At 35.9% G+C, this 65000-nt stretch overlaps 1 protein-coding gene and 2 pseudogenes across 1 annotated transcript; 2 read left to right on the forward strand and 1 right to left on the reverse strand.

Annotated features, from left to right (window-relative positions):
* Positions 1–11534: 11534 nt before the first annotated feature.
* Positions 11535–26403, reverse strand: LOC125677906 (fibrinogen-like protein A). Its single transcript, XM_056147573.1, has 6 exons — positions 26091–26403; positions 20873–20997; positions 19235–19331; positions 13930–14097; positions 13735–13842; positions 11535–11785 (listed from the first exon to the last, which is right to left on the reverse strand). The coding sequence occupies exons 1-6, from the start codon at positions 26401–26403 to the stop codon at positions 11535–11537; spliced, it is 1062 nt and encodes a 353-aa protein (XP_056003548.1).
* A 33921-nt stretch (positions 26404–60324) lies between these two features.
* On the forward strand, positions 60325–60871 carry LOC125677904 (uncharacterized; annotated as a pseudogene).
* A 3143-nt stretch (positions 60872–64014) lies between these two features.
* Positions 64015–65000, forward strand: part of LOC125677903 (uncharacterized) — a 4659-nt pseudogene continuing 3673 nt past the window's right edge.

Below are 65000 nucleotides of genomic sequence, written 5' to 3' on the forward strand. Positions count from 1 at the left end.
GTGAGTTCGAGTCCCGTTCGTGTCAAACGCCAGACAAAAATACTGTAGATTCCTTATTTTACACGAGTACTTAACATGCCAAAATGGCTCGTATACGACAAATCGCGAGAACATGAATTCACGTGTCTTCTGTTAATCAAGAGTACTTACATGCATTTTAGCACCAGAAAATTAAAAGCGAGTAATTTTATTTCGCTAGTGATACCTCTCGCAAAATTACGTAAATTCCTATATATTTAGGAATCTGCAGTATATAGTGTACCGCTGTAAAATGACTGAAACATTGTCAAAACAACGTAAATCCAAACTCAATCAACATCATGTGGTGAAAGCTACTTAGAAAAATGCCCGGCATTTAGAAGTGATAATCACGGGTCTTTCACATATGACCTTAAATACGGACGTCCCTAGCTCACGTGGCCGTAAGCATAGGTCTAAACTTGTAATGCTTCATCCTGATACTGGTGACGTCTCAATACGAGTGAACAAGTCCTCACCGGACGTGAAACAACCAGCCAACCTTTTATCTATCTTATTCATTCTATACCTTTTATGGGATTAGGGAGTTTTGCCTATAACAATGTAAATTATTCAGGCACACGCAGCGAATGCAAGGTGAAGATAACGAACAGTGATCAATCTCATAACTTAGAGAGATGTGTTCACAACTAGTGTTGTAAGGTATCAAATGCCGCGTCTGCATACGTCCAATATCAATATTGTAATTTGCCCGGTCACACCCCCTGTGATTTTTATATCTTGTATCATGTCACTCCATGTCATGACGATAGATAGTATTTATTTATTACTGTGTCAACGCTTACAGTAACACACAACCTCCATTTTATTAAAAGTTTTCAGCTACACATGGTTGTCAGGAAATAATGCAAAATATATCGGATTATGTCCGCTATCGTGAGGATTAATATGAATATCTGAAGGAATATAAATTCGACAGCTTAAATTTTCAAAATGTAAAAAAAAATTATCGATTTGATATCAGAAAATGTCAATTGCATCGTTGGGTCTTGAAATTCCTTCGTGCACGGAAGGAAAATTAAACAATAAATGTCATCGATTTGATATCAGAAAATGTCAATTGCAGCGTTGGGTCTTGAAATTCCTTCGTGCACGGAAGGAAAATTATACAATAATTTCATAATACATTGTAGTAATACATATTACAAAAAAAAAAAATTGACACGAACACAGTCCATAATTTACTTCCTGTATAGTAAATAATATCAACATCACGTAATCAACTATTTAATTTACATAGTTATATAAGGAGAAGCTAAGGGTTACAAAATATTTCCGGAATTAAAATTATCCCCTGTATGATAATTGAGGTACATTCTGTAAATCAATCCAGACATTATGTCTCTTCTGTACCTGATCTTCATTGAGGAGTTTTGTCATTTCCTATGTCTTTTATATTTCTCGGGAATTAGTGAATATGATTGATTAGAAGGCTGTAGAAAAAGTCAGAAGGAAAACACTACACGAGACTCTTGCATGGATAATATTCTTCTTAAATACCTATCAATAAAGTGTGAGTGTTTCTTTCTTTATAGTTTATCTAAATGTTTAAAGCAAGGTATTATTATTAATCTAATTTTTGCCTATAAGACGGTGACACACATTAGAATATAATACATAGGATTTAAAACCTCACTGAACTCTATAGAATACAGAAGATAAAATAATGTGGAAAAAATAATAGTGAAATGATTTATTGGTTTTTCACATTTCAATCAAATCCAGAAAAAAATTATCCACACTTTGAAGTTCGCACAACATGGAGTGGTCATTGATCATTGTTGCTTAATTGAACAAGATCGATAGAAAAAATACAATACATAATACTGAAACTGACTACATAAAGGCATTGCTCTAGAATGAACTCTATTTATATCCATTCATTGTAATAAGAAAGAACAACCGGAAGTAGATGTAGAAATCTGAACAGTACATCCTCGCTCAATTATAACTGAACGTGTAGTGTAATGACTTCCGTATAAAGTGCTTTCAAGTATATGCGTCATAGTGAATTATTCAGTGCTGCTTCTGAAGACATGGCTAATTGAAGGGAAACAAATTCAAGTTACTGGATGCGTTAGGGTTTATCACTTTATGATTTTATTGATTGATTTTATGGATTATTTATGTGCAGATTTACGTTATTTTGAATTGATTGCATATAATATTTATGCTGATATCTAAGAACTGAAAATATCTTCTTTATTTCGATTGCACGTATGTTTTAAATGTATATATGATAAACACGAAGACTACGTAACGAGGAAGGGGTTTGAATTTTTAAACACTTTATTACTCTTAATAAATGTTATGGATTTTTTAATAATGCTTCAAACAAATGATAGGAAAAGGACGGCCATTACATTGAAGGAGTGAAGTAAGGACATTGAATTATAGTGTTGCCTATCTGGGTTACCTATCCTCAGACAACACATCCAGTACTTTATTTTATACTGCACCCTTCATAAAAAGCACGGTCATTGTACTTAAGGTAAATGAATGTTAACATGCATAATCCTTATACCACAAAGAACAATAACTCTTCCTGAAAATAAGACTGTTAACTACGTGATCTGAGAACATGTTTGGTATAACAACGATTTATACAAAATAGTTTCGACATATAAACTGTCCATATATATTTGAACTTTTCTGTACTCCCATATACGTTTAAGAGAGATGTAATGGTTATGGAGGAACTATACATCGTCCTAATCGCTGACTTCCTGCTCGGAATGGTATATTTTTTAAGGAGATATGAGATTGGTCACTGTTTGTTGTCTTTACATGCTCATTCATTTTTAACATGATAAATGAGCATTAATTTATCAACTTCATACTCTTAGTTAATGATTATTTCAATGCATTTTAAGTTTTCATCCTTAAAAATAAAATCAAAAATATCATACATAATCATATTGAATAAGTAAAATATGTTTAGGAAATTTGTATTGAGATTAAAGTTCTCATTAGGAATGACCCATTTGTTTCCACCATGAGTATACAGAGGATATCTAAGTATTTTGTCTGTCAAAGTCTGCACGTTGTAGTAAAGAGGTCATGTCATTTCAAAATCGTGTGACGCAGGGTCGAATATCTTTTCCAATGGTCTTAGATTCAGGACATTCTCTTTAGAGAAGTTAGCATGATCACTTGTCATCTGTAGGAAAAAAGTTCGCATGCCCATATGAGTTAAGAGACATGCTACATACAAAATGTGGTTCTGAATGTCAATAAAGGAGAACAAGTCCAAAGTAGGGAGTACATTTTAGGAGTAAAGAAATATACGTGTCTTTCCTGTTACATACGCAAAAAGCAGTCAATTTGCACTGCAAAGTGGCTTGTTAAGTTTATTTCAAAATTTCAGCATCATAATTTAGTATGGCGATTTATTTAGGGAAATTAAATTAGTTTCACATGAGAATTATCTCTCCTTTTACTTTCTCTCCTGTTACATCACCTTTTGTAACAGAAGAGATACAATTTTGTGACAGGAAGGATCAAACTAAATTCGCTTCTATCTGAAAGGAGTAATTATTATTTTCAATTATTGAATGCAGATGTATTGGAATCTCCATCAAAAGCCAATTGTGATTTGGAACTTTTACCATTTTCTGACTTAAAAATCATTCGAGAACAAGAGGTACTGTGAGCAATGCTCACTAAGAATACCCCCCGCTTACCCCAATCTCCCAAAGGGTGTTGGTAATAGGTAAAACTTCAGTATTATGATCCAAAAGGTATCTAGGAACACAGCATCTCCATGCGATGAAAAAAGCCATTAAAGAATTTAAATGGAAACCATATTGCTACTTCGATGTCCAGTGCGTGTGACCTTTGACCCTTTAACCCCAAAATCAATAGGGAACATCTTCATCCCATGGGTAGTCCATATGTATGATATGGTGACTGTAGGTGGAAAGGATAACGCTTTAGAGCCCGGAAACCATATTGCTACTTCGATGTCCAGTGCGCTTGACCTTTGACCTTTTGATCCCAAAATCAATAGGGAACATCTTCATCCCATGGGTAGTACATATGTATGATATGGTAACTGTAGGTGGAACGGATAACGCTTTAGAGCCCGGAAACCATATTGCTACTTCGATGTCCAGTGTGCTTGACCTTTGACCTTTTGACCCCAAAATCAATAGGGAACATCTTCATCCCATGGGTAGTCCATATGTATGATATGGTGACTGTAGGTGGAAAGGATAACTCTTTAGAGCCCGGAAACCATATTGCTACTTCGATGTCCAGTGCGCTTGACCTTTGACCTTTTGACCCCAAAATCGATAGGGAACATCTTGATCTCATGGGTAGTCCATATATATGATATGGTGACAGTAGGTGGAAAGGATAATGCTTTAGACCCCGGAGACCATTGCGTCTACAGACGGACGGACGGACGGACGGACAGACAGACGGACAACCCGATTCCAGTATACCCCCCCACAACTTGTTGCGGGGGGTATAATAAAGTACTGCTGGATATATAACAGGAAGGACTGGAGTTTGTAACAGGAAGGATGCACATTAAGATTGTTTCTGTATCTTGATGTAAATATTGGTTTGAGTGATTAAATGTATGCCTATTGAAATCCCCACTAAAAGACATGTATGATTTGGAGGGGTTTTTTAAAACAAAATTGACCAGAACATCATTCAAAAATATCAAAATAGGAAGGACAGATTATGGCAACAGGACAGACAAACATTTTATTTTAGTTTAAGGTTGATCAATCCCCATGTGATTTATCAATATGAATGATTGAAAGTGGAAAACCTGTATTAATTCCCACTAAATATAATTAAATTCAATTAATGACCAACGAAAATATGTATGTTACCACATTTTTAAAGATGTCAGACACACAAAAACAGAAGTATACGTTAACATTAGAAAATCACACATTTCTGTCATACAGGATAATCAAAATAGATGAAAACTTGTTGAAATGACAAATTTGAAATGTCAACAGTTTAAAATAACTGCTAATTCATAAATACGTACAAATTGTTTTTGGATATTTGGGAAATCATGTATAATAGACATATAGTGCAGGGAATTCCATCATAGGAGTTATTGACCTTGACAACAATTTTAACATTATGAATAATTGATTCTATGGAAAATATAAATTTTTTAGTATCAATAGTTTGCCAGAATTTTTATTTTATGCAGTGAATAAATTCCTCTGAAAGATATATTTCTATCATGCGCAAAGTTTAATTTAATAAAGATTTTTGCAACAACCTATGACATCATATGATGATCGATCAACCTGAAGGACAAAATACTATTTGAACTAATCAAATGTATGCTCATTTGATATTTACTTGTTAAGTAACAAAAAACATACAATCCTGATTTTTTTTCATAGAAAATATAATTATTGGTTAAATTTGTAATAGGATGGACAGGGTTGTATAATAGGGACATAGAACATAAAATTTTAACTTTAACACTCAGAGTATGCATTATTTGAATAGAATGAAATGATTAATTCCTGGTTTTCCTTCAAAATGCAACTGATATGATACCAAACAACTTGCATATTTGGCAATAAGTAGACATGTATTACCAAAATGTGGCAGCATGAACAGGGCAACTGTCGTATAGCATATACTGTATCAAAACATTTGCAGTTTGCTGTAAAAGAGAAAATTGAGACAATCATGGGAAAAAAAGTTCTCGCATCACTAAGATTATACAAAATCATTCTTAATCCTACTATTTTAAAATTATCTTAAATTTGCAATCCTAATGTGAAATGAGATGGTGTACATCACTTTATCTTGACAAGAAACTTAATTACTACAGAAAGTGACATGTTATACGTGTAGCTATAATTACGAAGTTTGTTCAGTTCGAAAAAAATTCTTACTTTTAAATAAACAATGAAACTTGGAGTGGTATTGTAGGAAATTGAAGAAACAGAAGTTTATAACCATAGTTTATCCGTCATCAATATAGAAAGGGCCTAGATAATACTCGATTACTTTGTACTGTTTTTATTTCTTCAGTTTTGCTAAAACACCAATTAACATTCCTAATCTCATTAGATTGAAATTAAATGTTGCAATGTATAATGTAAATGTATCAAATTTAAACAAATGGGAGTGCCATCATATTTGTCATGCTTAACAACATCCATTGACAAATTCGATTGACTAAATTGTGTACATGCGCAGGCATTGTTAGGCAAGCATTGGTGCTCAGCAGGGCACACTAGATATTGACTATAAGTACCATTAGTAGTTGTCATACTGTGATTCGGAACCCAGCATTTACAATATTCTGTGTTATTGATAAATCAATTATTAAATATTTCTCATGTCATAAAATAGATGTGAAATTTCACCATTGGGGGGGGGGGGGGGGTATTGATCAGTATATATTCAGCAAGTGTTAACATGATCAGTTATTTTCATGTGTGGAATTTCAGGATCCGTCTCACGATTGATTTGAGCTGGATTGTTTTCTTACTCCATGTCACTGAGCTACTATATTGTGCCACAATCTACACGTACCGTATATACTCGCCTATAAGTCGGATGTTTGGTCCAAAATTCTACATCCGACTTATAGGCGAGGCCTACAAAGATTAGCATTTCTCTGGATAGCGTAATATATAGTATTTTTCAAACAACTTCGTACTCCAACGATTACTGTGATTAACATTGACTGGACATATTATATTATTCATGTATTCTAGGATTATATACATAAAGTACAAGTATTTACATATTTTAATGATTTTATATTATTGAAATTGATTTGTTGAGAAAATGAATAAATATCAGCACATTTCACAAAAAATATTATTTGAAACAGAGCTGAAAACGTTAGAGCATTGATTTGAAATTGTCAACCAATTCTTGAAAAAAAGTTATACCGACTTATAAGCGGGTCAATGACAAATCCCTCCAATATGGCCTACAAAATATACAACCGACTTACAGGCGAACCGACCTATAGGCGAGTATATACGGTACATGAAAATGAAATCAATAAAACGATACAACAATATCGGGGTAAATTTCCCAATTTCTAATATGTTTAGACACATTATTACCGAAACTGTTCTTTTTCAGGAAGTGAGCCTTTTATCGACTGTTTTACACTGTGTTACGAACATCACGCCCATTTTCTCTAACTCACCTAAACAGGCCATTTTGAACTAACATAGCAGCAGGCTTACAAAATTAAACAGAAAATAGACAGTCTTAAAATCGAAGACAAAATACCAATCTTAACTCTAAGTAATTTGTTTTGTGATCCACTTGAGGACAAGTTTTAAAATCTAAGTGCAACCTTTCTGATTTCAGACAATCTTATAGGACAGTTTCATGATCCCGGAGCCAGTTTCCGAGAAGGGTTTAATTATGTGAAGAAAATAACGACAATTTGACAAAAAAGCTCTCACTTGAGCCTTTGGTTTCTTTGAGATCAAATGGTTTCTCACCATAGTAATAGATTTCTATCTTTTCCAGAATTAGAAGTTAAATCAATACCATCAATATAACCTTTTAAAAGATACAAAAACAAGTATTTAAACTACGTTTCTTTTCATCAAACTGCTGTATCAATACCATTTTCCCAGTAAACCTTTTTTTTTCCAATTAAAAATGGCTTACAGGAATAATAAAATGAGTTTTAACGTTTTATACAATAATCAAGAAAAATCTATATTGGGAATTATTTGCTGAGCTGATAACAAGCTCGTAACCAGGAACAAGAGTGATGCATTTACATACCCCCCATGTAAAGAAAAGTACATAACCACTACTATAGTTACCAAGCGCATTCATGATCTAGGTTTTATCGAGGTACATGCGCTGTGTAGTCCAATATTGACATCACAGAAAACGTGAAGGTTTGATGTCTGAGTTACACGCACTTTATAAAAAGATGTTGTAAATGGCTCTTGTAATACTCAGTAATTACGGAAATGCCTTAGGATGTGTTCGATAAATTCAAATAGCAATGTTCATCCCCAGTGTAGCAATGAATTATTAATGATAAATAACAAGATAATATGATATCATTGAAATGGAGGTTATGGATCAATTTAACTATTGTAGTGAGACTGTAATCTTGGTATATAATTATTGTAGCGAGACTGTAATATGGTGTATAATTATTGTAGTGAGACTGTAATATTGGTATATAACTATTGTAGTGAGACTGTAATATTGGTATATAACTATTGTGGCGAGACTGTACGATTGTGAGACTGTAATATTGGTATATAACTATTGTAGTGAGACTGTATATTGGTTATACACCAATATTACAGTCTCACTACAATAGTTATACACCAATATTACAGTCTCGCTACAATAGTTATTTACCAATATTACAGTCTCGCTACAATAGTTATTTACCAACATTACAGTCTCACTACAATAGTTATATACCAATATTACAGTCTCACTACAATAGTTATATACCAATATTACAGTCTCACTACAATAGTGATCTACCAATATTACAGTCTCACTACAATAGTGATCTACCAATATTACAGTCTCACTACAATAGTGATCTACCAATATTACAGTCTCACTACAATAGTGATCTACCAATATTACAGTCTCACTACAATAGTGATCTACCAATATTACAGTCTCACTACAATAGTTATATACCAATATTACAGTCTCACTACAATAGTTATATACTAATATTACAGTCCCACTACAATAGTGATCTACCAATATTACAGTCTCACTACAATAGTGATCTACCAATATTACAGTCTCACTACAATAGTGATCTACCAATATTACAGTCTCACTACAATAGTGATCTACCAATATTACAGTCTCACTACAATAGTGATCTACCAATATTACAGTCTCACTACAATAGTGATCTACCAATATTACAGTCTCACTACAATAGTGATCTACCAATATTACAGTCTCACTACAATAGTGATCTACCAATATTACAGTCTCACTACAATAGTTATATACCAATATTACAGACTCATAATAATAGTTATATACCAATATTACAGTCTCACTACAATAGTTATATACCAATATTACAGACTCATAATAATAGTTATATACCAATATTACAGTCTCACTACAATAGTTATATACCAATATTACAGTCTCACTACAATAGTTATATACTAATATTACAGTCTCACTACAATAGTTATATACTAATATCACAGTCTCACTACAATAGTGATACACCAATATTACAGTCCCACTACAATAGTGATCTACCAATATTACAGTCTCACTACAATAGTGATCTACCAATATTACAGTCTCACTACAATAGTTATATACTAATATTACAGTCTCACTACAATAGTTATATACCAATAATATATCCTATAGATAATCTAGGTGAAACTGTTGTAGGTTGCATACAATGCAGATAAATTTAACTTTCAGAAGACACCATATTGGTATGGAAGTATAGATATGCTATTGAAGTACTTATAAAGCAGATTGCAGGTTCATCTCTTGGACAGCTGGTGCAGGAAGAGAGGTATTTTCTCTTCCATTGCAAGGCTTCATATTACATACTGTAAAATCAACCGATACTTTGGATTCGAGAACTCTCTGACAACTATAAATAATTTAGTGTAAAGATAAACATTAACGAAATTTCGAGTATATGTACACAAGTTTAGAATTGAATCTGACCGATACTTGAGTGTGTCTAGGACTTCAAGAATCTCCATGAAGTGTGCACTTAAAGAGGTCGAAGATACAATACATTTTCTGTTCAGTTGTCCAAGATATGCAACCATCAGAGAATTGTTATTTTTGAAAGCACATAATACTTGTCAGCGATTTAATAATTTGACCCTGTCCAACATACTTTTTTGACTTTTGAATTATGAGGACTACGATACTCTTTGCATCCTATATTAGATTCTGAGCTCATGGTGTGTTGCAATATACAGTGAAATGTTAGCAGTTTTGATTTACTCCATTATTCGAGGCGCTTTATGATCATTTTTGCATATACATTGTACGTACTTGATCATTATAAATGTATAACTTCTTTTTTCAGTATATAAGTACATGTATGTGTAGGCATGTTTATATGTGGGCGTGTAGTATGCATGTATTGACTGTACTAGGCAAATGTAGAACTTTATGTCTACACAGTCGTCTTTCGTTGTTTTCTGCTGTTGGTACATGTACATGATGTTTATACATGTCTATGTAAGGTGAAGATAACAAACAGTGATCAATCTCAAAACTCCTATAAGCAATACGAAATAGATAGTTGGGCAAACACGGACCACTGGACACACCAGAGGTGGGATCAGGTGCCTAGGAGGAGTAAGCATCCCCTGTATGTAGAAACTGCACCAAGCAAGGGTGAATTTCATATGCCTTATGTCTCTCGTTGTGTTCTGCCGTAAACTCATATTCTACGTATTGCGTTACTATACTTTTTCAACATATATGTGTAGCGGTGGAATATTGCTTTAAGCAAAACTGGAGACATTAATGTCTTCTATCACCGACTCTTGTTGCTTCTTGTTCTATTTCTTTGTGCATATATGTATGTACACGGATTTATTTACTTAAGACACATATGGTTTTTTGGTTACTGTTTAAACAACAAAAAATCATAGGATACTTTATCTTATAGAATACGAACAAGGTTTTATTCTGTCTATTGACGCACTATGTGCATACATGTATGTGTACATATAAGTCTTAAAAGACATGCCCCATGAATCCCTAATTTTGAAATAAACCCTAATACTTTTTTATTGATACCGAAAAGGTGTCCGGGTCATATCTTGCACTTCGTGAGGCCTAGGATGATCACACTTCTTCATAAGAAGTGAAGACGACGAATAGTAATCAATCTCACTACTCCTATAAGCAATACAAAATAGAGAGTTGGGAAAACAGGGACCCATGAACATCACAGAGGTGGAATCAGGAGTCTAGGAGGCGGAGTAAGCGTTCCCTGTCGACTGATCACACTCACCGTGACCCCTATGTACTGATCAGGTAGTTAAAATCAGTATACCAAGAACGGTCTCACAGTCGGTACGAAAAACGTCAGCATTTAATGCATTTGTGGAGAAAACTAAACATTTTTCTCGTATGTCACCGAGCGGCTTCCATACCGTAAAAGTGAAGAATTACATATTATCCTATATCACTCTATGTTACCTTATGCATAAAGGACAATTGTGACGTCTCCATATGAGTGACGAATTCTGGAGAGGGACGTTAAATAATATACAACCAACCAATATACATAAAGGGACAGCATTAATGGCGTTCACATAGTCTCTTGACTAACGCAAAGGACACTCGCCTACTTTGATGCGAAGATATACCTCAACATATAAAGATATTTATTTAGAAACAAAACTGCATAAATTCTCTAAGGGATCAGAATAAATTCTGATTTAGGGCTAGACATAAAAACCCACGTCATGATATTTATACACGTTCGCTTCATTATAGTTTTTATCATACTATCTTCATCGCCTAATCATCATCTTCGTTCGAGCGACATCTTTTCCATCCATATATGGCGGGTACCACGGTTGAAGCCAATTTTCAGGCGGATTATAGAGTCCGTTAAGGAAGACGTCCGTGCAGTCGTTAAACCACCATCCTCCTCCCCACCTAATAGCACAATTCTTTGTATAATAGTCGTTATCTTGGTCATATGTGGTGAATTTCATTCCGTTGATAATACCACGAACGGTTGCGTTTCTGATGCTGTCACCTTAAAAAGCAATATGGTTTCTTATATCCTTTTTTGATCACATGTTTCTAGATTTTTAAAACTAACCATTATATATTCATATATAGTCACGAATTTAAAAATGACGACAGTGAAGCTATCATGGGTCGTGGTGGCTCATGAATTCGAGTCCCCCTTTCCCCTTCCCCAACATGTTTTGGCCATGTCATACCTAAGACGTTAAAACATGAAATAAGTACTGCTTATTCACCAAACATTCGTCATTCAGAAGCCACAGTATTGAGTCTTTAGGATTAGTCCTCTAAATGAATCCCTTGTTGTGGCAGTTGTTGATATGATAAAGAACCCTCGGAAAGACCCAAAGAGTCACCCATAGGTGATCAATTGTGGCAAATTTCCTTCTGTTGGTGACATCTCTACATGAGTAAAAAAAAACATCTCAAATGACACGTAAATCAATAAACAAAATGAAACCACCTAAAGTTGATGGCGTATTGATACGAATAACACATTCAATTGGGTCTTCAAACAAAGAAAGAAAGCAGAAAAAAACCTTGTAGAGTTGTCGAATGAATTTTGTAAATGACGCCGTCGTCTATAAACGTCCTGTTTCTTTCTCTGAATTAAGTACTGCTGTTACGAGTACAACACTGAATTAAGTACTGCTGTTACGAGTACAACACTGAATTAAGTACTGCTGTTACGAGTACAACACTGAATTAAGTACGCTGTTACGAGTACAACACTGAATTAAGTACTGCTGTTACGAGTACAACACTGAATTAAGTACTACTGTTACGAGTACAACACTGAATTAAGTACTGCTGTTACGAGTACAACACTGAATTAAGTACTGCTGTTACGAGTACAACACTGAATTAAGTACTGCCGTTACGAGTACAACACTGAATTAAGTACTGCTGTTACGAGTACAAAACTGAGTTAAGTACTACTGTTACGAGTACAACACTGAATTAAGTACTGCTGTTACATGTACGAGTACAAAACTGAATTAAGTACTACTGTTACGAGTACAACACTGAATTAAGTACGCTGTTACGAGTACAACACTGAATTAAGTACTACCGTTACGAGTACAACACTGAATTAAGTACTACCGTTACGAGTACAGCACTGAACTTTGCAATACCCGAGGCAGTGGTAAATATTATAACTCAGTGTTGACCATGAAATACTACATATAACTGCTACATGTAATCTAGTATTAACGGCATCAAATCTTAAAAGGAACAAGACTGACACATGTCTTTTCGTTTCAAAACCATAGCACCTACAAGATTCAATAATTGCAGCTTACTTTCAATGAAGATAAGTAAAATTAATTCCTAAATGTTCTGGAGGTTATTTCCACACCCCTCTAGGGAACATTTTACTCGTACAATGTACTGAGATGGGACACCACCTGTCATTCCCGAATCGAACGATGTACGTAACAATCAACCGACGCGACCGGTCGTAGTTACTATTATATGTAGTATGATTGATAAAGATATCACAATGATGAAATATGTCTTCATAATTAGCAGCTGATATTTCCGAGATCACCTTCGCCAATTGACAGCATGGTTATAACTTTTAAATAGCAAGAAAGTAAACAGCTTCACTGAGAATACGATGCTAAAGAAGGCATTCTCAGGCATTTAAGAAACTCGCTCCCCACACTGATCCTGAACACGCCCCTGTGATGTTCCATCTAATAAACTCGCTCCCACATTGACCCATTGCTCCTAAATACGCCCCTGTGATGTTCCATCTAATAAACTCACTTCCCGCACTGACCCATTGATCCTGAATACGCCCCTGTGATGTTCCATCTAATAAACTCACTCCCCGCACTGTCCCAGTGATCCTGAATACGCCCTTGTGATGTTCCATCTAATACACTCACTCCCCATACTGACCCAGTGATCCTGAAAACGTCCCTGTGATGTTCCACCTAATAAACTCACCCCCACATTGACCCATTGATCCTGAATACGCCCCTGCGATGTTCCATCTAATAAACTCACTCCCCACACTGACCCAGTGATCCTGAATACGCCCCTGTGGTATTCCATCTAATAAACTCACTCCCCACATTGACTTAGTGATCCTGAATACGCCCATGTGATGTTCCATCTAATACACTCACTCCCCACACTCACCCAGTGATCCTGAATATGCCCCTGTGATGTTCAGGCTGTACTGGTTGCCTTCTCCAAGTATAGAGAAGTTATCGTATATTATATATAGAGAGGTTCCATCCACGTTTGTAACACTGATGTAGAGGGAGGCGCTGCTTTCTTTCGTGAATTGGTGGATGATAGCATTCCCTGACGAAAAATAAGAAAAACCTCAAAATCTTATTTTGTTTCGACCCATCAATTTATTTATCAAACCGTTCAGAAATATGTGATAGCAGTATTAGCTGCAGAAGTGTAGCTCTCTGGAAAAATAGTGTGACGGAACAGAGAGCTACAGATCCGCCCCTTACAAAAACCTTCGATTTACAGCGCACGAGAAGCTGTGCACGGTTGAGGCCTGATATCGTTGTATTTTTGTGTTAGTGTCTTATAAATTTTATATAAAAATTCCTGACATATTTTCCTACTATACTTGTGTCCAAACATACCTTCAAATATTCATTAAAGCACCATACGACCTGAAAACTCATAGGTGTTCATGGTTTCGTTCGTTGACGTAGCCATGTTAGGTAGCCAGACAATTCGAATCCCGATTCATTTCAATACTTGCACAATCACGTCTAGAACTATTATCCCCACAAATAGTTTAGCTAAATATAGTAAATAATATATCATCCCAATTCCTTTAAATAATGATTATTCAAATAGCTAAACTTACGTCAATGCGGCTCTCATTAGTCTGGTCCAGGCTCCATCCCTGCAACACAAGTGTTAAGGACCATAATGGGCATTTGTAGCATTTTCATTAATCTAGAGCTTATTTTATCTTTAGAAAAACTATATATATATTTTTAATTTCTATTAATTATTCGTGTTGATAATAAATGAAGAGTGAATACATCAATTATAACGAATTTTATGAATAGATACCAATAGCAACAGGGTTTGAATTGACCGGTTACCTAACATGGCTACGTCAACAAACAAAATCATTCAAAGCTGTAAGTTTTCGGGTTGTATGGGACTTTGATGAATATTTCAAGGACTTCCGGTAATGGCATTGAGCTGGATGACGCTTAGATTAAGGCTCCGTAATATTGACAAAACTTTTTATGATGTTCAGATTTTGGAGTGGACAACGACCGTCATTTGATAAAAGGACTTTTTGGCAGTAAGTTGCCACACTTATTTTCTTATTATTTAGTATCTGAAAAATTTTGTATTCCATTTCAATGTGTGAGCGTTTGTGCCGTGGTGAGCAGTATTCATAAAGATAGTGCGTGCACGTCGAAAATTTTAAATCACTTACAAAGTGGTATTAGACTATCTGCTACCTGCTAGAAACATTGTTTTTGTAACTTCAAGAAATAAGAAAGAAGTTCTTGAAAACATGTCGCAGAAAACTAGACAAAGCAGTAAATCTACGAACTCTACTGAAAACATAAGCGATAATGGCACGAATGACGAGAAACTTCACAGCCATGACGAAAACCTAAAACATATTCTATCAGAGCTCAAATATCTCAAGACGAGTGTAAGCAAAACGGTGAAAAACGAAGACCTGAAAGGTATTATAAGCTCCATCGTAAAATCTGTGTTTGAAGAACATAAGCAAGAAATGGAGAAAATGCTTAATGAAAAAAATGCAGAAATTATTGAATCACAGAAAACAGAAATTAACAATCTAAAACTTGAAATACAATGTATTTACAAAGAAAATGAGCAGTGTAAGATCCTGGCTAAATCAGCACTCGCTAACGCAAACTGGAATGAACAGTACTCGAGAAAAAACAATGTAAAAATCCATGGTGTGAAGGAAATGCCGGGAGAAGATGTGAAAACTCTTGCACAGTCTTTGATAAAGAAAAACACAGGAGTGGACATACCGAACGAAGATATACTCGCTATTCATAGAATCCCAGCTAGGAAGGGCTACCAACGTCATATTCTAATGAAAATGAAAAACAATACAGTATAAGCAAAAATAATGAAACATCGATCGGATATGAAAAAGAAGTCAAATGGCACTACACGCCTGAGAGACGACGTTACTCAACACAACAGTGAGCTGATCAACACCCTTCTGAAAACCCCCAAAATTAAATCAGCATGGTATTTTAATGGCCATGTGTATGGGTTTGTTGGAGACAGAAAAGTGAAGTTTGACATATTTGATGAGATTAGTGAAAAAATTGACAATCTCTAATACGCCAATATTCCGGGAAAAAATACTTCAACGTGAAGTTTTGGTGACTATAACTGTAGTCAGAATACCCGGTTATGACGCTTACATGTGAAAAGTTTAGTTTTGTTGTTTTGTCAATATAGAAATCTCAAGCCACTACTAAGATATAAGATGTGTATTTTACATTTCTTCTTGTGCTCTTCTCTCTTTCTATGACCTTTATTCCTTTCTTTTCTCTCTGTCTATATATTGACTACATTGAGCTGGCATGTTTACAAAAAGTTTCAACTAATTTGAATACTAGTTTAAATATATGTAGGATCATGCGTTCCAGATCGTGTCGCTATACTATCATTTCATCATATTCTAATGGCTATAAACATTTTATCAGTTAATTGTCAAGGTTTGGGAGATATCGCTAAACGGAGAGATGTTTTAAATTATCTTAAAAATTTGAATTATAATATTTATTGTCTACAGGATACTCATTTCTCAATAGATTCAGAAAAAGAGGTAAGAAACCAATGGTTAGAAATACTGGAAAAACAAGAGATATTTGTAAAATACATATGCCCCCATGGTGCAAAATTGAAAAGGATTATACACACACACATAATTTAATTGAGAGGAGTATCATCAATTCAAAATATTGAGCAGACGATATCTTCCTATGTCAAGAGTGGATTGACCATGTGACCTAAAAAGCAATAGGGGTCATCAACTCCTGAAGATGTACCATTGTACCAAGTTTGATGTCTGTCAAGCAAAGGGTTCTCAAGATATTGAGCGGACAGTATATTCCTATGTCCAATTTGACCCTTGACTTTTGACCATGTGACCTTAAAATAATTAGTAGTCATCTTCTCCTGAAGATGTACCAGTGTACCAAGTTTGATGTCTGTCAAGCAAAGGGTTCTCAAGATATTGAGCGGACAGTATATTCCTATGTACAGTTTAACCCTTGACCTTTGACCACGCGATCTCAAAATCAATAGGTGTCATCTTCTCCTGAAGATGTACCAGTGTACCAAGTTTAATGTCTGTCAAGCAAAGGGTTCTCAAGATATGGAGCAGACAATATATTCCAATATCCAGTTTGACTCTTGACCTTTGACCATGTGATCTAAAATCAACAGGGGTCGTCTTCTCCTGAAGACGTACCAGTGTACAACGTTTGATGTCTGTTAAGCAAAGGGTTCTCAAGATATTGAACGGACAGTATATTCCTATGTCAAGTTTGACCCTTGACCTTTAAACACGTGACCTCAAAATAAATAGGGGTAATTTTCTCTTGAAGATGTACCAGTGTACCAAGTTTGATGTCTGTCAAGCGAAGGGTTCTCAAAATATTGAACGGACAATATATTCCTGTCTAGTGTGACCCTTGACCTTTGACCATTTGACCTGAAAAACAATAGGGATCCTCTTCTACTCATAACTAACCCACATATGAAATATCATTATCATCAAGTGAATGGTTCTCAAGATATTGAACGGACAACACATGGTCTACAGACCGACCGACCGACCGACCGACAGGTGTAAAACAATATGCCCCCTCTTTTTCAAAGGGGGGCATAAAAACCTCATTTGGCAGATGATACATCAATTATACTTGACGGTAGTAGAGAATCTCTCTTAGAAACTGTAAGGACACTGAACAAGTTTTCTGAACTGTCAGGTTTATGTATTAACTGCTCCAAAACTGATGCAGTCTGGATAGGTACTAAGAGATTTAGTCCAGAAATAATATATTCAACTCTAAATTTTTCTTGGGATAATAGTAGATTTACTTTACTCGGTATTCACTTTGATGTAGACTTGCAAAATATTCCAAAAATAAATTATAAACCAAAGCTGATACAAATGAAGGCAATTATCGGCCAGTGGAACAAAAGATATCTAACACCAATAGGAAGGATAACTGTACTTAAAACTTTAGTTCTACCTCTTTTAAATCATATTCTGATCTCTATTCCTAATCCGTCTGATGCTTTTTGTAAAGAATTAGAAAAACTCTTTTACTCCTTTGTATGGAATGGTCCTTGCCACCGCATTAAGAAAGATATCATTACAAAAACATATGAAAATGGTGGTTTACGAATGATTAATATAAAAGCCTTTATTGCATCTTTTAAAAAAAATTGGATGAGACAATTAATTTTTACAGATAAAGGCTTTGAACTCTAATTAACTACTTGTGGAATAGATTATATACATGAGATTAAAAAAAAAAAACTCAAAAATATCTTTTGGATAGATGTCTTTGATGCTTGGATAGACTTAGTTCAGAAAGACAGCCTTCTTATTGAAAAGGCAAAAGGTGATGTACCACTTTTTTTTATCCAAACATTATGATAGGTAAAAAAAACCATATTTCAATAAAAATCTGTTTGATACTTTGGAAACATATGTTGAAGAAATTACAAATCTACAGTTATCTATTACAAAAAGAAACTTTTTGCTGGGATTTCTTGATTCAAACAAATATATTCAAAACACACTTTTTCTGTGGTTAAAGTACTACATATATACAATGAGCTGTACAGAAAAGACATTAAATATAGTAGTAGTGATATCTCATTTGAAAAAGAACTATGAAACTTTGAAATACATCTACTATAAAAATGTTGAAAAAACAAAATTTGACAAAACCTGGAATGGGTGGAACCTTTTATTCAATTGAAACAGCCTCTTGATAAATTTACTCTCTCTCTCTCTCTCTCTCTCTCTCTCTCTCTCTCTCTCTCTCTCTCATAAAACTTTTTCCCCTGTAACTTGAAGATTGATGCATATGCCACTTGTGTTGATATTACAGAATAGAAGAAAATAAAGAATTATATTAAAAAAGAAGAATCTTTCAAGATATGTTTGGACACAACTCACCTAACAAAATATTTAAGAATTTTTTTTATATTAAATTTATGAGACAGCAACACAAGAATACAACAATATCAAGTCTCAACCGTCCGCAGCATTTTGTGCGCCGTAAATCGAAGGTTTTTGTAAGGAACGGATCTGTAGCTCTCTGTTCCGTCACAATATTTTTTTCATAGAGTTACAGTTCTGCAGCTATAATAGTATATGCTTTACCTATCCAGTAACTGATTCACAAATAGTTGATAGTAGTATAGGCTTTACCTATCCAGTAACTGGTGAATGCGTCTCCAAAACCTGTCCTGTACTCCTCCCAGGATCTGTTGAAGTTCATTGTGCCGTTCACCCGATTCTGTATTACCTATTATTATGAACAACACAACACATGATGCAGTGATTTAAATGAGGAACACCAATCAAGTTGCAGCACGTAGTAATTCTAGCAGGAATGACCAATAAAACACATCGTAACTCTTTAAAAGAGAAACATTCAACGATGTACACATATTTATTCGATTAAATTTCTTAACCCGACAAGTGCTCGTCGCGAGTTTCTTGTATTTGAAAAGACTATGAAATTAAGTCTGCAGCGCGCTTAATGTCCATACACACCACACACACGTTAAGGATGTGAGTATATTTTACAATAACACGAAGCATTATGCAAGATAATATATAGAATAGGGATCTGTACACATAGCCATCCTTTAACATTTATAAATTCTGATCACCATTTCATCTCTACCTCTATTCCGCACAAACCGCGTGTCACGTTACCAGTGACGTCATAGCAACGAGTGCAGACTACAGAGATAGGTTTTAAACATTTGAGAAATTCCATTCAATCCCATGTCTCACTTAAATAGTAAAATTAGTACAGACATGGCAATTACCATTCTCCGTTAAAATATCTCTATTTAACTCATTTCGTAATACGTTTTCCTGTGATGTGATATTTAATTTCCGAATTTCATAATAAGGTGTGACAGAGTATACGGTAAGGTTTGACCATGTTGCTTCATGTTTGGACATTCAGTATTTATGAAAGGTGAAGATAACGAACAATGACCAATCTCATAACCCCTATAAAAAGTACAAACTAGAGAGTTGGCTTATATTAAATTCTGATACAAATTATATCTAAATCAGGAAATCTACTGATTCACGGTCGTGTTATAAATGTAACAGGAAATCGCTGATCATTAATATATATATTTAACGTGACTTACAAAAAGTCTAAAAGCCCATCGGACTTCCTGATTTTTAATTTTCACTGACCCGACCATAAAATTCACTGGCCTCGGTCTTCGGACCACTGAGTTTTCGTGAAGACTGTATATATATACACGTTACGTACAAGTAACTGTACGAAAGGTAATATAACGAACAGTGATCAATCTGAAATATCTCATAAGCAACACAATATAGAAAGCTGAACAAACACCGAGCCTTGGGTATACCAGAGGAGGAATCATGTGCCTAGGAGGAGTAATCATCCCCTGTCGACCGGTCACACCCGGATATAACATAGATAAGGATACATAGTTGTTGTTTTAGAATGTAGCATGCGAGTAATAATCAATCGTGTGAGACTAAACTTACGAGGTGCTGAGCGAGCTTATGGAATTATTTTTATCGAATAACACTACCCTAGATATGCCTGGTATATCCAGGGGTCCATGTTTGTACAACTATCTATTTTGTATTGCTTGTGGGAGCCATGGGATTTATCCATGTCTGTTATCTTCACCTTTCATATGTAGAATCACAAAACAGATTGCACTGTTTACGTACGCGATGCGGCCCATCCGGCTCTCACTGGACACCGAAGTTTGGCTTATTCTTAAAACATACTATCCCCATCTTAAATTTCTTGACCCACAACTCTAATGAAGAACGTACAGTCCAACCACCACCAGATGTCGCCATGTCGCAGTATACAGTCACCAAACGACGGTCTCCCGGGGGACGGATGGTGTAAACACCGGAAGTGGTTTCTCCTCCTCCAAACAGTTCCTGACAATCCTCTGAAATCGTAAAATAAGAATGCCAAACATGATTTCATGCATACGTATTATAGATTGTAGTGTATCAGGTTTGATATATAGTGTAATGGGATAATTTTTTCACAATGCAGCTCGAGTCCCCCCCCCCCCCCCCCCCCCCCCCCCCCCCCCCCCCGAATACATGGGACGCACGACACGTTTCTGTCCTCAATTCATAGCGTCATTGATAGAAAAATTGCTATATATGATTGCAACTAAGTGACAGACAAGATGCTTACTCCTCCTAGGCACCTGATCCCATCTCTGGTGTGTCCAGGGGTCCGTGTTTGCCCAACTATCTATTTTGTATTGCTTGTAGGAGTTATGAGATTGATCACTGTTCGTTATATTCACCTTGCTTTGAAATGTAATTACTATAGAATAATAATTGCAGTCGCTAATCATATTTTCATGTGTTTTATGTTAATTAACACAGGGAAAATGTAACAAAGTATGTAAAACTTATTACTTCATGTCTTTAAATCAGGATCAAGGTTTCATTTTCAAAAACTTTTTATCAATATTTTCGACAATAACACAATTATGAATTACATATGCAACTAACGCATGTACATTGTTATGTATCAACGGATCATTTCATGCTACAGACAACAATTAGCACAGGGTGAAAATATGTCTTCCAGTAAAGTAAAAGGAAACTGAACGGTTACTGAAAGGTGAGTGAATGGTGAATGTTCTATCCTTGTCAATGGACGGAACGACGTGCTAATTATCTCAATGTAATCTTCCTTATGCGGGTCCCCACACATTTGGGGAAAAAAATGCTAAGTGCTTGATCATATTACCTTTATCATAAATTATAAAATTGAAATACATACACATGCCTGGTGGTGTGATATTTGACATTTTGTTTCCAAAAGTGATAAACTGACAAATCAAATAACTTTATATTTTGAATGAAATAATTAGAAATGTAGAGGAGTTTTCATTGAATTCAATTCTTGGTGACAAAATAACAGCTAATGCCCCTTTAAGAATGGGGTTTTAGAGATCTAGAGATATATGGGCAATAGTAGGTACAGTAAAATCGTTAGGCTGTGTCCGTGTATTGTTAAGAACAGTTATACATAATTATCTCCGTTTTTAGATGAAAATAACTATTTGAATAACAATAAGATCAGTACAGCTTTGTAAAGTCCATTTTAGTGGCAGTATCTATGATTCTACCACAATTTAAAATGACGGAATAAATAATGTCAAGTGCTTTTTAAAGGGGGGGGGGGGTAGCATAAGGTCTATTCATATTCAGAAATTGAATACTACTTTTTGGAGGGTTTGAAATCAGTGGAGTTTCCGGCATTCCTCATGACAAAAATAAAGGGAAATATCAAAACTATTCAGACGTCTGTGGCGTCTATGTATAAAAGTTCAGGTTTTGTACAGTAAAATTGTTGTGTTGACCATGGAAAGAGGGGCCGAGAGCAATAGCTCTTTCACCCTGAACATGAAATCACCATTCAGTACGACTACATACTGTAAACGAAATTCTCATCTTCCATAATGTTTCTAATATTTTTCTCTCGTGAGCTTGCGAACACCCACCATAAACGACATTCCTTCATGATATACATTAGACAACCATTGTTGCCTCCTTACATTGAGTAGGCCAGTAATCTTCTAATACCCGTATATAATTTGTCGAATCGTGTCATTTTTCTAGTTTATAATATTGACAACATTTTTGCCTGTTTTTCAATTAACATCGAACAAAATACTGTTTAACACGGCATATATACCTTTAACAACCAGGGATGACACTAGGTGTTTTTATTACTTTTCTTAAATTGTATCGCAGCGCCTTTAAGTCAAAGACCGTCTTAGGAATAGAAAATCAGCGGAATTATACGGGCACAATAAGATTCCTCTGTTCGGTAGAATGTTTTACTGATGTACTTTGTAGACAAAACACCGCGATAAAAACTCAATACGGATACATACAGGACGTAGACTTGAACTTATGATGTACATATATCGGGTACATAAGATCGAATACGCTACCATCCGAACTCTTTGTCATATCTTCAAACAAAGCTTGAAAGAGCCACGGTTGAGCCTTTTCATTAAATTGACTCCTCTCAAAGCTCAATCATCGATTCTCTAGAGAAATACAACAACTACTTATTAACCCCCGGTATAATTAGAATTTATCCTACCAATTATCATTCTTGAATTATCATCGTAGACGCATTTAAGATTAAAAGCTTCATTTTAAGACTATGCCAGGGAGATTCACTTCATTTTTTTCATTCGAAATATCACACGATCGATAATGAACTACGAGTAGATAGGTACTACATTCTACAGTGTTATTCATTGTACCACTAAGATTTAAATTACATTCAGCGTTAATTTAAAAACATGGTCTTTTGTCACGGCAAGATTTACCCTTTCTACCACGGCCCTGATTTGAGTACTGTGTACAGGTCTAATTTTGTGGTACTTTCCCTGCTTCTGGTATAATATATCTACAAAAAGTGACATAAAACAGGCAACCAAGATTACACGGCGCGAAAATCGCCAACATTGCAAAACCGCTATCATAATAAATGTAGAGTTAAGGGGGCCCAGTACAATTACTTCTGTCCTAGCGATTTTTATCAAATTTGTATCATTGGTGAGTTGTAGTTTGGATATTTTATTACTAAAACTTATTTTGGGCCGTATAGTATTGCGCAGGGGTCGACTCAAAGTATCCAAATCTTTATTATGGGACCTAATGGGATTTTCTCCTATAATAAATAACTTTATGAAATGTTTGCCTTAGCTTTTCATTCTTTTCAATATATGTGAAATTTTAAACCATATTTGACAATATAATGAAATAAAATCAACAAGTCACCGTTTAGAAAGACTAAGGGACCATCTCAAAGTTTCTTCCGTGCGACATTTTTTGCTCTGATAAAACACTATTAGGCAAAATTTTGAAGACGAAATCCTAAAATTTTGTTTGAAACTTCCTCAATTCACAAAAACTTACCAAATATATCAAAATGATCTATTGTGCGTGTATCATGGTAGAAAATAAATCAGAGGATTGATTAGGGAACGTTTCAAAGTTTTAATTTTGGAATCTACTTATAGTTGTAGCTACTGCATATATCAGTAATGATATACATATATTAATGCTTAAGTCAATTGTTTCCTTGATTAGATAATTTCATGTTTAAAGACCTTTATTTTGTAATGACAGATAAAATAGAATTTCTTAAGGAATACATGTATCTAATTGTTTTCTGATAGTCTGAAATATTTATACCTGTTACATGTAATAATGCTTGATTGATTGAAGTTTTCGGCCACACTCAACAATTTTTCAGTTATCTGGTGGCACCCAGTTTTTATTGTTGGAAGAGAGAACCCAGATAAAATGTACCTGGGAAGAGACCAACAAATTTCCGAAAGTAAACTGGGAAACGTTCTCACTTACCGGCGCGAGCGGGATTCGAACCCGCGTCGACAGAGGTGAGAGGCCGTGTGACCACTCGGCCCCTATGATTTGAATAGTTATATGCATATTTCATATATAATACCAGGAAATACTTAAAAACCTCAGAAACATTAAAAGAATCACAAGCAAGCTTATATTCTCAAAACTTTACTTTATCATTCAAACTCATATGTAGGCTAAATAAGTGCAATGCTACTTTATAAATAATACAGTTTAACCATATGGAACTAACAATGGCTCCACGTATACTTCAACTATGGAAAAATGTACATAGCAAGTTCATAGAACATGACTACAATCAATAGGTCGTTATATTTACGGGGGGGGGGGGGGGGGGGGGTAGGGGGGGCACTGCCATTATGCATGTTGTGTTAGAATAAGTAGGCCTAAAGTATTTCTGTATCGAAATATATAGAAGTGTATTGTTTTATCCAACTACATTTATAATATAGGTGTGATCTGAAATATATACATATGTAGATTATAGAATTTGTAATTTAGAAACATGTGTGCTATACCCATAGTCTGATGAGACAGGAATGGGATATTTATTAGAGGATCTACCAATGAAATACAGGCCTACAGTGCACAATAAAGGTCTACACGCACTCCCTTCTCCTCATCATCAGAACTTCGCTAGGTATACAATATTTCGAAATACGGATTGCATTAAAATAGAAATTACATTGGCCATTTGATAGAAAATAAATTATTTTAGTGAGAATGAGATGCTTTGAGTACACAAAAACTGTGTCACAATGCATGTTGTGTATGACGTAATGTGAGTTTAAGTGTGATGTCAGAATTAATATTAAAGGGTAGAAAATGATTTCGCTATTATTTTTTCATTTTGATTTTGTTATGTAAACTAGAACATAGCATACACTTAGGAAATTTATTTTGAACAATATATGCAATTAACAACAGTGACATTGTGTTTGAAATATGTGTCGTGTAATCACTTTTTTTTCTATTTTGCTGGTATATGTCAAATTTATGTGTATTTACATGCTACACTCGAGGACCCCTTCCGTTTGGAAATAAAACATACACATATACATGTAGAGAATGAATGTGTCTGCCTATGATAGCACATATTAAAATCAATGATCTGTGGCTCTTTTCACAAAAAAATCTTACGATTAAGACGAAATTTTAAAACTGCAATTCCTTTAGAATTCTTCCCTAGTATATTTCAAAATAAGCAAAACTGGAATTCAGTTGAGCAGAAGACAGAGATAAACAATTTATCTTAGTCGTAGGATTTTTTGTGAAAATGGCTACTGGTTTTATCTTGGGGCAAAAGTCGAGTCCCACATTGTTCTATAAAGAATTGTTTTGGTAATATATCTTTCTTTTTTCCAAACCACCGGGAAATCGTCTTCTCAGGTCGTAACACCACTTTTTAAAACAAAATTCGTTTACTATGTTTACATTTGACCATATTTGAACATGAATTAACTGTCATTTAGTTTTTATTTTCGAAAGATGATATTTGTTAAAATATCTACAGTTCACTTTTTACGCCTTCGTGAGAGTAAAAGGATGCGCAACAATTGCGCAGAACGCGAAAAATGGAATTATACTTGGCCTCGTTAAATGTTACCTGGATATTCTGGAATGTAATATTTCCATGCTAATTCATCACCAGTCACGTCCTCGGCAAGACAGGCTTTGAAGATGTGACACTTCTTCGTTCGTGAGTTAAACCCCAAGCAGTCGCAATCTTCTTCACACTTGGCGGAGCACTTAATTAATGATTTCGCGGTGTACCCCATGTTGTTGTTTGTATTGAAAACCTTGTTGTTAAACGACCTGCGAAGTGTGTAATGGCGGGATAACATGTTAGCATACGACGATGTCCAGACGACAGACAAAGAGAGAATACCAAGAACTCCACGAACGACGTAAGTCTTCATTTCTAAAGAGAGATTCAGGTGATTACGCCATCATGGTTCATAGTTTCTCATCGAGATACTGTATCCATTAAAGTCATATGTATAATGATGTAGTCTATATCACTGAACAACCATGCTGATGGTTATGTTCAGCGATTACAACTGTTGCATTGTGGGGATCGGTATTGAACTTTTGAGTAGATCAATCAAATGCTGTTTGGCTTTCGTGCGAATCACGTGGTCAATATAATCGGCTAAAATACCATTCTTCTCGCTCAACAAGGAATCCCGAAGCGATTAATTGATTGTCCACATTCGAATAGTACTAATCTTATTGGGCATAAGGCTTGAGGTGTTTTAGTATTAGTATTATCAAAGTTACCTTATCATCACTAAACGAATAAGTGTTGAAATGTAATGACAATGAACCTACACATCCATATACTTAATATCAGGTGTTACATGTAGGTTGTTGTAGGTTGCTTAACGTTCTACTCGAGAATGTTTTACTTATATGAAGGTGACGATAACGAACAGTGATCAATTCCATAACTCCTATAAGCAATACAAAATAGAGAGTTGGGCAAACTCGGATTCCTTGAGATACCAGAGGTGGGAACAGGTGCCTAGTAATGAGTGTCTCCCTTTCCGGTGAAGGGTTTAAAAATTAGGTCTATGTTTGGCTCATACTGCCTTAAGCGGGGGTGGATCTCTATCACGTAAAACCTGCTGAAACACAGGGCTTCGGTTTCTGCGGTCTTACTCGAAGGGCCGCCCCATTTTGTCGTCTCTTGCAAGAAACAAGGGGTACTGAGGGGATCCGGATCAGGTATCATTACCTTTCTGTAATTGTGTACAAAACGGTTACGCATCCCATTTTATTTCCTAAACTACAAGTTGCCAACACATGATCCACACGTATATTATAACTAAAGTAACTTGATCCGAAGAGTCAGATCACGTCGAGTTGACTGACGCCGATCATCAGGTCAAAGTCCATGTATATGCCGTATCTGATAATAAAACTGCTTAGCAATAGAAAGTGATAAGACGATCCTCTTAAAAATATATAAATACAATATTATCCATTAAACCAGAAATTACAAAAGATTCAGGGATCGATGTTTTTCTTTAATTTTTTTTATGAACTTTTGAATCAATCACAATGCATTGTTTCCATTACGAAGAATAACATTTTCAAGAATGCTATTTCAAAAGGTATCTGATTACAACAAATTCATTCTATTCCCCATGAGACATATCCCCCTTCTTCTGGAATTTCCTTTGATTCAGGTTTCGATACATTCTATTTGCGACAGGAGATAGTCCATTCATAAGACAATGTTGATATCAATTAAGGAGTTTTGGGATATCCCGACACGTGACATTGATACGCAAATGTTATACCCCCGTATCTTAATTCTAAGAGTAATACTACATTATGAATTTACTACTTCAATAAGTGCAGAAAAATTCCGAAGTTTAACTCACATGATATACTGTAATGCATCGATTAAGTTCTTTATATAGGGGGAGGTGAAATGGATGGAAGAAGGGGGTCTAACTAACGCGATTTGACTTACGGTAGCTTCAACTTCATGTGACTTACATGAATCAATATCAATGGTTGAAAGTAGAAACACTGTATTAATTTCCATTCAATATAACTTCATTTAATTGATAACCAAAGAAAATGTATATGTTGCCACCTTTTCTTTTTTTTAAATTTGTCAGACATATAAAAAGAGAAGTAAAGGTGAACATCAGAAAATCACACATTTGCGTAAAACAGAATACAAAAAAAACAAAAAAAAAACAAAACAAAAAAACAAAACAAAAACAAAAAAAAAAAACAAAAATGGAAGAAAAAAAAACTTGTTAAAATATTTTTTTTTAATGTAAACAGTTTAGAACAGCCTTTTCCCCCATTATACAAGGAAGCGTTCATGTAAATTTCCACTCTCTTGGCCCAGTAGTTATTGAGAAGATTTTTTAAAAAAGATTTTCCCTATATGTTTGTATGCTAAACTTTGATCCCCCTTGTGGCCCCATCCTAACCCCCTTAACAAACTTAAATCTGCATTATGTCAGGAAGGTTTCCTGTAGATCTCAGCGTTTCTGACCCAGTGGTTCTTGAGAAGATTTTTAAAGATATTTCCTATATCTATGCATGTAAAACTTTGATCCCATATTATGGCCCCATCCAACTCCCAGGGCCATGATTTTTTAACAAACTTGAATCTGCACTATGTCAGGAAGCTTTAATGCAAATTTCAGCTTTTCTGACTCAGTGGTTCTTACGAAGAAGATTTTTAAATGATCCCACCACATTTGTGCATTTTTGTGATCATCTCCCCTTTGAAAGGGGCATGGTCCCTTATTTGGAGAGTGAAAAGCCCTTCACCCAAGGATGCTTTCAGCCAAGTTTGAATGAAATTGGCCCAGTGATTCTGAAGAAGTCAAAAATGTAAAAAGTTTACAGACAGACGGACGGACGGACAGACGACGGACAACAGGCGATCAGAAAAGCTCAGTTAAGCTTTCAGCTCAGGTGAGCTAAAACAGGTGTTATACTTGTAAGATTAAAAAATATTTTCACAAATACCGCGTTTAGTGAAATTAACGTATTGGAACTGGTGATTTCAACACATGTAATACTTGTAAGATTTATTTCCTTTTAAAATATCAGAGTAGATCTTTTTTAAAATATGTAATATGTTGATATAGTTACCTCGTCATCATGTAACCATGCGGATGAACACATTTCTTCCTTTTTTTCTTGCCGAAATAACGCATATGAACAGTTTATAATTTTGTTGTAAATTGGGAATTGGTAGCATGAACAGGTAAGTGAAAATGTATGTAAACATAGAATGGTCCACATTTCATTTGATCTATTAGGCTCCCAATATTTGGATAGATTATAATTGCAGTCCCAAGATGCATTATCCCACAATGCATCATTTTCCAAGAAGGATATGCTCAAAAATGGAGGATTACATGAAACACCTCATTTCTCAGGACATTTTATTAAGTTTGATCCTTAGTGTATTGCTTTTGATGTTAGTAGTGTTATTGTGTATTTTCAAAAAAACATGTGAAATGGAATCTGATGTTCAGGAGATGGAATGGAGAAAACGTTTATTAGGACATTTTCATTATTGTGAAGGAAATTTATCATGATGTTTGAACTCTGCCTCAAAAGTCAATCTGATATTGTCCTGGTAATTTCATATGCACTTTATAATAACTATAAGTGTTCATATACTGTGAAATTCTATGGAAATGGTACTAAAACGAGTATTAGAATTTCAATCAGTTGTGGAATTTGAGGATGTAATTCAATACTGCTGTCGCATGCAAATACATTATTGTTAAAGGTGAGTGTAACTTCATGAAACTTAATAGATAACAGGCTACCCTGTAGTTTTTTTTTATTTTTGGTAGTACACATTGAATTTTTCAAAATTAGCAAACCTTCACAGAAAATTGCAGTCATTAAAATTTAAAGAGCATGTCTGATTCATAACCCCTAAATGTTGGACTTGTAAGACTCGTGAATTTTAGACATATTTAGCTCATAACTTTAGATTGAAAGTAAAACAACAGTTTAACCGGCTTTGTAAAAAAAAAGAATTAAAGTCCAATCGTAGGAGTTTGAAGTCTTAAGGAAGATTTTAAAACAATTTTTACTTGTTTTTGTTTGTTGTCCTGCAATGCCCTGTAATATTGCATCTTTTGTAAACTTTTGAGCATTTTCAGTGTCTTCTCTGAAACAATGTGTAGAACATCTTTGGGTAGATGGAAATATTGTGGTTTCTGCCTCCTTGAGCCCGAGGGTGTGGGGCCAAAATAAAAATATTGTATGTTTGCCCAAACGCGACTGACCCGGAAAAAAACAACCCGCCGAGTCAAATTCTTTTATTGCCGTTTTTCGGCAATTTTTTCTTCTTTTTTCCCCCGTTTTTTAATTGTCCGCACCGTCACCGTATTCAATTTTAATGTGAAGTAATAACTTGCGCTTGAAAGAAACCCGCGAAGTCTTTGCGAGACGCAGTTTATAATTTTATCTCGATATACTCGGGATTATGTCATATTACATGTACGAAAACGTTAAATCTAGTGAACATGTGTTCAAAGATGGAAGACGGATTGTTCACGCTGTCTTCGTCCGTTGTGATAAAAATTGACAACAAAGTAAAGCCGACCGTGTCAAACAGACTATATCGGTTCAACAATAAGAAACATGGACTATACATATACAATGTATACCGTATTTTGCCGAATATGATACGGACTTCTTTTCAAGAATTTTTGGGTGTGAGAAAGGGGTGCGTATTATAAATCATAATATAGGGTTTTGACCATTTTTTTCCAGGTGGAACTCGGCGGTTAAGATTCACTCGGAGACATAGCATTCATTGATACTGAACGCTTTTTCGCGTTGTTCGTCTATTTAGCAGTGAAAAATCTATCTCAAGAAAATTAGTTATTACTACAAAAACGTAAAATTGTAGAACATATGACACTTACAATATGTAAGAAATCAAATTATTATGAAACAGCCAAATTAAAATTCATTGGATCTGAATATTCTTCACCTCGTATACCACCTTCCTAGCATGTGTACACAATGCCTTGTCACGTGCTAAAATAAACGAAGTTAGATTGGAAAATAAATTGCCACTGAAAAGGTAGTTTCTCTAAGGTTGATGAATATATTTTAATGAAATGTTAATGTGAAACTTTGAAATAACGTTTCTTGAGCAAAAGAAATGAGACGGCGACCAGCACGTGTTTTACGAAGCCATAGTTAGTGATGTTCCAATCATCAATTATAATCGAAAATCAGTCGATTGTTGGCACATTCTAAGCGCTCGATTATGAAAATATTATTCCAATTAATCAGTTTTTTAGATTTTGTTTTCTTGACGACTTGTTTTATTTATCGTAATGGCGGCGCACATGGAAGCGAAAGGCATTGATCTAGATAGCCATACCCGGGGAATAAAACATGTTACTTGCATGTTCGTCGTCACAGGGCAGTGACATTCGAATTACTTTTGATTCAGACATATAAACGAAGGAATATCCATCAAACAGAATCTTGATACAGGCAAAGCAAGCCATGTGTGAAATATGTAAATAAAACCCGTTTTCAAAGGTCACTATGCACGTGCGTATTGTGTTTTCAATTGGTGAAAATAGATTTGTTTTTGTTCTTTTTCAATAATTTGAATTTTTTTCCTTATTTTTCTTTGCTGAATTTTGATTATGTCGGATCATCGTCAGTTAATGACATGCGACTTTGATATACGGGAATATAACTGAAGCAAACGATACCCGTTTTTTTGTTGTTTTTTTTTTGGCGCGTAGACCCTTCTAAAAGTCGTATTGGCTTTTAATATATGTGTGTAATTAAAGGATATTAAGATAGCAAAAGAATAGCAAATGCACACAGAAAAAATTCATTTACACTTTTTCTGACAGCAATTGAAACAACAAATATAAATGTACAAAATATTTATTTACACGTTTACAGTAGTTAAATGACTTTATTATAAAATTTCTAGTTGTCCGATTATAATCGATTATTAGTTAGTTACAGTGAACCAGTCATCGATTATGAAATTCTCACCGATTCCCATCACTAGTCATAGTTGAGTACGTGCACTGCGCTTGTCATTTGATTTTGTCAGATACATCCTCAGGGTGAAGAAATATCCGAGAATTTTTTTCCACACTTTTTATTAAAGTGAAGGAAAAAAATGCAGCATGAATTAGCACGCTGTCCGATTTCCATGAGTCGGTGTACACTGTATTACATTTTCTTTTGCCGTACAAACGACTTGTATGGATACGTTAGATACCCATCTTCATGAAACAAAATTCCAGAGGGTTGTGCTTGAATTTTTCATTTCTCTACCGTATCCATATTTTATAATTTAACGAGAAGTTTGATATATCGCACCTAATGTACATCACTGGTGGTATGTTCATTACAATAAATTAAATGCTAGTTTAATATTTTGATTTTATTTTTACAACATGTGTCAGTAGAACTGTCCAGAGAGTGACCGAGACTGTCCAGAACTAGACGGGTGTAAGCAGAACTGTCAAGAGAGTGACGGATACTGTTCAGAACTAGACGGAAGTCAACAGAACTGTCCAGAGAGTGACCGAGACTGTCCAGAACTAGACGGAGGTCAACAGAACTGTCCAGAGAGTGACCGAGACTGTCCAGAACTAGACGGAGGTCAACAGAACTGTCCAGAGAGTGACCGAGACTGTCCAGAACTAGACGGGTGTAAGCAGAACTGTCAAGAGAGTGACGGAGACTGTTCAGAACTAGACGGAAGTCAACAGAACTGTCCAGAGAGTGACCGAGACTGTCCAGAACTAGACGGAGGTCAACAGAACTGTCCAGAGAGTGACCGAGACTGTCCAGAACTAGACGGAGGTCAACAGAACTGTCCAGAGAGTGACCGAGACTGTCCAGAACTAGACGGAGGTCAACAGAACTGTCCAAAGAGTGACGGAGACTGTTCAGAAATAGATGGAGGTCAGCAGAAACGTCCAGAGAGTGACGGAGACTGTCCAGAACTAGATGGAGGTCAGCAGAACTGTCCAGAGAGCGACATATACTGTGCAGAACTAGACGGAGGTCAGCAGAACTGTCCAGAGAGTGGCCAATATTGTCCAGAAATAGAAGGATGTCAGCAGAAACGTCCAGAGAGTGACGGAGACAGTCCTGAACTAGAGGGAGGTCAGCAGAACGGTCCAGACAGTGACCGAGACTGTCCAGAAATGGATGGATGTCAGCAGAAACGTCCAGAGAGTGACCGAGACAGTCCTGAACAAGAGGTAATGTGAGCAATGCTCACTAAGAATACCCCCGCTTACCCCAATCTCCCAAAGGGTGTTGGTAATAGGTATAAACTACCTCTTTTCTGAGTGTAAAAAACAAATGGCATGACAAACAGAACCATATTGCTACTTCGATGTCCAGTGCGCGTGACCTTTGACGTTTTGACCCCAAAACCGATAGGGAACATCTTCATCCCATGGGTAGTCTATATGTATGATATGGTGACTGTAGGTGGAAAGGATAACGCTTTAGAGCCCGGAAACCATATTGCTACTTCGATGTCCAGTGCGCGTGACCTTTGACGTTTTGACCCCAAAACCGATAGGGAACATCTTCATCCCATGGGTAGTCTATATGTATGATATGGTGACTGTAGGTGGAAAGGATAACGCTTTAGAGCCCGGAAACCATATTGCTACTTCGATGTCCAGTGCGCGTGACCTTTGACCTTTTGACCCCAAAATCAATAGGGAACATCTTCATCCCATGGGTAGTCCATATGTATGATATGGTGACTGTAGGTGGAAAGGATAACGCTTTAGAGCCCGGAAACCATATTGCTACTTCGATGTCCAGTGCACTTGACCTTTGACCCCAAAATCGATAGGGAACATCTTAATCCCATGGGTAGTCCATATGTATGATATGGTGACTGTAGGTGGAAAGGATAACGCTTTAGAGCCCGGAAACCATATTGCTACTTCGATGTCCAGTGCACTTGACCTTTGACCTTACAATCAATAGGGAACATCTTCATCCCATGGGTAGTCCATATGTATGATATGGTGACTGTAGGTGGAAAGGATAACGCTTTAGAGCCCGGAAACCATATTGCTACTTCCATGTCCAGTGCGCTTGACCTTTGGACCCCAAAATCGATAGGGAACATCTTCATCCCATGGGTAGTCCATATGTATGATATGGTGACTGTAGGTGGTAAGGATAACACTTTAGAGCCCGGAAACCATATTGCTACTTCCATGTCCAGTGCACTTGACCTTTGACCTTTTGACCCCAAAATCGATAGGGAACATCTTCATCCCATGGGTAGTCCATATATATGATATGGTGACGGTAGGTGGAAAGGATAATGCTTTAGAGTCCGGAAACCATTGCGTCTACAGACGGACGGACGGACGGACAGACACACGGAGAACCTGATTCCAGTATACCCCCCACAACTTGTTGCGGTGGGTATAACTAGAGGGAGGTCAGTAGAACGGTCCAGACAGTGACCGAGACTGTCCAGAACTAGACGGAGGTGAACAGAACTGTCCAGAGAGTGACTGAGACTGTCCAGAACGAGACGGGTGTCAGCAGAACTGTCCAGAGAGTGACAGAGATCTTTTAGAAATCTACGGAGGTCAGCAGTTGAAGGGTGAGAGTGACTTTGAGGATTTTGATGATTTCAATGATCCTGACTATATTGTAGAAAGCGAAGGAACTGATGGAAGTGACAGTGACTCAATCACTGATGTTGAAAATGTTGAAAAAGTCGTAAAGTCAAAGAATCATGTTGCAGGATTAAAAAAGAACATTACTAGAACAGATGATGGATATTTGAATATAGACAACTTTCCAGACGGTGTATATGATTGTGCTTCAGGATTGGACAAGAACTGTATTGCATCAGATGACCAACCAGGCAAGAAAGGATCTGATTGTATATCCGTTTTGGAAAAGAAAATCACTACATCAGAAGATGGTTATTTAAACTTGGACGACCCACCATGCAAGAGAGAACTTGATGAAAGTGATTGTCTGTTTGATAAAAAGTTTCCAAATGCTTTCATTAAGGGATTAAAAAAAGATCTTGTGGGGTAAGGGTTTGGTTCCAGGGTGGAGCCAAAATTATTATAGTGATTATTGTCTTCATTTGAAAGACTTCTTAAAGTTTGCTGATATGGTATAAAAACTAAATGCATAATTAGGAAAATCAGAAAAGGATGTACCAAAATTGTGAATTTTGCATCCCCAGGTTTTTAAGTTTTAAGACAACATCTTGTTTTATATGTGTACTTTTGCTGAATATTAAAATTTAGCTTAGATATTCAGAACACGCAGCGTGGTTAAGGTGTCCCGAGTGAAATTAACAAGTAATAACAGCATATTCAAATTCTAGCAAAATTCTTCCAAGCGTTCCATATTTTACTCATAATCGTTTGTCAATATATAAACAAAATCGTGGCACGTGGGGAAACCCCTCGATGAACCATTACGTCATCATGCAAGTGACGTAGGGCTATTTTTATCTACTGGATTTTCAGTTGTTTATCGCCTCTTTTCAGGTGAAAGATGCACTCAAATCATTTACAGCTCGGGCTTGGTATATCGATATTGATATAGTAAATATAAAAATTGCTACGGATCGGAACAATATCCTCTCGTACTTAGCAATTCCCATTATATCTATCATTATAATGGGCATTTCCCACATTCATCGCCAAATCCTATTTAAACAAGGCGAAAAATCATACCTTCCGTATCAAAATCCTATATCTGCAAGTTATTACCTCCTGGAATATGCCTTGGTCGAAAGAAAATGTAGTCATCTTTCACCTGGAATGTCGCGTTTAATATTACCATATCAACTTTCTCGTTTTATTTTCCAGATTCCAAACGCTCAAAAGATCCTGCATCAAGGGAAAGTAACTCTGAATTACTAGTCACCAGTGGCGGAAATTTTGAATGTACAACACCAATTTCCATCTTTATTAAAAATTCATTAATGATTTCATGCCTGTTGTTCTTCAAGAATATTTTTTTTGTTATTATTTATTTTCTTTGAACAAACAATGGCAACTCTCGTATCAAATTATACAAAATGACCAGTTCCACGTCACAAGACCACGTCAACAACCTTGTGACCTGCATATTTAATGTACGGGATATATGATCGATTCATGTAATGATTTACAAAAATGATGAAAAAAAACGTTATTTTGGTATGCTATTCCCAAATTAACTCAAGACTAACAGCTGAAAAAAATTAGACGCCGTAATACGCGTTACGGACACAGCTCATGCTAATAATAGAACAACATAACATATTAAAAACAACACTAAATATACATATACATATGTTTTTATTATCATCAAAATTTTTGTAAACAAATGCTATATATACTTAAAAGAACAAGTCAATTTTTTTTAAAAATAGAAATTGAAAATTTATCACATTTTCCTCCAAAACGTCTAAAAATGCTTTAAAAAGATAATTTAAAAAAAAAAAAAAAAGGTTCTGAACATATATATATATATATAAATTAAATAAAAAAGTTTTTAGAAATATATATACTGCGGAGCTACAATTCCCTGGTATGCAGATCCGCCATGAAAATGTCAAGGACATGACAAGGTAAAATTCAAGGGCATATATAAATAGGGAATATGTCAAGTCAGAAAAGAAATGCTGCAAGCAGGTTTTTCAAAGATACTAAGGTACTGGTTTGAATTTTTCCTTGAGACAATGCAAGTCTGAAATTACAACCTATAAAGATCAACTGTGCAGTATTTAATCAACAACATGAACTTCTGTAACTTTGCTAAAGTTATTCTAGCAAGGTGTACAAGAGACAATAATGTACTTGCCTGGTGGGAACAAAGTCAAACTGTTGAAAACTGTGAAAGTACTTCAAAATGTAATTACAATTCTGGAAACATGAATACTTTCCGTTACAATGTATACAACAGAATTATGCACAAGTACCCCAAAATGCAAATATCTGGTGATTATTTCCAAAAAAAAAAATCAGTTGCTACAGAAGTATGTCACAGAGAAAAAGTATTATGAAACCTGTAACAGAAACGGAGAAAAAACAAAATTTGTCCAGTCCTTTTCCTTAAAAAAAATGGGAATCACTTTCTAACAACAATAAAAGAAGCCACACACTAGAGAACTGCAAGTCCTGCTTGTATGACCACCCGGAGTCTACTCTTCATGCATCATTTCAAAAAGAAATGAAAGAAGCTGTTTCTCTGTGCAAGGACATGACGGAGACATTTTTGTCTTCTCCCCAACTGAATATCACAAAAAACCCCAAGGCAGCTGCAAAAATGGCCAAAGTAATCATCAATACTGTGTCGCCAGTTTTTGAAAACAAAAACAGGTCAAAGTTTTCCTAAAGCTGTAGCAAACACACTCAATCTAACACCGAAACAGTCTTACGAAGAGAAAAGAAAACAGAATGATAAGAAACTACGCGATTCAAGAGAAAAGATAAAACAGGCGCAATCTGTAGATGATGGAGATATGCAGTACTTCCTGGGGTCCGGAAAGTCGTACAGAGAACATGACAGGGACAGGTTTGCTACATGTTTTCAGACTCACGAAGAAGCCACTCAAAAAAAGAGGGCAAGAGTTGAAAAAGAGCAATCAGGAAAACTAAAACCAAAAACCCATCATGGTAACTTTAAGTCATACAACATAAACAAAGACGCTTTAGAGAGCGAATTAAAGAGGTTGACACCTCGAATGCCAATTAACTGGACTAGACTTGCCAAAAAAATCAATCTGACAAAAGACGGCAATATCCCATTAAATGGAGGACAAGTATTGAAACACTTCTCAATATCAAATGGGCTTTACAAACCTGACCTTGGAAAAGACCATCTCCATCGCACTTGAAGATAAAAAAAAAGATCCACAAACAAATTATCAGTTGCAACTCCAAGATCAAGCAAAATACTGAAAAGAATCATCAAGCAGTCTTCAAACCAATAAAATCAACATTGGTGTCGAAATAGCTCCAAAGCCTTACAAAACAAACTACATTAGTACAGAAGGAATGTTAACAGAGAAAACAATGGGAATATATGGTAGGAAAATACCACTCAACACAATTGTTGAACACGAAATCCACAGACTGGAGAAAGTCGGCGTAGTGAGACACACAGAATACGAAAACATTACAAATGAACAGGTCTCAGAGTTATGCATGAAAGTAAATGTACCATCTGATTCAACAAAAGATGAGTTGGCAAAGATGGAGAAAGAATGGAAGTTGAAGATGTGGCACGATCACTCCGATATCCTCAATCACTCCTATGTCAGTTTTATGACCTGCTTTCTGTATGATCCAATGAATTTCCTAACGGATGAAGAGTTTACAGTGCAGTACCCAAACAGGAAGGTAGTTAATGTCCAGTCATTGGTTGAGAGACCCCAGCTGTACATATTCGGATTGTCAGGTAAAAATCAGAATTTTCTAAATGTAACAAGAAATGTTCATAATGAGTTATTTCCCTTTAGACAACTCTTGTACATAGTAGGGCACAAAACAATTTGTTCACATGCGGGAGTGGGACAAATATTGATGACTGCATAAGTGAATCTGTTCAGTAAGTTTTTCATAGTTTCATCACCCAAATACGACCAATACAACTTAGGCATTCAAAGTTTCAATAAATGCACCGTCTACACAATTCAAGACATTGAGTGGACAATATCATCCTACATCCAGAGTCGATTGACCATGTGACCTAAAAATCAATATGGGTTATGTAATCCTTATGATGTATCAGTGTACCAAGTTTGGTGTCAATCAAGCAATGTCGAGCAAAGGGTTCTTAAAATACTGAGAGGACGGCATTTCCCCCATGTCCTTTTTTGATAATTGACTTTGTGACCTCATCTAAGCTTTACGTTGTAATAAGTTTGATGATGTCTGTTAAGCAAACGATTCACAAGATATTGAGCGGACATTAGCAAACAGCAGATAGTATTTTCCTATGTCTAGTTTGACCTCCTGGCCATGCAACCTCAAAATCAATAGTGGTCATTTACTCCAAACTTGGTATCTGTCAAGTCACCAAATCCCTCCCCCAAAAAACCCAGAAGCACTCTTAAAATGTCAAATGTATTAACTTCAATGTTTTTAGAACATCTATAATGTACAAAGTCTGTGAAAGGAGTTGATTACACATAGTAGGTACCACTTAAAAGATAGCAACACATAATAGGTACAATGCTTAATCAAGAGGCCCATGGGCCACATCACTCACATGAGTCACCTTGGCCCATATCTGAAGACTTTCCATATACATTTGCATGTACAACCTTAGTCCCTATTATGGCCCAAACATACCCCTGGAGGCTATGATTTTTGCAAACTTAAATCTACACTATGTCAGAAAGCTTTCATGTAAATGTCAACTTCTTTGGCCCAATGGTTCTTGAGAAGAAGATTTTTAAAGATTTTCCCTATATTTGTATGTAAAACTTTGATCCCCCCTTGTGGCCCCATCCTAATCCCGGGGGCCATGAATTGAACAAACTTGAATCTGCACTATGTTAGGAAGCATTCATGTAAATATCAGCTCTTCTGGCTCAGTGGTTCTTGTCGAGAAGATTTTTAAATGACCCCACCCTATTTTTGTGATTATCTCCCCTTTGAAAGGGACATGGCCCTTCATTTGAACAAACTTGAAAGCCCTTCACCCAAGGATGCATTTGTCCAAGTTTGGTAGAAATTAGCCCAGTGGTTCTGGTGGAGAAGTCGAAAATCTAAAAAGTTTACAGACAGACGACGGACAACAGGCGATCAGAAAAGCTCACTTGAGCTTTCAGCTCAGGTGAGCTAAAAATGACTAAGTTCAACTACATGTAAATTATTCGAAAAATGTCTCATTAACTTTCAAAAGGGCACATGCACATCTTTAATGTATTCATGACAACTGTACAAAGTTTGAGGAACGTCAAGTTAGAGGTCTGAAAGGAGTTGTTTACACAAAATAAGTATTCAAGAAATGCTTAAAACACTACAAGGCATTTGCAGCCTGGTCAAAAATGTTCAACCACTAAATTACATTTCAACGTAATAATAAATATTTGGCTTCTTGTGAACAATGGTCACCCAAAACAATGATGATTCTTTAACCTGAGGAACTAACAATTTTTTAGGCCTAAAACTATCAAGATGTTTTTTTTTTTAATTTCCGCAGGAAGAAGTGACAAGGAACAACTGTCTTATACAACAACTCGAATTGACGACATTGAAATTTTATCCAATGCAAAATTCACAGGGAATGTCAAACCTATTCTAAGAGTTTTTGTTGGAGATAATCCAGCAAGACAGTTTGAAAGTGGACAACAGAGAGGTGGTAAATTTAGTTGCGTGTGCGGAGTCCCCTCAAGTGAACACAGCAACCTCATCTGCTGCTTCCAAACAGAGCCACATACACTTGAAGACAGAAGAAAACTGGTGACAGCTGGTCTAGTATGGAAAAAGCTACAAGCAGGCATTACCAATCCTTTTCAGAACCTGAAGAAAAAAGAAATTATAGAAGAGCTGGAGAGCAGAAACATTTGGCCTGAAGATGAGAGAAAACAGTTATTACAAGAAAAACTCCAAACTATAATGCATGGAATTGCACGACCGCCAGCTCTTTGCTGTGAAGATCCCCAAAAAACTACAAATGCAATCAACATCAATGATTATGAGATATTGGGCTGTGAACCACTGCATGATCTGACAAATGTAATACAGAATCTAATTCAAGAACTACCAATGCATGTGGGAAATGAAGTTAGAGAAGAATTTTCTATGTTTAGTCAGACAACTATTGGCAATAAGAATCAGATCAAGGGGTCCGATGCCAGGCTATATGCAGTAAAACTCGCAAAATTCACTCAAAACATGCACGAAGAAGGGAAAATATCATCTGAAATCCTCGAACTTGTCAATGCACTTGTGGAAATATCTGCAATTTGTTATAGTGACAACAACACAAGAACTCCAAAACAACTTCTCCGCCTGTACAATCAATGTTTTATATTTGGCCATTTATGTAAATGCATCATTGGAAACCCACAGAGAATTTCAAACCGAAAGTTTTATGGCAATCATTTCCATAGTATAACAGTTCATATTCCAGAAACAGCTCGGATTTACAATTTAAAATCACTGGTCCCAGAACAGGAAGAAAGGTCATTCGGTACCCTAAGAAGGATTTCGGAGAACACCACAAATAGACAAGCCAAGTATGTTGTAGACAATGCTGTCCTAAGATTCAACTCCCACTCATCACAAAATGATAGAACAGAAACCATTAGAAAGCAGAATTCTGTCATCAGTAAGCAAGCCAAACTACGCTCAGCACAAAAACAAACCATGCTTAAGTCCGATCTTATTAAAAAGTACCCCGCGTTAGTGCAGAGTCATTTGCAGAGGATAGCAGACTATTTGATTCCAGGAGAGAATGTCTGGTGGTCAGTGATTGCTGAAGATCTGGTGTTTCACGATGGACCTGATGACATGGGAAACCAAGTTGAAGGACCTCAACTCCACCATTTCAGGTCTTCTTCAATGAAGGAGGAGAGGGTGTGGCTTCAGGAGATTTGGCAAGACTGCATCAAGTTGTTTGGAATGGGGCGACTACAACTTCCTCTGAAGCGGTTGAAAACCTATGAAAACAAGAAAGTTGTTTACATTCAACCACAACTTCAAGGTAATTTTCATATACTTAACATAGACAAAATTTTCTCACATTTTCATCAGTGTGAGAATGACTTTACCTATGTGAGATTTTTCTGTCTCACACTGTTGCGACATCATTTGATTCTGACGTCATACATTTTCTATGATTTACTTAACACGGTGAAGTAAAATACTTTGTATAGCTTTCTAGTGGACAATCTTTTGTTGTTGTTTTTTTTAGTTTATACTTACAGTGTAAACCATATTTGGGTATGCTCTTTCTGGCTATTTAATTATGTTCCCCAAACAAAGTTTGGGAACATATTGTTTTTACTCTGTTTCTTCTTCTTATTATTAGGGTCTTCCGTCTCCAACGGAAGACCCTTCTATTATTCTACTTCATATTCTATGTAACCGTCTTTTATTACACATTACAGACACCAACCCTGTATCAACCGCAACTGCCAGACAAACTTTCCAGGATGTGGCACTGCCCAGATATCCTGATGGTAAGTCACAAGTCTCGAGTCCCCTACAACTGTACACTCTCATCAATTTGTGGACAATAGTAACTGTCTTTTATTACACATTACAGACCCCAACCCTGCATCAACCGCAACTGCCAGACAAACTTTCCAGGATGTGGCACTGCCCAGATATCCTGATGGTAAGTCACAAGTCTCGAGTCCCCTATAACTGCACACTCTTATCAATTTGTGGACAATAGTAACCGTCTTTTATTACACATTACAGACCCCAACCCTGCATCAACCGCAACTGCCAGACAAACTTTCCAGGATGTGGCACTGCCCAGATATCCTGATGGTAAGTCACAAGTCTCGAGTCCCCTATAACTGCACACTCTTATCAATTTGTGGACAATAGTAACTGTCTTTTATTACACATTACAGACCCCAACCCTGCATCAACCGCAACTGCCAGACAAACTTTCCAGGATGTGGCACTGCCCAGATATCCTGATGGTAAGTCACAAGTCTCGAGTCCCCTATAACTGCACACTCTTATCAATTTGTGGACAATAGTAACTGTCTTTTATTACACATTACAGACCCCAACCCTGCATCAACCGCAACTGCCAGACAAACTTTCCAGGATGTGGCACTGCCCAGATATCCTGATGGTAAGTCACAAGTCTCGAGTCCCCTACAACTGCACACTCTTATCAATTTGTGGACAATAGTAACTGTCTTTTAATACACATTACATACCCCAACCCTGCATCAACCGCAACTGCCAGACAAACTTTCCAGGATGTGGCACTGCCCAGATATCCTGATGGTAAGTCACAAGTCTCGAGTCCCCTATAACTGCATACTCTTATCAATTTGTGGACAATAGTAACTGTCTTTTATTACACATTACAGACCCCAACCCTGCATCAACCGCAACTGCCAGACAAACTTTCCAGGATGTGGCACTGCCCAGATATCCTGATGGTAAGTCACAAGTCTCGAGTCCCCTATAACTGCACTCTCATCAATTTGTGGACAATACTAACTGTCTTTTATTACACATTACATACCCCAACCCTGCATCAACCGCAACTGCCAGACAAACTTTCCAGGATGTGGCACTGCCCAGATATCCTGATGGTAAGTCACAAGTCTCGAGTCCCCTACAACTGCACACTCTTATCAATTTGTGGACAATAGTAACTGTCTTTTATTACACATTACAGACCCCAACCCTGCATCAACCGCAACTGCCAGACAAACTTTCCAGGATGTGGCACTGCCCAGATATCCTGATGGTAAGTCACAAGTCTCGAGTCCCCTATAACTGCATACTCTTATCAATTTGTGGACAATAGTAACTGTCTTTTATTACACATTACAGACCCCAACCCTGCATCAACCGCAACTGCCAGACAAACTTTCCAGGATGTGGCACTGCCCAGATATCCTGATGGTAAGTCACAAGTCTCGAGTCCCCTATAACTGCACTCTCATCAATTTGTGGACAATACTAACTGTCTTTTATTACACATTACATACCCCAACCCTGCATCAACCGCAACTGCCAGACAAACTTTCCAGGATGTGGCACTGCCCAGATATCCTGATGGTAAGTCACAAGTCTCGAGTCCCCTACAACTGCACACTCTTATCAATTTGTGGACAATAGTAACTGTCTTTTATTACACATTACAGACACCAACCCTGCATCAACCGCAACTGCCAGACACACTTTCCAGGATGTGGCACTGCCCAGATATCCTGATGGTAAGTCACAAGTCTCGAGTCCCCTACAACTGTACACTCTATAAATTTGTGGACAATAGTAACTGTCTTTTATTACACATTACAGACCCCAACCCTGCATCAACCGCAACTGCCAGACACACTTTCCAGGATGTGGCACTGCCCAGATATCCTGATGGTAAGTCACAAGTCTCGAGTCCCCTACAACTGTACACTCTATAAATTTGTGGACAATAGTAACTGTCTTTTATTACACATTACAGACACCAACCCTGCATCAACCGCAACTGCCAGACAAACTTCCCAAAATGTTTACCATTGTTACTCATGTATTATCTCTTTTCATTTACAGTCCCTTACCTTGCATCAAGGAATTCGGAGTTGGATAATCCTATCTCCCAGAATGTGTCTGATCATAGCAATCCTGATGGTATACCGCCTTTCATTCATTTTCCTAAATTGCAAAAACTACAATGTTATATTGAAGTACTGTCAAATTAACTTATGTATGCATAAATATTAGGCTCCAACACAAAATGTTTTTGTTTGATGTACTTCAACCCAGTGACGAGCGAAGTTGTTTTAAAAATAAATTTGTGAAAATTAGAAAATGAAAAAAATCTTTCCAAAACAAATACGAGTCAGATTGAGCACTAGGTCTGAGTACATTAAACAAATATTGCTATGATTTGCCTCAGGTCAGTGTATTTCACAAATCAAATTTCCTTTTGTTAAAACAAATGTCTACCCAGTACCCAGCTCCCCAAATTGAAAAGTGCTCCAAATTCCACTTCAGAAACACCCTTCCCTTCATGTACTGCATGGTATGGAGAAACAAATTCTAAATGCACTTTCATTCAACATTCAATGTTGTATATGATTAAAAAATATTATATATATGAGAATTCTATGCAACACGTAATCTGATTGGTCTAGACAGTCACGTGCCAGGGATAATAAAACTTTATCTCCCTCACTATCTTGCAATAAATGCATATTAATAACTGTTATGTTGAAGTACCATTACGAAAATGAACATCCCTTTTACATTAAAAAGCTATAACACCAGTCTATACGAAAGTTTTTTGGACCACACAGGGCATTCAGTTCTGTGTAATCAATGAACACACAAGATCGAACCAAATTTTGTCAGACCGAAAAACCTAATGTAAAAATGTGAAACACGTTAAAACGCAGAACCAAGGAAATTTTAATTTACTATAGTAATACTATTGATATTTTATCTTTAGTAGGCCTAACAGATTTTCTTTTATCGGGGGATCGCTCAAACATTTAAATGACTCCATGTCAAAATAGTAAAGCTCAAAACCGGACACTGAGACATCGAACATTCCGGTCCTGTGTAAAAAAAATGATGCATCGGACCTGAGGCACTGCACATCAGTCAGGTCTGACGTCTTTCGCATACACTGTAACACAACCCTCTTTTATCTACTGTAAATTGTAAGAAAATGTTAGATCCCTGGTCCCCCCCCCAAAGCAATGAAACATTGCACAAAATTTCAAGTCTATCAGATTTAAGTCATATAGGAGAAGTCTTCATAAGCTTTTTGTCATCATCCACCCCTATTCGATCCACTAGAAGTTTTAGGAAAAAAATTGGATCCCCTTGTTCCAGACAGTATGCACATCTACAAATGGCAATGAAACATTGCAAAAAAAAACAGTTTTAAGTCTATCAGTTAAGCCATATAGGAGGAGAAGCGCTCACAAGATTTTGTGACAGACAGAAAGTACCAAAAACAATATGTATCTTTCTGGAAGAGGGAAGAATAAAATACAAGTACAAATACTCATACCATTTCATTACTTATTAGCAATTAATTGTGTCAAGTACTGTATAATAAGAGATAATAACAAAATCACATTTCCTTTGATCATTTAGGTTAGGTATAATCATATTACACTTTTTACTGCCTAAATGATTTTATCTATTCTTTATATCTAAATACTAGCCGGATTATTAATTAAAAGGAAATTCCAAACCCAAACCTATATATATATATGCAGGATCCATCTTCATACAATTACTATAACTTCTTTATGCCCAGGGCTTCCTGAAAGAAAAAGGAACAATGCTCTGAAGATTTATGCTTATTTCAGAAAGTACAAAGAGAAATAGGGAAACAAAAAGGCACAGAAATTGTGAAGTTAGAATGGAAAAACCCTCAACATGCTCAAAAGGTATACATCCTACAGCACGACAAGCAATAATCATTAATACTACACTGACCAAAATGAGATATATACATGAACGTTTCCTATTGCACTCGCCATTTACCAGTTATATAAGCAAAAAAAAAACAAAAAACAAAAAAAAAAAAACGCTGAGGTAAACCATCTTAACTTATCAAAAGATTTTATTCAACATCATAGTTGTTTTATAAGATTTGGATACAATAATGAATAGCGGTCTAATTACATTACAAATTATACTTTTCAAACATTTGGAAGATGAATAGTAGTTAAAGTGTACACAAACACACATTTACTCCTTTATCCAGTAGATATCCAGTCTTCACGAAAACTCAAGACTGGATATCACCTATTACATAAATTTTAATTATTACACTATGCCTTCTAACGCCATTTGTGACGTTACAAAGAAATGACCATTTTACATAGTTTTTTCACCAAATTTCCAACAATACAAAAACGTATAGAATAACGGGGTGGGGTAAACAAATTACAAAAAGAATCTCCCATGGTTTGATATGATGCATATCCAACAAGTTGTGCGTTTTCTACCCCTTGTCAAGGCTTGGTGATAGAAAACACAATTTGTTGATTCAGAATCTAAATCATATCAAACCACCAGAGATCCTGGTGGCGTAGTGTTTAATCTGTCAGACTCTTGACCGAAAGGTTGTGGGTTCGAGTCCATGTCGTGGCAGGGCCGACGTTGTGTCCTTTGGAAAGGCACTTTACATAAAATTGCCTGTAATGGCAGCTTGCACTGTATGCTTCCCAGGAAGCTGAGAAATATATCTAGACTAATACAATGTATGCCAGTGTAATAATGTATTGTAAAGCGCTTCGAGCAGCATACGCTGGAAAAGTGCTATATAAAAACCAATCGTTATTATTATCCTACATTTATCATCAATAAAATATTTAGCATTGGCAGCAAAAACATAGGTAGGGTTGGGAAACAAACATATTTTATTTTGGCCAAATAATAATTGATTATGTTATTAAAGGTTTCATAATGTAAACTTCTATTCAAACAAGCATGAATTTAGCATTCTCTGGTTGATATGTGTATTTTTTACAGTGAAACGTGGATGCAAAAGAAAATTATTTGCTAAATCAGAGTCTGATGGTAAAATGCCAATCAATACACCTGTTCAGAAATGTAAGTGGAAATTCTTAATGCATGACCTGAATGAAGCATGATCAACAATGTTCAGAAAAGTGCATTTATCTATCTCTTCTTTTCTATGTACTTAAAATTAAGGGTAAAACATTCCAGCTGGCATTCTAAAAAATATAACATGATATATATTAACAATATTCAACCTTACACATGGCAATTACTATCAATTTTATTCTTATGTGCACATGCATGTACCATGATATTTTCTATCATGAAATTGAATACCTGCTTTTGTTTCTTGCTTAGCCTCAAAAAACACCACTGAAGATCTAATCATGTTTCTACTTGGCCAAACACCCGAGACATGTGAATATAAAAAGTATAAGAGACTGGTGCAAACTGACAGGTCATTCCAAAAGCAATACGAAAGAATACTTGCCCTCATACAAATAAGAATAAGCAAATTACACCGAGAACTGAAGGAACAGATACAGAAGAAAAACAACGATGAAACTGAACAGAAAATTACTTATTCTGAACTTCTTCTAAGACACTGGTCAATGTATTTACATGTATAATGTCTTTGAGTAATGAATGATACTGTAGTGTTAATTGTATAATTTACATATCAGAAATATTTGGCGAATTCTTCATTTTTGCTCATAGCATGTATTTTACATGGGTAGAGAAATAGATTTTTGAAGTACTTGCTCTAGGACAGGTTGAAACTCCCAATTTCACTATTTCATTTGCCCTACAACAAAATTCAATTGCCCCACCTTAATTAAAATGATGTATATTAATTATTTAAAATGGTTAATTTTGTATTTGTATTTTTAAATTTATAAAATCAAGTTCTTGATATCTATTTCTGTTTGCTTATCGTAATAAAGCCAAAATCAAGTTTCCTTTCATGATCTGAGAATACCCCTTTTTAAACTTTGCGTGCTTCATAGATAAAGATGGCTGATATTTTTTCTTACTATAGTCAGGATTTTAACAATGTTTTTGTAGCGTGTCAAATTAATGGGTGCCGGTAAATAATTTTACTAATTATTGCAGTGAATTGTAATTTGTTTGGTATATATATATATATATACTATTACTGTAGTAACTTGATCAGAAGAGTCGGACCACGTCGAGTTGACAGGAGCGGATCATCAGATCACACGAGACGCTGCATCGAGTTTGATCTGATGATTCACGCCTGTCAACGAGATATGATCCAACTCTTCGGATCAAGTTACTGTAGTAATGATAAATTTATTATATACCCCCTTATGCATTTTAAATCCACATTTATAAGATAATAAATGTAATCAAATTATCAAAAACACAGACATACCATGAAATTATGTTTTGTGTACGCAGTTTTGTTTGTGACGCGGTCAATATTTTCCACAAATAACGTTGCGTTGATGCATTGTGACGGCATCAGTTTCAGAGGATACTGATACGGAATCAGAAAATGACAGTGTGTGATCCGGAAATCCACAGTATCAAAGAACTATACATTGTTGGGTATATAATAAATATATATATATATAACACATATCAATTGTTGGATTACAATATAAATTATCTATTCAACAAGTAGATTCACTTCTGTTTTTACATTCATGTATTAAAATTAATCATTGGACAGGTTAAAAATCAGGAAAATATACCATAGGAAAAAAACTTATTATTGTGGCTTTCTTTTCCTCTTTCCTTAGCATACTTGATTCAAATTATCTGGTATAGCTGCAATAATGTAGCTCTAGAGAATACTCAATTTATTTCACTCTTGAGACACGATTCTTTTTATAATCTTGTATGTATTCGCACTTATAAAGATATAGAAAACATCCTGTCCCACTAGTGAAATATATTCTATATCCAACAACATTGAATTTACTGTTTATTACACTTACTTCAGCACTTTTAACTGCCCTTGTATCAACACTACAATGCACAAGGACATACGGACTAAATGAGAAATCACCATCTTGGTTCTGATGTACTTTACTAATCAAATTTGAATATGCAAGGTTGAGTTTGCAAATAATCTAGATAACAGAAAATATGTATTGGCTACATATGTAGGCCTAATGTTTACTCCACAGCACAAGATTGACTTTTGAGTCGCTCTGACAGAAAGTTTAAATTTACGCCTTACAGCACACAAAATATGTCATGTATCAGAAAAATCTAAATATTTTCAAAGCATTAAAATGATTGAAATTTTGAATATATATCGGCTATGCAAACAAACATAGTAACGACTATGGCTTGTTTTAAATTATTATAAAAACTTTTTGCGAGTGAAAAAACCCCGATCTTTTTTCCGGATTTCCTCGGTTTATTGGCTGTACTTTGAAGTTTACAATAATTTTGTCTTGTGCATAGAAACGCTTTACAGAATGAATATACAGTATTGAAAAAGTAAATGTGGATCGAATAAATAACTTAGGCCAAGGTCATCTCAGTCAGTGATGTCGAAGATGGCCTACTTCATACACACTTCGGACGTCTCAGAGACGTCTGATTTAAATAGCAAGCATATTGATCTCGTCCGTGTCTACATAAAACAACACATGACAGTGTGTCACCGTTTCACGCGGTGTCCTTCTGTACTCTATAGTCAAACACTTCGAGTTCGCGGGGTTTTCTTTTCAACTAGAATTTTTTTTAGATGAAATTTCCAAAAGTTTTGAACATATAGTTTAAATTGGCGCAAACAGTCTTCAAGATTTCAATCCACATGATGCTGTAAATAGGTGGTAGATCTCTGGACAGTGAGTACGCCGCACAAGTGTATCCTATGACCCACACCATGTATGTTGTCTGATAATACATTGAATTTTAAATGAAAGAATTCGCAATCTTATTTTTATTATTGCACTTTAAAGCAGATTTTAAAAGATTTTCCCAAAATTTTGATAAAGAGACATGCTTGTTTTCTTAAATTCATGTAAAACAGTAATCGATTGAAAAATGCTAGTAAAAGCTTAATTTTGCTAGTTGGAAAATAATCCAATAGCTAAAATTTGCTAGTGGTGAAAAAAGTTAATTTCGATCCCTGGGATGTATTGTAGTCAAGTTAGGTGCCCGTAAATTGACGGGTCGTACTTAGTGAACCACAACTTTGCGCACGAGCGGGTTTCCTGCAGAGACACTCACTCAAAGTCAAACCAAGTAACTATTCAGACGTATTGTCTTTTTCTATGTATTACCTGTGTGTCAGTTATGTTCAACATGCCAGTATTGAACATCTGCCATATGTATGTATATATGTATGCTTTGCATTAAATGCCATGCTACTATTTATTAAATAGTAGTTGCATTTTCATATACCCTCGCTTTGTAATATTTTGCTTCACATTTTAACACAACAAGAATGTAAACTGTATAATGACCAGATAGTTGGGAATCCCACTTTTTTTCCAACAACTTTGATCAGTGTTGATGTCGAGAAAACACTGAAAAAGTTCCATGTGTATTGTCAATAAAACCCTTCTAAATTGAGAGTGTTGACAACAAAACGGGACTGTGTACAACCTATCAAAGGAGAGGAAAACAAATACAAAAACTTTGCCGCTTCAATCTCCCTCGTTATAATTTTATAACGATATCTTTGTAGATAAGAAACTTTAAGAATTACGCTAACAGAGTATTATTAACAGTTAAATATACGACAGAAAACAAGATTATCAATTAGCGAGCTGATAGAGCATGTTCTTGGCTGAAAATTCCGTACATAGGCCTACGAGTACGAGTTTTCACCATGCAGTGATGGGTTATTTACTTATATTGTGTGGTAATTTGATAAATTCTAAACCTTAAAAATGACATAAAAGCATATGCTTACCTTATTTTCATCTTCATATAATTTCTTTCCCTTTTAACGTATGTTTTCTTCTCAAAAACCACAATGCCATGTGCTCGCACCTGTCCCCAACCGACAAGAGCATTTCCGACAGCGATTTCGATAATATTCATAGTGCGCATGCGTAGAGATTTTATTTAGAGATTAAAACAACCTATATATAGATAATTTGGAAATCTTATTTACAATTTCATAGTAAGAAAATCTCTATATAATGTTTTTAAAATCAGGAATATATCAAAATCAACCAACATTAAACAATTTCAGTGGAAAGTGAACACAGCATAAGTCGGTGATTATGACGTCACATCATCGAATGATAATTTCGCGGAATTTTTGAAGTATCAGTTTTCCTCGGGACACCTTAACCACGCTGCGCAGGAATACCGTTATTAATATGTAAAGTGTGATTTCCCGCGCTTACGAGGGTATTCATTTAGTCTCAATTAAAATTTTGATATTGCTGTTTCTGTAATTTTCAATCCTTCCTTTTCAGACATTCTTGATAATGAAGACATTGCCCTCAGAGAAGGACATAGAGAAGAAGAAGCTCCTTCAGTAGAATGTACTAGGAAGATTTGAAATATATTTTTTTAAGTCACCTCAAGACTGCAATTCTCTGAGAGCAGGTTTAAGCATTTATTTATATTATTTTTTTTTACCAGATACAGGTCTAGCTCTTGATGACATGGCACTAAACACGTTGAACATTGAAGAGGATGTATTAGTAACGAGAAAGAAACCTAAGAAGAGTAAGTCGTATAATTGAGAAGAGAATTACTCAGATGACCTATTAAATCATTCGTCTTCTGTCATTGTGCGTTAACATTTGAGCACTATTAACTTCTTCTCAAATACTGCTTAGCCAATCTCCAAATTTGGTATGTAGCATCTGCATGGGAAGGGGAACGCAAATTTTATGACCACACACCCCTATGGCTTTAAATTCTGGGTAAAAGCTGTAAAAATTAATGCAATTTTTAAAAGTCTTCTTATATACTCCTGGGCATCAAGTAGTCAAACTGAGTATGTAATAATGATGGGTAGGGGAGCGTATATCAAAATTGTAAATTTCATGACCCCAGGATCAAGGGTTCTGGTGCTAGGGCAGGGCTTTATTGGTCAATTTGGTGAAATGCATTAATTTTTTCAAAACTTTACTATTACTTGCCTTCTAGCAGACAGAGTATATAGTAATAACATGCAATATTCTTGAGTAAATGATATGCAAGTTAAGTCCCCCAGGATAGGTGGGGGTCTTCGGAACACCAATGATATGAAAATGGTCCATGGGTTCTGGTGTTAGGGTGGGCTCTATTGGTCATACAATTCTTTAAAAATCATCTCCTCTACCACTGGGCATCAAGCAGACAAACTAAGTACATGGATATGATGAGCAATGGTGCCTCTACCAAAATTGTGAAATTCATGGTCCCAGGGTCAGGGGTTCTGGTGTTGGAGCAGGGCTCTATTGATCATATAGTGATTTATTTAGATTTTCAAGTATTTTTTTTATGCTACGAAAGAATTATATCAATTCTGAATTCTAATTGTTTCATGTGCACATTTGCATGTAGAACAGTTTGTGTTTCAACAGCAGCATAGTGTAAAATGGGCAGATTCAGGTATGTACAAGGTATATTATATATAGAAATTTGGTTTATCATTTATGATAAACTTTAAATAAGTACAATTTGCACTATGTGCGCAAGAATTTGCGATGTGTATTTCATGCAAAAGATTTGTATTGTTATAAATGATTTGTTTATGTCAACTGATCTTCGTTCTGCAAAGAAATTAAAGCGTGATTCATTGATATACAGAGTCAAAGACCTCAAACAGCTCAGAACCAGACAGAGTCCTTATATAATGGATTTACAAAGGTAAGCAATACTTGTGACTATATTTTCAATTAATTAAATTCTCCATTTCAAGTATCATTCAATAATTTGCCATGTTTTTCTTACTGGCTCAGCTTGTTCATGACCTTCCAGGTAAGGGCTGGAAAGGGGATGCGAAATGGCTCCTAAGGAGGATGTTTCAATTTGAGGAATTAAAAGGACATTCTATAACAGGACACCATGGAACAAGAAACATGGAAAGGTGCGTCCACCTTTGGTAGACCAAGCTAAGCTTCGAGTTCCCTATGGTAAGTAAGTGATTTAATAAGAATTTAAATAGTAAAGTTATGTTGAAACACTTTATAATACTGTTAAACACAAACTTTACATTACTTTTATACACAAATGAATGCAAATTAGACATAATCTGCTGACTCGAATCTGAAGATCCTGTCTAAATTGAGGATTAAAAATGCTAATTGATATAAAATCATCATGACATCCCAACATCTTTGACCAACTGGTCCAAGACCTTATTTTTGTACTGGTGGCTCAGTGAAAATTTTAGTTTATCAATTTTGAATGAGAATTTTTTTTCAAAATTATAAGGAAAATTTAATATTTCTTTTTTATTATAATTATGTAGATATCGTAATGGAGAAATACCATGGAAGGTTGATAACCGATATTAACCTTGTCCTGGCAGATATCGTCAAGCCCCCGGGATGTGTGATTAATACCACCAAGGAACTTGAGCAACTTTAAAGGTTTATATTTGGAACAATTACTGTGGTGTAATGAACTTGGGCTGTCATCACAAGTTTCTAGTGAGCTAGATTATCAACATACAAGTAAGCGTATCTAAGATCATGTTGGAGGACATTATGTGATCGGAATAATTCCATCAATACGTGTGTCTATCGAACATTTCTTGAATTTATAGCTAAATATTATGGAGTGTTAAAAAAAGAGATTCAAATTTATACAAATAAAGGCCACACCTTCTTTGAAGGATAACAAATAAAGAATTAGTAAAAAATCAATATCAACATGTTCAAAAATCTTCTCAAGAACCACTGGATCAGAAAAATATGAAACTTATGTGAAAGCTTCATTACATGGTTTAGATTCAAGTTTGTTGAAATCATGACCGGATAAAATCTATGCATCTAGGAATACTTACGAATTCTTCTTTTCAAGAACAGCAAGGCCGATTGGTCTTGTCTCTTCAGCCCAGTAGCTAAGTACTTCGTTACTAGCTTGAAAATACGGATGTATATTTAATTGCTGTTATAAAATTTAGAAATTCATTTCAAAATTAAGGATTATATCCCTCATGCATAGCTCTTATCCTTGGACGAATTTGGCTCCACTTGTTTGGCACGCTGTTTTTGGCTATATTTAGATCTAAAACTTCATAGTTATTTCAGATTTCAAACATTTCGGTTGAGCATCACTGAAGAGACATTATTTGTCGAAATGCGCATCTGGTGCATCAAAATTGGTACCGTATAAGTTTTACATTAATACAGAAGCACCCTCATGGTAGGGTAGATTCAAGTTTTTTAAATTATGACCCACAGGAGTAGGGCGGGCCCAACTAGTGATCCAAATTATGCATATGAAAGTCTCTTTATAAATATTCTTCTCAAGAACAGCAAAGCCAATTTAAAGACCCATCTCATGACCGTACGATTGGTGAAAAAGTAGGCGGAGCCTAATCTAAACAGATGTTATTTACCTGGAGTGGCCAGGGTCTACCAAGGTGTTAATTGCTACATCCCATGGCACTCAAAGAAATACACAGACACAGAGGTGATCCAGACAGAACATGGTAGAAATCTACCTGTCCCTGCTTTTTTATAGTTTTGATATATACAGGACCTGTCTTATGGACCTTTGCAGAGTTTCTGTGGTCATGTTTGAATAATGGTTGTATTCCTAAGGGTAGCTGACACACATTCTACACCCCCCCCCTCTCTCTCTCTCATTGACTCAATGAATAATTTCTGTTATAAATATAGAGGTGTCATAAATTAATGACATAAATTATTTCAGTAAGTTACAAGTTTTAGAAATTATTGTGCAAATTATTGTTTGATTTCTGATTGTGTAATTTATAATACATGTATATAAACGGGGAAAAATTACAATTATATTGAAATTGCATTGTTCAGGGGTCTTTTTAAAAACAATTGAATTACAAGCAAATGGCAGTTGTGGACAGGTCAATGCTATCAAAACTCAGATATACTGGGCTTCCTCAATGTCTAAAGAATGCCTGTAGGTACTGACTGTTATTGTTATCAAAACACCTCTCTGGGGTAGCTCCAGACCAGTGTCTGCAGATGTCACTCCACCTGAGATATATTGTTAAATGTTTGATTGACAAGCAGCTTATAATTTGGGGGTGTTAACTTAAAATTGGGTCTTTCAGCCATGATTAGTTATATTAATACAGAAGCATCCTCAGATAGTGTAGATTCAAGTTGCTTCAAAGAAAGTCCCCTGGGGGTAGGGTAGGTTGGACCACTTATATATATTTAAACTTTTCAAGAAAGAGCTGCTTTCCGATTTTCTTTAATCAAAGTGCTTAGATGAGTGATGTGGCCCATTGGCCTCTTGTTAGTTTATTAATGCTTCTTTATGAGTATATTAATACATGCTTTTGGTATATATATTTAATTCCGAGAGTGTTCTTCATGATTTTGAATACAAGTATTAATTTTTTGATACTGTTATCAGTAATTCAGTATTATGTTGTTTTATTATTTATTTAGTTTTTTTTGTCATTTATGGACTTTTAATCTTAAAGACAGCAATTTAAAGTTTTATAAAATGATTTTAAAATTTGTTTTATCATTTATGGAATGTTTAAATCTTAATTAGGCAGCAATATAAAGGATTTAAACATTATGTTTTATTTGGAAAGCATTCTGAAGTGACATGGAAATTGTGTTCAAATTTAAGCCAATGAAATCTTGTTTCGAGTGAGTACAATCACATTCATTTATAAGCATTCGGAAGTTACTCGGAAATCATTTGGAAGCAACTCGGAAATCATTTGGAACTTTCTAGCGTTCAATTTGAGGATCTTCATTTGGAACCATTCGGAATTTTGTTCCAATACTCCGAATGATGATTCGGAAGTTCGAAATGAAGAAGTACAACTTGGAACTTCTACACACGGGTTAAGTGCAACTTGGAACTTGGAGGAAAGAGATTGATCATTGGAGTAGTTAAAAGTTGTGTCATATATGCAAGAAACTCAGAGGGAGCATTGGATGGACCAAAATGGCAGAACTGCCGAGAGACCGATTAGAGACTGGGCCACCATTCACCTTTGTGGGAATCGATGTTTTTGGGCCCTGGCCTATTGTCTTCAGGAAAACCCGAGGTATGTAGAAGAATCCTAATCGTTGGGCCATTCTCTTCACGTGCTTAGTGTCTCGAGCTGTCCATGTTGAACTCATCGATATGCTAAGCAGTTCTTCATTTATTAATGCCTTACGCAGATTTGTTGCTATTCGTGGGCAGGTGCAGCATTTTAGGTCCGACAGGGACACCAATTTTGTAGGAGGAACAAAAGAGCTCAACCTAGATGTCCACTTCATAGAAAAGGGTCCAGTTGCCACCTATTTGTTATTTCGGATTTCAAATATTTCGGTTGAGCATCACTGAAGAGACATTATTTGTCGAAATGCGCATCTGGTGCATCACAATTGGTACCGTATAATTTTTACATATAAATAACCATTCCCTGTAAGCATCAAAACATGTGGAAAACGACCGACACGGATTTCGACGAAATTTTACACAAACTATAGGGCTCATGGCGGGTGTGATCGGTTGACAGGGGATGCTTACTCCTCCTAGGCACCTGATCCCACCTCTGGCGTGTCCAGGGTTCCGTGTTTGCCCAACTATCTATTTTGTATTGCTTGTAGGAGTTATGAGATTGATCACTGTTCGTTATTTTCGCCTTTCATACATACTTTAGTCCTTTAATCATGATACCTTTGAAAACCAAGTTACGTCCTTTTTGGGAAGTGAAAGCAGAAATTTATGAAGGGTGGTTTGGATATTTTGTGCTGGTTTAAGTCTTTAAATCAACTAAAAGATTTCAGTTGACACGTAAGTGTTTGTCGGAGACTGTAATGCTCTCGATGGGTAGCTTTCAATAATGATGTATCCGTGGATTTACGCTGCGATCGTGATTACAACAGGGATAACTTGTGTGCAAACATTTCTAAGAAAAGGAAATACATAAGTGGCACTAAAGATGTCCAATGCCATTGTCACAACAGTTCAGATCCGTGAGTACGTTGTAAAATAACTACACAGTTAACAAATGCATATATATATATATATACATACATATATATATATATATATATATATATATATATATATATAGTTATGCAAGAGGCGTGTTGTGGGATATATTGCGTATCTCAGACTCACGTTGTGGAATCCTTAGGTGGTTCATGGGTCATCTATATTTTGACCCAAAAACCATGTAGTCTAAACTTCACAGAAATGTTCAAAATATTATCATAAAAAACAAAAACAAAATTTTTTTTTAACCCACAAGGATATATAGAAAAATATCCCAACGCAAAATCTATTTTTAGAACAGTCAGTCTAAGTCCCTAGCTTTCAACATTTTGTGTATCTATAAATGTCAAGTGGAAAGTCCCACAATACGGTTTAGTGATACACGCAATGCATTTTGGGAGGACAATGGCGGAGTTGAGCAGAAGGAAAAGAGGCTAAGAGCTGTAAGTATGTTGTTCTTATTCAGGAGGAAATAGTAAAGCGATTGAATATAACGCATATTTATGATAATTAGACGAGAGAACGAGGGACTGTCGGACTTGTTTGATCTTAAGCACAATAGGCGGACGACCCAGCCTGAAGCGTAAACAAGAGCATGACAACCTCAACAAAAGTTAAAAGAACATGCATGGATTCGGAATACAAGTTACATACATTGGGTACTAGTCCGTGAGTTGTGAAAACTTAGCGGTTATATTACTCTTTTTTTTAAATTTGCATACATGTTTACCTCCGATGAAAGAAAAGAGGGATATTATCTGATCATATACCACAGGAATCTCTTTCACAAAACTTAGTATCAAAGATTTGTCTTAAGACCAAAATTTATCGTAAGATGGCACCATAGCTGTTTCACAAACTGGAACAGTAACTCCTGAAAAAATACCCCAGACTTATTTTCTGGTCATCTGAATTAACTTAGAGGTAGATAAACAAGGGTCCTACTGAATGCTAAATGTTTTAGATTGAATGTTTATATATTACACTCTTCTTCCTGTCTGCATCATTTGTCTGGGGTGTGACCTCATGGTTGAAGTTTTTAGTCATTTTAAAATCATAATGTCAGCATTAAGATGTTATAATCTCATATATGTCGCTGTTTTTGTTTAAGGTTAAGTGAACATGACCGAAATATTATGCGAGTATACTCGCTATGATAACTATCTGCATCATTTGTCCCTGGCGTATAGTTTGAAATGCATTAGTGTAAAGATGTAAAGTTGTTTTAAAAAATCACTGTTATGAGTATGGCACATACTTCATATATTTTAAAAGTATAATACAAATGCATTTTAGAAATACTTATAGTTTAAAAAGACAGTCATGTTACATATTGTATATAATTGTTATATTGTATCTAATGGGTAGGTTGTGAAAAACGTTATTATATCCAACCTTCGGGGGTTTTAATCCAACACTTGTTGCAGGCAACCACAAGGTGACTGGCACCTCTGGTTTTTAGATCTACCGGTCATAGACAAGAATACATGCGATGGTAAAGTGTCCTTTATCCGTCTGTCTGTGTGTCTGTTTGTTAGTCTCTTTTTGTCTGTCTCTCTATCTGTTAACTACCCATACAGCTTTTGTCTGATTTCAATAAAACTCATTACATAGGTAGACAATATCAAGACACACAATTTTCTTTATTGGTTCTTGATTTCGATGAATGATGGTGCCATGGTTACAAAAATTAGAATAATCTGTGAAATTCTTTCCAAATACTTCTCCTCCTACAGTTTTGGTCTGATTGAATAAAATTTTGTACACAAGTAGATTACATCAAAATTCATAATTCTATTTATCAGTATTTGATTTCAATAAATGGTGTTGCCATGGTTACTAGAAGTAGAATAATTTGTAAAATTCTTTCAAAATGCTAGTCGTTCTACAGTTTTGACCTGATAAAATTTAATATTTCCGGTCCAAACCAATAGAGCTACAGTCGTATCAGAGACTTGGTTATTTATATACAGTGAATCAAATTAAACTATATAATTAAATGAGGAAGAAAGAATGCAAATCTAATTCCTAAGTTGTTGGGTTTTTGTTTTTTGTTTTGTTTTGATGACATATCTATTTTCAGCTATCTATTCTTATGTGATCTTTCATTATTAAAAAAAAATAATACCTAAGATAAAATGTTTTATCGATATCAAGAATGTTCACATCTATTATTATTGTATATGAAATAAGCCGTTCTTGGCACACTGATTTTGACTGCGGATAACTCCGTTTACCTGATCAGGATATGGGGCTCACGGCGGGTGTGACCGGTCAACAGAGGATGCTTATTTCTCCTAGGCACCTGATCCCACCTCTGGTGTGTCCAGGGGTCCGTGTTTGCCCAACTATCTATTTTGTATTGCTTGTAGGAGTTATGACATTGATCACTGTTCGTTATCTTCACCTTGCATAATGCATAAAAATTTTCCCCATTAACTTTTTGAAATAAAATATAATCTTTAACTAATAAACATGATATCTTATTAATGTTATTTTACCCCTGCAGATAAAGTTAGCCTGGTATATAGGATTTGCCTTGTCTGTCTGTTTATCTGCCTGTCTAGGTGACAAGTGTTGAGGAGGGATTGCCATGCCATGGCCATAACTTTGGGGGGGGGGGGGGGGATTGGCCATTTATATTTGACAGAGATGGACATGACCATGTGTTTGTCATGACCTTGACCTGGTGTCACCAGGAGAAAATATTTCGTGTTGTGACCTTTATCAGATGTTATTTAGACAAGGTCACAAGGAGAAAAATGTATGAAATTTTGGTCTGGGTCATAGCTGTATCAGAGGAAAGAATCTATATAACTAGACACAGAGGTTACTTAAAACCTAATGCCATTACTTAGATCATTTCATTTGATGAAGGTCGGTGGGGATGCGAGAAACTGTGTCTGGACCATTGCTGTGTAACAGAAACAAAAGTTTTAGTACCCACGGAAAGGTCTTGTCACAAGGTATACTCATGTGAGTATTCATAAGCTCTAGCACTTACTGTTCAAAAGTTATTAGCAAGGTTAAAGTTTCAGACAGAATTACAGAATGAAAGACAAGACAAAATCTAATGTAATTTCCTTGTCTGACGAGATTCCCCTCGGTACTGCAACATTCCAACGCTTGAAGGCTAAGATCTGGGCAAATTCAATTCATAGATTTAAGTTTGTTGTTGCAGCGTCGGGGGGAACCTATATCCTTGAGTATCTCAACTGGATCTGTGACGGTACAGCAGAGGTACTCAAAAGCAAAGGCTACACTGTCTCTGCAAGAGTGGACTTACGCCTATTTTGTTCCCATAGGGATTTACAAAAAACAAGTTACTAGACCCAGTCCCTATCTGTTAAAATACGGTTACTACATAAGGGCAATGAGTAAACTTTTAGGAGACAAGGCGTGGAGCGTTTACGATGAAAACTTTCGAATGTTGAAAGAGTCCACTGACTTGCCATGGCAAAAACCGGTCGAGGAATTACGAATCAAAGCTGCCTCCACTCATTATCAGTTACAGCAGCCCTTTCGTTCAAGCACAGGCAATAAGTCTATCAAATTCTGCTATGCATTCAACAACGGAAAACAATGTATCCACAACTAAAGGGTTAACTGTAAAGTTAGAAAACAAAAACAACCATTAAATGCAATCGCTAAGTCCTCAACAAGCACCCAATCAGCTTCCCTCTCCAGTCAGCCCAAAACGTTTTAGTAGATTCCTAGCCGGATATGATAGTGGCCTTCCTTTTTACTGATGGATTTAAATTAGGGTGTATACATGTATCTGCCCCTTCACCATGTGTACCCCAAAACCATAAATCCACATTGGAACCCCCAGAAATTATTAAACATTATATACAAGTGGCTTTATGCAAAGGACGCATTGCTGGCCCATTAAAAAAAAAAACATTTGAAAGTTATGTTGTATCACCATCATGATTAATCCCAAAAAGCCAAACAGGAAAATTTAAGGTACTTCATGATATTTCCTTTCCAAATAAAAACAACAACAAACAATTAGCCAATGTTATTATACCTCACTGATTTTTCACTATATAAACGTAGGTTAGATGTGGCTAATTCCCTGGATATTTCCGTTGTGGGACTAATTCCCGTTTTGCCGTGCGTTAGTCAATATTGAACTAATCCCTGCTTTTAATTCCTGTTATCCGTAATCCTCTAGATTTCACTTTGGAATATAGAAAAAGGCCTGAAATGTTCTCCATAGTTTTTCAGCCAATGAGGCACGTGATTTTTAATTTTATAGACAACAATTCGACTGAACATGGCGATGTAAACAAGGTTTTATGATTTAGATGAGAGAGAATTGGAAAATCTACTTCATTCTAGAGATAGTGAAAACACAAACTCATTAGGGCATGAATGTGTGTATTATAAAACTATGCAACCGAGAAAGACATGGATTTATCAGAAACTGAGCGACAACCAAATGATCAAATGAAGTTTTCTGCGAAAATTCTAAGCGGAGATGAAAAATGTTTTTGCTTTGTGTTTTTGGATGAAAAAAGTTGATGAAGAGCGATATGCGAAGAAATCTATGGTTAGCCTGCGATGTGGTTTACAGAAACATTTTTGAAGATGAGAAAAGATAATTAACGACGAGAGATTCAAAACTGCAAATGAAATGTTTAACGCCGTGGTTGTGAAACTGAAGAAGTCTAGCACTGGGGAACCTAAATCAAAGGAACCTCTCTCACAAGACATGAATAAATTATGAGACTGTTTACAGCTTGGAAAATCATCAGAGAAAGACTACAGATTCTACAGGGAGGAAATATGTAACAGACAGGAACGTCAAACAAAAAACCATAGGGGAGACGACCTACAGGATATGACAAGTAAACAGGACAGAATGTATGACAAACCTAGTCAGTGAAACGTGTGTCAAACTAGTATTTTCCGGGGGGATAAGCCCCAAGCACCTTAGAGCGTACATAGTGCTATATGAATATGGTATTATTATTATTAATTCAATTTCAGTAGATTTTAACATTATTGAAAATGAAAAACATTTGTGTTTGATGATTAACTCTTTGTTTTGTTTATTTCAAAGGTGATCCTCGTTGTCCAGTAAATTCCTTCAAGTATATTGGAAAGCTTCATCCATAAAACCCAATTATCGCTCCATTGAGAAGGATGGCCAATTACTTTTTCTGAAAACAAATGAGATGGTCACCTCGAATGACCCTACCATTGTAAGAGTTGAGGAAAACACTTTCACCAGAAACATGGACACTTGGCTCACCTCTCTACAAGCCAAAAGATGAGAGAACATGGAAGATTACTGATTTCATTTAGAGAAATTGGCAAAGATAATAATTCTTTATATGACACATTCCATCCAAAGAAGTTCCCTGCTGTTGTAAAATGCACCGCAATTCTATGTGGTTTTCAAGGAAACTCATATTCATACAATGATTTATCCGTAGCGCCGAAATTGGGATATTCTATTAAAGATGTGTAATTCTTTTCTTAAATACATTGTCCTGATGCAAGGAAATGAAGATTATATCAAATGAGCGATTTTTCACTCTGTGTGAATACGAATGGACTGATTCAGTCTCAAGCAGTGCATTTCAGACGTTGACATTGAACAAAGGTCATGGACTACCTCTAAAAGAACAGGCGCGTAGCTACGTTTTCGTCAAAACGCCCGGGCGTACACATAAAATAAACCTATTAAATGCTACAAACATAGGTGAAAAATAAGTGTCTGCAGTATTTGCGGTACATTAGTCTCCCTATTGGTACTGATATCTTGTTAGTGTTACACCTTTCCGGGTCTAAAACGTTGTCGTTACGGCATGTTTTCTCTATCATTGTTCCGGCAAGTTGTGAAACCGATCAAATTACAAAATGAAGAAGATTGATGAATATTTTAAACGGAGTGTTACTAAACCACCACAGGAAGCTGAGCCATAATCCCTCTGGCAAACATACAAAAATAATTAAAATTTGTAAAATTTCAATTATCTATGATTATTTTTTCAAGATCTTAACTGCGATGAGTCCTTGCTTTTTGGGGTATTTTTTCAATTACACACATCGTCTACGTTTCCTAAATCCCAGGAGCTTACGGGGGCCTTCGCCCCTCATCTCGCCGTACAATAGGCGTACACATCAATTAACTGAGGCTATGCGCCTGAAGAAGACACCCAAACAAAATGTGTTTGTGAAACACTAATGTCCCCGATATTGGTAAATTCCAAAGATGGCCAATATCACACGGACACATACCTTGGTACCAGTAGAAATAATGCCCATGTGCAAAATGAAAGCTAATTTTAGCATCTACAACTTATGACCATTGTCATTTTTCTTACAAGTAGGTCAAATGTCAAGGTCGAAAGGCTTAGTACCCATGGAAATGTCTTGTCACAAGGCATACGCAAACGAAATATCAAACCTCTAACGCTTACTGTTCAAAAAGTATAGTTTTCAAAAAGTACGTCAAACTCCAATGTCAAGGTCACCGGATCAAACATTTTGGTCCCCACTGAAAGGTCCTGTCACAAGGAATATTCATGTGAAAAATCATAACCCTAGTACTGACTGTTCAAAAGTTATTTGCAAGGTTAAAGTTTTCAAAATGTAGTTCAAACTCCAATGTTATGGTCACATGGTCAAAATTGATTGATTGTATCTTGCTAAAACGTCTCGCTCGAGAATTTTTCAATCATATGGAGACGTCACCAAGACCGGTGAAGGGCTTCAAATTTTAGACCTATGCTTGGCGCTTACGGCCGGTTCACGTTTCACTGAACGAAGGCCATATGGACCCGCATCCAGAACCTCGGGATTGTGACCACCTTCATGAAACAGCTGATGGCCTTGCCTTGGAATCATATTGTGGACGTGTTCCGGGTGCTGAGGGAGAAGTGCCCATCCCACCTTCAGCAACTGGTATAGTACATCAACCGGCAATGGATGGAAGACGCCACCTTCCCCATCCGTTCGTAGATCATATTCGAGTTTACGATAAGGACAACCAACGATGTTAAAGGTGCGTGTGTATTAAATCAAATTACTATGATGAATTACATACACCTATCGTATTGATTGATTGTATCTTGCTCGAATGTGGGACTAAAGGCCGGGGTTCTCGAATCCCAGCAGCGACATACCTTACGCGAGTACGTTAAGGCAGGTTATGAAAAATTTTATTGGGATAAAATCCGCGAAACAATGTGACGTCATAATTGAAATAAGTATATCACTAAGTATATATTAAATTCCGATTTTATTTTTTATTTAAGTTTTATTTATGCATAAAATAAACCATGCAGCTATTAAGATCCAACGAAATTCGAAATGCTACACTGCTGTTGTGTAATTTCTGTCTGATCGATATGAAAGTAAACTGATGACGTCATGACTATACATCGAGTGACGTTGACACATGCAAGGAATTTGTTTATGTGTGCCATGCAAATATCGACAAAATGTAGAGTATTTGAAATATATGGCATGGGATATATGGAATATATAGGTGAAATGCTGAGAATTTATTGATATTAAGAAGGTATGTTGATATTATTCATTGACAACTTTGATTAACGGAGGAAACATTCCATTTAGCATGTCGATCCGATTTTCCTCTGTCACAGACTGAAATAAAACTGCAAAAGTAGCACATTAGCCCGCATACTTTTAGAGACTTTTTATACACCGTTTGAAAGGTCATAAACTAATGTACACAGCAATTACTGATA

The sequence above is a fragment of the Ostrea edulis genome, chromosome 8, assembly GCF_947568905.1.
Source record: "Ostrea edulis chromosome 8, xbOstEdul1.1, whole genome shotgun sequence".
Taxonomy (NCBI): domain Eukaryota; kingdom Metazoa; phylum Mollusca; class Bivalvia; order Ostreida; family Ostreidae; genus Ostrea; species Ostrea edulis.

Bases quoted from the DNA above. Each gene is read 5' to 3' on its own strand.
- LOC125677906 (XM_056147573.1), bottom strand. From the start codon at position 26,403: ATGAAGACTTACGTCGTTCGTGGAGTTCTTGGTATTCTCTCTTTGTCT. The intron at 20,998-26,090 runs GTAACATTTAAC...TTACGATTTCAG, and splicing joins TTACATTCCAGAATATCCAG to AGGATTGTCAGGAACTGTTT. The intron at 14,098-19,234 runs GTAAAGCCTATA...ATTTTTCGTCAG, and splicing joins ATTCACCAGTTACTGGATAG to GGAATGCTATCATCCACCAA.